This window comes from Cervus elaphus, chromosome 1 (assembly GCF_910594005.1).
Source record: "Cervus elaphus chromosome 1, mCerEla1.1, whole genome shotgun sequence".
NCBI lineage: Eukaryota > Metazoa > Chordata > Mammalia > Artiodactyla > Cervidae > Cervus > Cervus elaphus.
Genome location: NC_057815.1, coordinates 16,343,601 through 16,415,689, shown reverse-complemented (window position 1 = coordinate 16,415,689; position 72,089 = coordinate 16,343,601). Strand labels below are relative to the sequence as shown.

Sequence of the window (72,089 nt, the reverse complement as noted above, 5' to 3'; positions counted from 1 at the left end):
CCGACAGACGCCTTCCTGGAGGGGCAGGGCACCTGAGTGGGGTCCTCTCCATGTGACCCTCCCCATGGCGGGGTCTTGCCTAATCGCTTCACCGTCCCACCCAGTGGCAGCTCAGGCCTGGACCCGGGGACACGTCTGCTGGAGGTGGGAGGCCAGGGTGCTGACCCCCGAAGGAGCCAGCCCCACCCAGGACGCTTCTCACGCTTTGATCAGCCGACTCCATGCTGGCTGGGGAACTGAAGTGAAGCCCCCTTGAAAGGCGGATGGGTCCCTTGCCCTTTTGGAAGCCAACACGTTTGAAGGGACTTGGAATCTGATTGTTCGCCGATGGAGGCCAAGCTGCCGCACATGTAAATTTCCAATTAAAACAGAAATTAATCCTCTCCCCCAACTACCTGCTATCTCCAGCCGGATGAGCAAAAGTTTTATTCTGCTAATTAATGTTATCACCCGTTAGCTTTATTTACATAAGCAGATATAATTCACATGGCTTTGCAGAAGCTGATGGAGAAACTTAAAAAAAATTTTTTTTAAGTTAAAAAAATTAATTACCTTGATCCTCCCTCTTGCATTCTAATCACAGACTTGCAGGGTTCCTCTTTGGTGCTCCCCAAAACCCCCGGGTTGGCGCCTTCTTTGATGAGTGGGAGCTTGTTCCAAACAGAGAGAGGAAAAAGTTGAAAATTGAGCAGCTTGGAGGGGAAGCCAGTACCAGTCTTCATATGAAAGGCCCGATGGATGTGATAATTATTTACGGTTTCTGGTGTTGGGTATTTTTGTTACCCAGTTAAATAGACTCCAAATACCACATTAAAATCTTGCAAAGATCCTGGCAGATTAATAAATCACAGCAACTGCTCGGCATTTGGCATGGTTTGGGGGGAAGTTTGAGTCTGTTTGGTGACTGCACCTTCAGTTGCCTCCCTGCAGGATCCACGTCTGGGGGTCCCCCCGAGGGGAGGAGCAGCCAAGAGGCATGGGACAGGACGTCCCGGCCCCTGGGCTGGAGATTTTGTCCCTCCAGGGCTGTGTCGAGGACCCCGCTCAACTGTCGCTTTACCGTGAGGAAACGGAGACTCAGATGGTCTAACAGGCTGCCTGTTGACTGGAGACTGGCATAAAATATTACGCGTTGTCCTGGGTGGGAGCCGTGAAGTTGGTGTGACAGTCAGTCATCAGACACTTGGAGAACTGTGCTCTGGATCAGTGGTCCCGGCCTTTTTGGCCCCAGGGACTGGCTTCGTGGAGGACAACCTTTTCACGGCTGGGGTGGGGGGCTGGGTATGGTTAAGGTGGTAATGTGAGGGTGCGGAGCGATGGGGAGCGGCTGGTGAAGTTTGCTTGCCTGCAGCTCACTTCCTGCCATGTGGCCCGGTTCCGAACAGGCCACTGATGGATCGGTCTGCGGCCCCGGGGTTTGGGGACCCCTGCTCCATATGACCTGTGGGTGTGAACTTTTTAGTCTCGGCAGATGGAATCAAGACGAGGTCATAACGGAGTGGGGTGACCACCGATTGATGGGCTGCGTCCTCTCAGAAGAGGGAGGGCTGGAGACAGACACCGAGGAGGGTCGGCGCCCCGTGGAGACACAGAGTCTGCGGGAAGAGGCGGAGACTCAAGCCAGGACCTCATGCCAAGGAGGCTGGAAGAAGGAACGGGCCCTCCCTACCCCAGGGCTTCAGAGGTCCACCTTCTAACACCAAGTTTCCAGATTTGTGTCTCCAGCCGGGGTGGGGATGAGTTTCTGTTACATGAACTCACCCAGACTGTCCTAGGAAAGCAACACAGCTCTGCAGAGTTCCCTGTCTGGAGCGGGAGACAGACAGACAGATCGTCAATACTCCGGGAAGCATCAGGAGTCTCCTGGGGTGGGCGGAGGAGTGCAGGCTGCCTGCTCCAGCCTGGGGGTCAAGGAGGGCTTCCTGGAGGAGGGGAGGCTAGGCTGAGGCTGGGTGCTGGCAGTCAGCTGGGGGCTCAGGATGGTGGTCTCTGCACAGTGCCCCAGCCCCACACCTCTGTCTCTGCCACCCTGTGACCTGGCTGCACTTCCACTGATTCCCCCCTTGGACGTCCGAGTCCACCTGGGGACCCCGCCCGTGGCCCTGCCTGTGGCCCTGGCCATGGTCCTGGGAGGCCCTCTGGGCACCCAGCCCTCCACTCAACCCTTCAGTGGCCTCCCACTCCAGCCACGGGACTGGTTCTCCTGTTTCCTTCCCCCACCAGACCTGAAGCTCCTCGGGGCCTCACTCCACACCGTGTCCCCTGCCTGTCCCCTGCCTGTCCCCCTCCCACAAGTGCCTGGCAAAGGTTGGAGACTCTCCGATGGGGCCCCTCTACCTGGGGGGTGCAGGAGCCCAGGGAACCCTTGGGTGCCAGCCTGGCTCTCCACAAGTCTGAGCCCTGGGCTTTGTGGAATCCGCCTCCCCTCCAGGGCCTCACGTGCCTCAGGGCTGACGTGGCCGTGGGGAGGCCTTGGGCAGTGCTGAGCAGCTGTGGGGCCTGGGCTGTGCGCCTGTCCCCTATCCCAGGTCAGTTCAGTTCAGTTGCTCAGTCGTGTCTGACTGCGACCCCCTGGACTGCAGCACGCCAGGCCTCCCTGTCCATCATCTACTGCCTGGCGGGGGGAGGCCTGACCATGACCATCCCCTCCCACCAGCCAGCCTGCATCTGGGATCAGACGTCACTCTGATCTGAGGCTGGGGCTTCTGAAGAGCTCCGGACAGGTGAGAAGGGACAGGGCTTCTTTCAGAGGACATGAAAGTCAGCCTAACTTTGAAGAAACCCCCTCCCCACCACCCCCACCGGTGTGGAGAGCAGCTGCCAGAGTCTGAAACAGCGTCCTGCCCCCAGAGAGATTTGGGTGTATTTTTTTTCCCTCCTTGAATGAAGGAAAGAAATGATGCTGAGTGGAGACTAATTACCCAAATTGAGGCAGAAATTAGTCTTGAAAGGGGGAGGAAAGGAGATCAGCTAGGAAGTGCCCCTACCCCCAACCACCGCTCTGCCTTCCCCTCCGGGTCGGGCCCCGGGATGCTGTCATCAAAGTGGTTCTGGCTCTGATGGCCTGGCCCCTCCCTGCCCCCAGTGAGGGCCCAAGGGGTTCTCATCCCCCACCTAGGGTCTGCCAAAAAACAAAATTCTACAAATTTTGCCTCCTAGCCTCACAAGGGTTTCCCAGGTGTCCCTAATGGTGAAGAACTCGACTGCCAAAGCAGGAGACCTCAGAGACATGGGCTTGATCCCTGGGTGGGGAATATCCCCAGAAGGAGGGCATGGCAACCCACTCCAGTATTCTTGCTAGAGGATCCCATGGACAGAGGAGCCTGGTGAGCTACAGTCCATGGGGTCACAAAGAGTTGGACACAACTGAAGCGACTTAGCATGCTTAGCACTAGCATCATAAAATGGTAAAAATATCTTAAAGGGGCAGAGCCATAGAGTTCTTTTTCTTTCCTCTTTTAAAATTATACTATTTTATTTTTTGGACTAATTCAACCAGGAAAGACTGAATGGCACCTGTGAGCAAGTGAAAGCAAATGCAGCTCAACCATCACTGTCTCCAAGAAGACCTTGTCGACATGCGGGGCGTCTGGAAATTCTCTTCTTTTTGGTGGAAGCTGTGGCAGGGATGTGGCTGTTTGCACGCTGACCCCCTACCCCATGAGGGCCTTGGTACCTCCCTGAGGGGGCTGTTCTCAGGGGCAGACCCACTGAGTTGTTTGAGGAGCCTGGAGCCCATTTCTGAGCTTCGGGAAGTGGTTCTATATATGCCTGGGTGTGGAAGGGGCAGGTCAAATGTGAGGGGCCCACTGGGTCGCCACTTCAGAGTCACAGTGGGTCACGTAGACGGCCAGAGGGATCCCCGTGAGGAAAACCAGTTAACTCTGAAGAAAACTTTTAGCCCCAAAATAATTTATGGAGATATAGTTCACAATGATATATAGCTTATGGGCTTCCCTGGTGGCTGAGCTGGTAAAGAATCCATCTGCAATGTGGGAGACCCTGGTTCGATTCCTGGGTTGGGAAGATCCCCTGGAGAAGGGAAAAGCTACCCACTCCAGTATTCTGGCCTGGAGAATTCCATGGACTGTATAGTCCATGGGATTGCAAAGAGTTGGACACGACTGAGCGACTTTCACTTTCACAATTCACATACGATACAATCTGTCCACTTGCAATGTACAATTCATGGTTTTAAGTATATTCACAGGTGTGCTGTCATTTTTAGAACATTTTCATCACTTCACAAAGAAACCTCAACACCGCCACCCCTCAGTCCGCACCCCATTCCCTTTGCAGCCACGAGTCTGCCCTCGGCTCTGGGCATTTCCTGTTCTGGGCATTTCCTACAAATGGAATCACACACATGTGGTCTCCTGTGGATGCTGCTCTTACTGAACCTCTTGTTGCCAAGGCCCATCCACGTGGGAGCCTGGGTCAGGGCTTCATCCTTTTTTTGAGGCCAAATCACATCCTGCCGTGTGGATGGACCCGTCTTCACCAGCGCCAGGTGACGGGCCTTCGGGCCGTTTGCACCTTTGTCTGCTGCGGATGCGGCTGTTGTGGACATCTGTGTACACGTGTTTGTGTGGATGTGTGCATTCATTTCTCTTGGGTACACACCTCGGAGCGGCACTGCTGGTCGCATGGCGACCCCACTTTACCTTTCAGGGGACTCACCAGGCTTTCCCAAAGCAGCTGCATCATTTCCCGCCCCCACCAGCTGTGTGTGAGCGTCCACTTTCACCTCCTGCCCAGCCCTTAGCATCTGTTGTTTGATTCTGGCCATCCTAAAGGGTGTCATGTGGCATCCCATTGCATGTTTAACAATTAAGCCAAACTTTCACAAACCTGCTTGAGCCCTGGGCCCCACTCTGAGGAGCCAGGGTGTAGGACAGGGTGTAGCCCCCCTGTAGCCCCTCGGGACATGCTGGCCTGGCACAGGGATGCTGGGGGTGGGTGTGACCTTGCGAGCTGGCACCCAGGGCCTGCGTGGGGCGTTGCTTAGTGTCAAGTAAACCCTGATGCTTCTGGGGAAGGGCACACAGACCTTGGCATATACCTTGTTTCAGAAACAGGCAATAGCAAACAGCGTGTTCATTCCACCTACTTCCCTGGAGAAGGGAAGATCCTCGTGAGATGGGATCAGATGGGCCATTGGTCCCAAGTGGAGAGTTTCCCTGAAGGGCTTTCATATTACTGTATTATGGGGGTGGTTTGTGGATATTTCTTCTGCACATCAAACACTTCACAGTATACATTCACATGGAAATCGCTAGTTAAATGTAGCAGCTGTAGAGCTTCCCCGGTGTCTCAGTAGTAAAGAATCCACCTGCCAAAGCAAGAGACAGGAGTTTGATCCCTGGCCCCAGAGGATATCACATGCCATGGGGCAACTAGGCCTGGGTGCCCCAGCTATTGAGCCTGTACCCTACAGCAGGGGAGCCGCAACTACTGAAGCCCGTGTGCCTGGAGGCTGTGCTGCATGACAAGAGAAGCCACCACAAGGAGAAGCCCATGCACCACAATGAAGAGTAGCCCTCTTAGCCACAATTATAGAATGGCCTGTGCAGCAATAAAGATCCAGCACAGTCAGAAGTAAATAAAGGGGAAAAAAGTAGCAGCAATAATAATGTTTGGAGTTTTGTTTTCATCAGTGGTTTCGTTTTACAGGACACTTTTTTTTTTGGTGCTGAAACCATAGATTCTAAGTTGCTCTGTCAAGGTAATCGCTAGAAAAATAAGCTATTCTTAGCATATAAACTTTAGGAAATTTCTCCTACTACTCTTCTCCATTTAATGTATTATATGTTGTTTTCAAGAAACAGTCTGCCTGCAGTGCAGGAGATCCGGATTCGATTCCTGGGAGGGAAAGATCCCCTGGAGAAGGAAATGGGTACCCACTCCAGTATTCTTGCCTGAATAATCCCATGGACAGAGGAGCCTGGCGGGCTACAGTCCATGGGGGTTGCAAGAGTTGGACATGACCAAGCAACCAACAACTATCATCATGTTGTTTTCAAACACATAAGTGGAGACATCACAAAATGAACATAACCTATGGCAAATTTGTTTCTGCACAAATCTGTGTTTTTTTCTAGCTACCAAAAAACTCAGAGACCAAGCGGGGAAAGGAATTGTTTGAATGGCAGATAGTGCATAAGACTTAGATTTGGTTACAGTATACGTTTAGCATAATACATTATAAGGTGATGGTCTGGATGATCTTCAGAGGTTGATGAACTTCGGTGAATAAGTTAACTTTGAGGTTTTTTTTTTTTTTTTTTTCTGATTTAAGGAATGTTGCTCACCATACCTCTCCCTTCCTCCTCTGTATTTTTAGATTAATACACTTACTAGGGAAGCAAAATACAGCGGGATTACATACCTGCATCCAGTAAGGAGTCTGACTCTCCTGAGACCACCATGCGCTGATGGCTGTCTGGCTAGTCCCAGATGTCCCAGCCTTCAGAGACTAGGCATCTGACGGGAGAGTGAGGAACCCAGCTGACAGCCAGAACAGACCCTCCAGCTGCGTGGCCCTGTGTGAACCGTGTCCAGCAGCTAGATCCATTCCAAATGAGGCCCGAACTCTTCTGGGTCAGAGAGGAGTGGTCCCCACCTTGCCCTGCCCATGAGGACCCACAAAATTGTGAGCATTAGAAAACGACTGTTGTTTACATAGATTTTCATTGGTGTACAGTTGCTTTACAATGTCATGTTAGTTTCTATTGTACAGCAAAGTGAATCAGTTATATGCATACATATGTCCCCTCGCTTTTGGACTGCTGTCCCATTTAGGCTCCACAGAGCATTGAGTAGGTTTCCCTGTGCTACACAGTCGGTTCTCATTAGCTATCTATTTATACACAGCAGTGTATATATATCAACCCCAACCTCCCAACCCATCCCACCACCTCCCCTTCCCCCTTGGCGTCCCCATATCTGTTCTCTATGTCTGTGTCTCTATTTTTGCCTTGTAAATATAGTCATCTATACCATCAGAAAATGACGATTGTTTTTAAAAAATGCTCTAGAGGAACAGAAACTAGAAGGAGAGGCACACACACACACACAAAAAAAAAAAAATAGAGAAGGCTGAAAAGTAAAGAATAATTGTATCAGTTCTCAAACTGTGATTGCTGGTACACTTAGTCCCACTTTTTCACTTTTCCAACTTTTATCATTCATTTAGTCATTCAAGAAAAAACATATTGAGCCTGCTGCAAGCCAGGCATTATACTTTGTGCTGGGGATACCAAAAAGCTTAATAAAATAGCTCTGTCCTCAGGGGAATGGCTAGTTTAATGAGGATGTCAAGCTATTACCATACAATGGGATACAAGGCTGCTTTAGAGAAGGAACTGATTGCCCTGAAGATGCAGAGGTTTCCTAGCTTTAATAGTCAGAGAGCACTACAGAGAAGGTTCTGCGAGAGATAAGCCTCAAAAGAATGAGTAGAGGTTTACCAGATGGCCAAGGTGGGACAGGGCAAATTCTATGACTACAAAGAACAGTGAATTCATTTTTGGGACAGTAGCTTCAGCTGCTCCTGTGGTCTCGATTTTTCCTTGTGCCTCCTGGGCAAAGCATTGATTGCATAACCAGAGAATTACTTTCAGATGAGTATTTGGTTTTATCTGCATGATAAGTATGACTGGAAAAACACAGGTCATAGGGTGTATGGCCTTACTCAGCCTACACTTGTCAAACAAGTGCCCTACATAAGCTAAACTTACTCAACACAGGGGACAAGGCCTTAGCCCTCCCTACCCCCTACACCCCCACCCCCAATGTAACCTGTGTTACTGGTTTGTTTGTTTGTTTTCCAAGTGTGCTGTCTATTCAAATCTGACTCTTCAGACAAGTTCCCTGGCCCCTACCTCCTTCCAGTTTGCTGTCTTAATCCCTTTTGATAGAAAAGTTCTAGAAGTATTTCTGGGTGAATGCCATGCTATGAGGATAAAAATTGATTTGTCTCCAGAAAAGGGCAATAGATTCATGTGAGAAACATTTCATGTCCTAAAAATCCATGAGCTTTGTTTCTAGGAGACAAACTTGGTGAAAAAGACATCTTCAAACTTTTCCCTACTGCCAAGTTTAATGAAACTCCTTTTTCTGCAGTGTTTCTAACATCAACTTTGTTTCAGGAGGCCGTTGTCAAAAAGGCTAGGAGAAACTGAGGGGAACATGGTGAACCACTGCAAGAAAATGGTTCTAACTTCAATAAGGCAACTTGGCCAAGGATTCCGTTTTAAGTGTATAAAATTAAATGGAAGTGCAGAGAATAAACGTCTTAAACATCCCAAGATAACACACAAGGGAAACAAGTGGAAACAGTGAAATTTGGAAATGCTGGGGGAAAAGAGCGTTGGCATGATTGAGAACAAACAACTGAAAGCATCTACTGTGAGTGTTTTTAAAAATCACTCTGCCTTGTTCTAAGTGGATTTGGCAGTGAATTATTTCCTGGGTAAGTATAGAGGGGAGGAGCTCTCTTATGAGACCAGTTAAGTATAGACCACATACTGTTACAGTCTTTGGAGCTAGGAGCAGCTGGCATCTGCTTTAGGGAAACAGCAGCCTGAACAAGGCACTTCCAGAAGAGAACGGCTCCTCTACCTTCGCTTGGAGGTGATCAGAGGAAGCACTAGTGGGCTGAGAAAGATTTGAGATTTCCTATCATACTTAGACAAATGGAACTAGAAGTAAATAAACCATTAAATGGCAGAGGAAAGTAATGGCCCCAAGAAGGCAAAAGGAAACCCCTTGACTCTTCTAGAACTGCAGACTTTTCCTAGAACTTGTCTGAGAAAATGCTTCAATATTTGGGACAGTGACTTGTCCAGTGAGCATTCATTGCCCTGATGGTATGGTAAACTAACGACTTTTTCATTTTTTTAGAGCATCATTTCAGCTAAATTTGCATTCTCATCTCAACAGACTCACTTGGCAGAAGGAAACCTAGATGGTGTGAGAAGAGAAAGAAGGTGGGAGAACGGTTCAGAAGGAGTAGGGAAGGAAGAAAGCTGGAACAGACATGGGGTAGTTTATTACAATATGACTCCAAGTATTGTCTAATGCCCCCACTTACTCCAAAATCTGGATTATAATGTTCTGAAGTCGGGAATGAGAGAAGTCAAGTTGTTCCACATGAAATCAGGTATAATAGTAATTCTCAACTTTTTTGTTCACACATGCCACTGAGAATATGATGATAAGGGTAGACTCTACATCCAGAAAAAAATGTACCTATTACACACAAAATCCTCTTTTATAAGACCAACAAGTTGTAATACTCAGGATAGAATCCAATTACTCACAACACACACATATAATATATAATCCTGTTTACTTGACCATTGTGGACTCTTTCTTGCATCTGACCTAGTTTCATTCTACAGTTTGTCTTTCTCCATTTTTTTGTCCTTTTAACTTAAGAAAAGATCATTATAGGACTCCTTGTATAACTTTTTCAAATATGCTTGCAAAAGGCTATGAAATTTTATCATGATCATTCTTGCTTTAAGTTGAAATTTCTCTAATCTTTCCTTACAGATTGTTCCTTACAAAGCGTGCTTTCACTATCTAGTTTCAATGTCTAGTTCTCCCTTCTGCATTAGTTACTCAGCTATATAATTACATTTTCTGAGCCTCCCTTGCAGCTATGTATGCCCATGGGACTAAGCTTTAAGCCAATGATATGTAAGCACTGTGCTATGTGGATTTCTGAAAAAATCTCCCTTCTACTCCTCCACCCTACCGTCTAGAATGAAGACACAATAGCTGGAGATAAATAGACATCCTGGGCCATGAGCTTGAGGGGTGATGGATAAGACTGGTTTGTGGACTCCCTTATCAGAAGATAAATTTCATGAGAACAGGGACCTTGTTTTTCTTGGTCAAAGCAATCTAAACCTGAACCTAAAAAGTGTGGCTTATAGTAAGAGCTCGGGAGCGTGCATGCTATCTCTTCAGTTGTATCCCACTCTGTGGGACCATATGGACTGTAGCCTGCCAGGCTCCTCTGTCCATGGGATTCTCCAGGCAAGAATACTGGAGCGGGTTGTCATGCCCTCCTCCAGGGGATCTTCCTGACCCAGGGATTGAACCTGCATCTCCTGCATTGGCAGGCAGGTTTTCACCTCTAGCGCCACCTGGGAAGCCCAAGAGTTTGGATGCTGTGCTTAATTGCTCAGTCATGCCTGACTCTGCCACTCCATGGACTATAGCTTGCCAGGCTCTTCTGTCCATGAGGATTCTCCAGGCAAGAATACTGGAATGGGTTCTTTGCCCCACCCCAGGGATCAAGCCTAGGTCTCCCACATTGCAGGCAGATTCTTTACCTTCCGAGTCATCAGGGTATTGAACAGCCATTAAATGAATAAGTTGAATTAATGAATGTGTTTACTCCAGATCCATGTAAAACGGAATGTTCATACATCAGTTGGCATATGCAAATATCAGGTTCTATCGCAGAATCAGACTCTAGCTTAATTCAAACGTCATTACTGCTCTGCTTCCCTTTTCTCTCCCAGATTTGCCACAGTCATAACAGGATAAGGTTTTTTCTCACTGCCCTCCAATGTTCTTCTAAAACAAAATATTTTCAAATCTATTAATACTTTCATAATGGTGCTTCTGAATAATTTTTATGCTTAGCAAGTTTAAAATTCTTTAATTTTCAAGGTCATGCCTATCTATTTTTGTATGTGCCTGATGTTAAATGCAGGCAGTGTTGTGAAACTTAATCTTAGGCATTGTCCCAAGTCTATAAGAATCATCCAAAATGGTAGCTATTGACATTCCTAGAACTTCAGACAATATTATTATTGTCATGGAATGTAGTCACTAGGTCCTAAGGATTTAACGAGAAGTTGTTCACTGAAACTGAGCTTCCTTGAATCCTTTCCCATTCTACCATGGTTTCCCACATTTCAATATATTGCCTGTTTTTGTATCCAAACCTTACTTATATCTTTTAAACAATTAAATATTAATCATCTTTGCTTCCTTGATTTTTGAGGTGACCTTTCCATCCTGGTATCCTTTTAACAAAGGAGAATACTCCCTCTGGGTTTTTTTCCTCTCCTTTTGGTCTTATCTGTGATGAAAGGGTTTGTAAAAGTTCACATTTTTGGCAATTACATGTAATTCCTTAATTTTTTAAAAACTCTTCCCCCTTGGAAGTTGTTGCTATTTCTTTTTACTATTTGGAGGAACAAATGTTCCCATCATTCACTTTTGTGACATACCTGTTTTATACCCTAGCTCCTTGGTTTTTTGCTCAAATTTATTTTCAACTTTTCTGATTTTGAGGGAAGCTATCATTTTCTTTTTATTAGGTATATCAAGCTTTTCTAATGTTTAAACTACTTTACACATTATCCTCACTTTCCTGGAGTAGCTTTCCAAACAGAAGCCTATTATAACAGAGAAAAATAGAGGTCATCAGATGAGCTCTTCTTAAACATCTTCTCTATCAGAAATGTCTCTATTCTGACAGACCCAGAACAGGCATCTGTCATCCAGGTCCTGTTTCCTTCCTTGCTTTTCTCTCAATCCAAAACTAATCTATGTCTGCCTTGGAGGACATCCACTTCTGCCTTCTTGAGGACCTTGCTCTGTCAATTTTCCCATCTCCTCTAACCTCAAACTCCTTTTTTCTCCATCGGCTCATACCCTTTAACATATAAATATACTCACATTTTTTTTCCATCTTAAAAAATTATTAACTGCACATTTCCTTCTAATGACTGGCACATCTCTCTTCTCAGTCAAATGTTTGGGAAGAAAATCCTTGTCTCCACTTTATCACCTCCTATTTATTTCTTTTACTCACTGCTTCCCTTCCAGTTTGCACCCATCCTCAGTTACCCATGTACCACGGTCAGTGGTATTTGTAACTTTCCTGCCCTCTGGACAACACTGGACTCTGTTTAGGGAATTACAAATTAGAGCTTCTACTGGCCAGGTATTGTGCTAGGTGCTCTGTTCCAGAAAAGAGCAGATGTGATTTCTACCCTTATGGAACTTAGCTGATCAGCCATTTCTGATTAATACACAGGTCCCTTGATTTCCACTTCTTCCTTTGGCAGGTTTACTTAAATGCCATTTAAATTTCCCTATTTTTGAAGTTCCCTCCCTCCCTCCCTTCATTCCTTCCTTATTATACATGTCTTCTCGAGGCAATTACTTCTACACCCATGGCTTCAACTACTTTGTATGTACTCCAATGACAATTTTAATATTGTTCTCATTTAACAGTTTTAGTTTACATAGGACATGTCATTTACTAAAACCATAGATTCCAATTTGCTCCATGAAAAATATTATAGTCTTAATTGTCAGCACAGCGTTAGGGGATTTCCCCAACTACATTTTAGAATTGATTTAGTATGTGTTATTTTCAAAAACATAAGATGGGATATCACAAAATGGACTTGGCCTACAGAAGTTTACATCTAACTTTCAACTGGAGAGCTCTAATTCCATGCTCTCATTAACAGAGCCCCCAATGATCTTCCTCCTCAAACCTCTTCCTCTTTCTGCACTGTCTAGGAAAAAGTCACTGTGCTCTCCCTAGTTCCCTAAGTCAGAACCCTAGCAGCTATTTTTGCCTCTCTTTTCCCCCTCTTGCTCCGTATCTAGTCACCAAATGACCTCAAATCCTTTCCCACCACACCAGTCTCTGCCACTGCCTTCAGTTTAAACTCTCACTCCGCTCTTAGATGAATAAAAAGTCTCTTCATTGCTCTTGTTTCTTCCATCAATCCTCCTTATTGTCCAGAGTGACCTCACTAGAAACCACCTGATTGTGACTCCTTAACGTCACAACATTCAAAGGCTTTCATGTTTCTGGGGGGAAAAAAATCAAGCTCTTTACCCCAGAACCTACTTTGGGGTTAGACAGATCTAGGTTTGAATTTCAGGTTCAAGTACTTGGCAGCAGTGTGAGTGACCTCAGACAACTGGACTTTCTAAGCCTTTGTTTTCTCCTGTGCCTGACGGAGCTCATCGAGGGCAGGGCTATTGCAGGAACACAGTGCCTAGAAAGTAGGAGGGACTAACCAATGTTGAACGAAGGGGAAGAATTTTAAAATCCACTTCAAAAAATTGTTCTCCCTTAGAGAAAATCCTATGCCACTTCCAATCAAATTTGACTTCTACCTTTATTTTCTTATAATCACAATAAGGTGCCTTTGCGGATCCAAACAATCGGAGACCAAATCCTGGCCATACCCCTGAGCAATCATGTGACCTTGGGAACATATCTTTACCATCACCTTCATTAAATCAAAACCGTGGTACTTCACTTTGCGACTCTTCAGTTTTGTATGAGAAAATCGTGCTTTATGCTTTATGTGACCGGTGAAAGTAGGGAAACCTGGAGACTCGTGCCGTGGAAGAGAGAAACAGCGAGAAAATCGAGTGGCTGAATCCCAGCGTTTCCGAGTTGGGAGGGAGGCGTTCGGTCGCTAATTTACCGATGAGGAAGCGGAGGGGTGACGCGTCCTCGAGTCTCATTCAAGACACGGACACAGCTCTTTATTGAGGACCCGGGGCATTGCTATGGTTAAACTGAAGGCGGAAACTAACACTCTTTCCAAGTCAATTTGAGAGGAGCATTTAGTTACCAAAACCTGTCAACAATTCGGGTGTAACTAAGTTCGTTGAGGAATGCATCAAATGAGTCAGCTGTCAGACCCGGTGAAACCGAGTTGCTTAACGGAACTGACTCTTTACTAACAAGCCTTCTATAGAGTCCACTGACTCTATAACTTCGATTCACAAACTCCCACAATGCTTCCCGAAGGACACGGAAAGCTCCGAGTGCCTCACGAGGAATGGAAACAGGAGTCCGGGGCGCGCCACTCGAGGGGCGGAGCAGTCGCGGGGTGGGGGCGGGGCATTGTGAGTCACGTGCCTGCTCTCTGAGGCGGGCGCTGGGAGGAAACTCTGTGTGTGATTGGTCCGTCGTAACCAGGTGACCGAAGGACGCGTTCCGGTTGGCAAGGACCAGCCAGGCGAGCGGCTTTCAGTCGGGAGGCGGCGGCGGAAGGAGGAGGAGCTCCGACCGCGCTCTCTCCCGGCAGTGGCTGTGCGTCTCAGCGCTTGTCGGGTCCCCACCCCTTTTAAATAAGCCGGGCTGGTCGCCGCCTTCACAGACTAGTTGACTCCGGGGAGGCGGCGGCGGCGAGACAGCGGGGGTGCGGCCGGGCCCGGAGCTCTGCCCCGGGCCCGGCGGCGGGGCGGACAGGAGAGAGGCAGGCGAGGCCGCGTCTACATGTGCGGCGCAGCCCCGGCATAGCGCCGGGGAGGCGCCCCATGGGGAACACGCTGACCTGTTGCGTGTCCCCCAATGCCAGCCCCAAGTTGGGCCGGCGCGCGGGGCCGGCGGAGCCAGACTACGAGTCTGAGGTCTACGAGGCGGCGGCCGGAGACCCGGTGGCCGTAGCACCGGCGCCGGCTGCCGTGGAACCCACCGAGTTGGATTTCCGAGCGGGTGAAGGCCACCACCTGCAGCACATCAGCGACCGGGAGATGCCCGAAGGTAAGGAAGCGGCCGGCGCGCCTCGCCCCTCGCGGGGCCGGCCCCGTCTGCTCTCGGGCTTACCTCTGGCCTCCGCCGACCCCCAGGTCCCCCGGGAGGAAGCCGCCGCCTAGGGCTCCTTCCTGCCTGGAGTTGGCTCTCTCGGGGCTGGGCACCAAGGACGGAGGCTGGCCCTGCCTGGCGTCCCCACCCCTTATTCTTTCTCCGTCGCGTCCGGCCAGTCTTTCTCCCTCTTCTCTACCCGAACGCCCAATTCTTCCTCATTCCCTTTTCGCAACCCGACCCAAGACCCTCAAGTCTGTGGCTCCTGTTCGTGATTCTATTTAACATCTTGTGGGACTTTGTAAAGACTTTCTGATGTATTCTCTCTTTTCTCAATGAAAACTTAAATACTCCCAACTTCGGCGATATCCATCCCATCTTCCAATCCTTACCTATTCAGGTGGTACCTAAGAGAAGGAACGAGGTAAGGATCTAGATACACTTCCACTCGTTAGGATAGTTGATACTCAGGACAATTAAGACAGATTTTAGGGTTTGTTATTTAAAATCAAAACTGCTATCGACAGAGTTAGTGTGGCGTTAAGTAATATTCTGTCTAGAGTTGTCCTGATTGAAGCGACCTTATTCTAACTATAATTTGAAAACGATAAGAGGGGTCTTAAAATAACTGAACGGTGTGAAACGTTACTGCAACGGCTGCAGGGAATAGTTTTGTTGTTGTTGTTGTTGTTTTTACCCAAAGACGATCCCACGGAGCTCAGATTAAGATTCCCACTTTGACACAAAAATGTCTTCAGCTCCCCAGCTTTAACCAACTTCACTTGCATGTTGCCTCTTCTAAGGGAGGATTGGGGGTGGTTCCTGAGACTGTTGGTCAAAAGTTTCAAAGGAGAAAAGAGAAATTCAGACTGTAATTTGTAATGCAAAAATTTGGCAGTTGAGATGGCAGATCCTGCAGGAAAGTTGTCTCCATGGCTACCTCTCCTTCCAACCCCCTCCTGCCCGTGGAATCCTAGTCAACTTTTATAACGTTCAGGGAAAATTCTGAAGACGAACTGGCTGGGGGTGGGGGTGGGTTGTCATGGAGAAGAGGAGAGAGAGGAGAGGAAATGTTTGATTTTTTTTTTTCCTCTAGAATTTTGAGACTGGACGGCTCTAGGTTCTAAAAAAAAAAGATTCTGGATAACACTGTGGCTCATTAATCAAGACTGTGTTCTTTAAAGTAGAAAACATTGTGCCGTGAAGATGTTAAAGCCCCACTGGCCCACTTGTTTCATTTAAATGCCAGAGAGTATTTCTTTATTTCATAGAGGATATGTCTTATAGCTCTTCTATTTAAATTTTATTTGGGTTTACTTAATTTCTTTCAAAGTTAGAATAGGTAAGCCTGTGAACTCACCCATATGATGGACATGGCTTTGTAAGTGGAAAGTACTCCCTTTTCAGAATACTCAGATACTGTGAAAGCACAAATTAATGTAAATTAATTGTAGCTTTAAAAACAAAGCTTGTGCATACCTGTGAAAACTGCTCAGCTTGTTGCTATAAGGTAAGCCTCTAAGTGATTTTAAAAAACAGTAGTAGGCTAGTGTAGGGAGACCAAAATTGGACTTCTGTATGATTCTTTTACGATTTACAACATATTTTCGGGTGTATTTCACCTGACCCTTCCATCTATAAATAAGGCCTGTGAATATTCTCCCTGTGATGCCAATGAAGAAGCCAAGACTTAGAGCTCTGAAATAACTGTGTAACATAGCTACTGAACAGAAGAGACAGACTTGAGAATGGTAGATACACCAAATTCAGTTGTTGGGTGCTTAAAAAAAAGTTTGGAATGCACTTTTTATTTTATAATTTATCCATAAGATAGGCCTGACTCAACTTCAGTTTGGTTATTTCCATTTGAGTTTATTGTTCACAACTCAGAAGCAACACATACCTCTGCATTCTGTGTCTGTACATTTCTTACAATGGATAGGAATAAAAGAAGTCGTGAAATAGCCTCAATTTACCAGTCAGGTAAACATGTTGGTATATTTTAAAGAGTTTGTTCTGCTGACTCAAATTGAAGCCGAGAATGCCCTGGACAGAGGGACATTAGGAGAAACCGGTAAGGGGGCAGGTAAGGTATGAAGCATTTAGTGAGGGGGAGTGCTGAGCCGGGAACTAGAAAAAGAGGGTTCATGAGCACAGAATTTACCTTTTTATGTTTGACATGATTGTGAAAATTTTACTTAAATTTGTCTCTCTTTTTTGGCATTCAATAAAGTGATGAGAGAAACCTCAATTTCAGCATTTGCCTATTATTAAGTTTCCATAGATACGAGGTCAGAACACGAATGTAAAGTGCAAGCACATTGGAAGTTTGCTTTTAATGTTTTTATTTCAGACAATTTTATATCAGTTTCCCTGGAAACTGAGAAATACCTGCATTGATATAAAACATTTTGGCTTTTCTGCAATGAAGAATTATTTGGTTACTTAGACAAAACCAAACATAAATGATGCTGTGTGTTTTTCTTCAGAAACCTTTGAGAAGAACATGATTTCTTCAAGCTGTTTCAGTTAACTCCTACGAACCTAGTATAAATATCAGATAGACTCAAAAGAATTTTGTGGCTATCTTGCCTTTAACAGTGTATCTAATGTAACTGATGTTACTGTCAATAATAGAAAATAAGATGCTAAGGTCCTATTATCTGATTTTATTATTATGCATCAGCTTTTCAAACAGCCTTTATATTCTCCTCTTAGGAACTTTGCTCATTCTCTGGTGCAAGCTGCTCTCTCAAGTGATTCCTTCCTTCCATCCTCCAAGGAGCGGGTAGGGAAGGAATTGACAACGTAATGGGGGAAAACCTCTGAGCAACAGGTTTTTCCTCCTTTCAGTAGCTATTATAAACACTTTTTTTTTTTTTTTTTTTTACTTTTTTGATACCAGTAAACATTTGGGGTAAAAGATTTGCAAAATACTAAAAAGTCATTCACTCATACTCAGAATATCCAGAATTTTCATTAATATTTTGGTGTTGGTTCTTCCTGAACCTTTTGTATACGAATAAACAGAATGTTGTGTTTATTGTATGAGATCGTTCTTTGTGTGCCACATTGTAACTTTCTCTTGTAAAGTGAAGACGGGAAGCTCCTGGAACCGTGCTGACACCTGAAGCGTGCCCCAGGATGTATTTCCACGCAGCTGCATGTAGCTGTGCAGTCTGCTTTTTACCACCTGTTTAATGGTTGGAGCATCATTCATTTACCCACCCTTTATGGTTGTCTTTTATAATCTCATTATATTGCTTTAATCTGGGCACAGACATAAAAAGTGATGTATCGTACTTCCCTGCAGAATTCTGGTCTTGTGGCTTTGTCTTTCGACTTAATTAAATTCATAGGGTGAGTCATTTTGTAGTTAAGGTATTTTAACATTAAATGTTCTGTCCCCAAATTAAAGTTACCATTGATTTGTCACTGAACAGTAGATTTCCTCTCTTAGGTTTTTGTGGGTCTTGGTAACCTGTCGGTGTCTTTGAGTCTGAGTAACTAAACTACCGCTCGAAGAGATCTGAAATTAATGCTGGTCTTGGGTGACAGACCCATCAAAGGACAGCATTAGAAGAAATCTTAGATGATGAAGGAAAATTGGGAGAAGCATAAATGATTTGGGGTACACTGAAATGGATGATTATTGGGCACGATTTAGGGGCAGGACAAACAGAGGTTATACTGACAAAACCCAAACCCTAACTCTGGTCTTTACTTCCTAGAGGTCCCTGGGGCCTGTTGACACAGGAATAATGTCAAGTAGCGAAACACTGAGAAGAAAGAAAAGGATGGTCATGGACTGGGGAGGGGGCAGTGTTACTGGGGGTGGTCTCCTTAAGTGACAGTGAGCATCCTAGGAGTGAAGGGGAGCCCTGTGAGGTCCTCAGAAGGAAATATGCTCAGTGTAGGCAGAGGACAGAAAGAGGGTGGCTGCAGCTGAGTGAAAGAATGCCAGGAGGAATATCAGGGGGTTAAGGCCTTGTGTCTAGTAGACCTTGACAAGAAAAAATATGGATTTTAGTCTAATTGTAATGGGAAACCATTGAAAGGTTATATGCAAGGGAATGGTGATAATTCTTAAAGAAGGGGAAGGAGACGTGGGGAGAGGGGAGGGAGATCAGACGAGCTACTCACTACTCTCACGTGGGCAGGGGTAGAATGAAGCAGGGAGACAAGCTAGGAGGCTGGTGTAGTCACTCAGCTGAGAGCCAACAGTGGTTTGAACAAAAAAGCAACATTAAGAAGGGCCTAAAATAGGCTGACTTGAAGAAACTGAGTGAATCTAAAAGTAGGCTAACAACAATATGAATGGGATAAGTCACAGAAAAAGAAATGCGGATGGCTTTTAAGCGTATCCTCACACATAAGAGAAATGAAAATACAACTACTGTAGCTTGTGTTGGGAGAAAATTCAGAAACTCGGCACTGCATTCTTTGGTGATACTGAGGAAAGTTACATTCATATATTGCTGGTAAAAATGGGAGATTGGTCAACCCTTGAAGGGGAAGTTGGCACAGTCTCACTTAATCCAGAGATCCTACTAAAGGAATTTATTCTGAAGGTATAGGCTGCATATGTTGCATTATCTTCAGTAGCAAAATACTGGAAATAATTCAGATGTCCAGTAAGGGACTGGTAAACTAGCACATCCAGACACTGAAGAATTAGGGAGCTGTGAAGGAGCTCTCTCCACTGTTAATGACTTCATCTGCAGGGGATGTTAACCTGAAAAAAAATGGGGAGAAAATATACACCAATCTCCATGACAGAAGCAGGAGAAATGATATGTATTTGCTTATTAAAGAAGAAAAAGGAAGAACACTAGGAGAAATGCTTGCCCTTGGGTACTCTTATCCTCTTTCCTTTAGTGGGTGGCCTGACTCAATGACATGAGTTTGCACAAACAGAATCGTGTAGGACTGGGAAGCCTGGCGTGCTGCAGTCCATGGAGTTGCAAAGTCAGACACAACTTAGTGACTGAACAACAACAAAGCACTATCTACTTAAGATGTTATTTGGCTGAGGGTGATAAGTGGACATCAGTTTTCCTATGAAATGCTAAATGTTCACTTTTGGCTTTTGAGTTAATTTGTGAAAGCTGTGATGTGTCATTTATTATGCTTTATATAGTATATCCCCTCATGGATTGCAGCCTTGTCATGGTGAAGGGGCTTGTGTAACTCTGTGAAGCTATAGTGTATGGATTGCTCTTGAATTTCATTTGATTCTTATCGTGTTCTGAGTTAGGCAGTGTAGGGATTCTTCTCTGAGGTATAGAATTGTCCAAGGTTTTACTCATTTTTAAAACCTTGATAGATCAGGACTGTAAATTCCATGTACATGACATATAGGGATAAAATTTATTGATGTCATTTTGTGCTCTGCTTTGAAATACTACCTTTTTTCTCGCCCCTTTTAGAAAAATTGTTCATTTTTAGGGTATTAAAGCAATAAAACTTGAAGAGTTAAAACAGTAACATTGTATGATGTGAAATGAAATCACCATAGCTTGCAACCCAGAAAGGTTCCTAAAAGTCCAAGAAGCCCGAGCTAAGTACTCCTTAGAAATACATAAATCCAGGTATACTTACCTGTCTATCATCTCTTGGTCATCATCATTACAGCATTTGATTGAGGATTAAGGTAAGGCAGGACTGAGAACCAAGTTAGAGGCAAGTTGAGAAGCAGTTTGGAAGCCAGGTTGGTCAGAAACTGGGGAAGCAGGTCAGTTGAGGGGGTTGCAGGAGCATGCTGTGTGCCCTCCGGTGAGACAGCCCAGGTCAGCATCTGCTGGCAAGAACCGCTTGGCTAGGGTGTGAAGTGTGGACTCAGATGAAATCACCGGATGACTGTAAGACATGAAATGTAATATTAGCCATAAAACTAATATACTGTACTATTAGGGGTGATAGGGCAGTTCAGTAAATGGAGTAAACCTTTAAGTAAACTGGAGCCCAGAAGTTGGCCCAGAAAATGCTGACAGTCCTGTTTAATTGCAATATATTAAGTGAAAAAGAACTAAAGAGCCTCTTGATGAAGGTGAAAGTGAAAGAGGAGAGTGAAAAAGTTGGCTTAAAGCTCAACATTGAGAAAACCAAGATCATTGCATACAGTCCCATCACTTCATGGCAAATAGATGTGGAAACAGTGGCTGACTTTATTTTTCTGGGCTCCAAAATCACTGTGGATGGTGATTGCAGCCATGAAATTAAAAGACGCTTGCTCCTTAGAAGAAAAGTTATGACCAACCTAGACAGCATACTAAAAAGCAGAGACAAAAGGTCCATCTAGTCAAGGCCATGGTTTTTCAGTGGTCATGTATGGATGTGAGAGTTGGACTATACAGAAAGCTGAGCGCCAAAGAATTGATGCTTTTGAACTGTGGTGTTGGAGAAGACTCCTGAGAGTCCCTTGAACTGCAAGGAGATCCAACCAGTCCATCCTAAAGGAGATGAGTCCTGGATGTTCATTGGAAGGACTGATGTTGAAGGTGAAACTCCAATACTCTGGCCACCTGATGCAGAGAGCTGACTCATTTGAAAAGACCCTGATGCTGGGAAAGATTGAGGGCAGGCAGAGAAGGGGACGACAGCGGATGAGATGGTTGGATGGAATCACCGGCACAATGGACATGGGTTTGGGTGGACTCCGGGAGTTGGTGATGGACAGGGGGGCCTGGCGTGCTGCGATTCATGGGGTCGCAAAGAGTCGGACTCCACTGAACTGAACTGAACTGAAGTCAGTATGTTGGCATTAGTCTCCTCCTGTCAGATGATTTCTTAGTCACTACCCTCTCTCTGATATTTTGACAGGGAAAAATCATTTATTGACAGTTTGACAGCATAATTTTAACACTTTTAGGCTTCAGTAATGCATCTTGTTTGTCCTAAGTGGCCTTTATTTTCATATTTTTAACATCTGCAATTGAGATGGATCTCACGATTGATAGAATGTTAGGTTGGAGGAAAAGTAATGTTCAGTGACCTGGTATTTTACAGGTTTCCTCCTGGGAGTGTTTATATTAAGACCCCAACTTAAATTTTTTTAGCCATCCTTTTTCCACATAAGTCTATCATGCTGTCAAATAAGTTGCAATTTAAATTGGTAATATAAAAGTGATGGGTCTTAAAATATAACTTTAATGATAACCCCTAATCATAAGCTCAAGAATATTTCTCCTGGGTTAAAACATTCTTAAAGATTGCTAGAGAAGTAATTTTAGGAAGAATTCACATATAAAATGCACAGTAATTTCTCAAAATACCTCTAACATTACTGTGTGTGCTTGTGGGAGAGGGGATGAGGGGAAGTGTGGGTGGTAATGCTTTGCTTCAGAGTTGACAGTCTTACCTTTGTGACAGTGAAGAGTACGGTAGGTTTTTTTCATCGTCTCCTTAGACTCTTGGCAAAACAGTTAATGGAGTGTGCAGAAATATTGTGTGTATGTATGAGTTTACTGTCTAATGGCTTACCTGTCAAGTCTGTTATAAAATAGTGATGTAGTTTTCACTGGCAAAAAGTGCAAGTTGTATAGAAAATTGTTATATAGGCTGTAAACAGAAGATTAATATTTTCTGAAAACCTCATGCAAATTGACAGCAGTAAGGCCCTGGTATGTTTAGTATGTATGAATGATAGGCAGCTCACCAAAGTGGAAATGATGCTGATAATTATGGGAAAGTAGTAAAAACTGTGTAATCGAAAGAAATACAGATTAGATCTACAGTGCTGTTCCTTATTTATATTAGTAGAACTTCCCCCCCGCCTCGCAACTGTACAGAGCAGGGGTCGGAACTAAAACTGTCATGATTGGTAGTATTATACATTAATGTGGCCCCACCTTCTTCAGGAAGCAGTTTAGCACTGTACCTTGAGCCATGAAAATGATCTAACCTTTTGGCTTAGACATCCCACTTTTGAAGATCTTTGCTAAGGAGATAAAACCATTATTTATTTAAAAAGCTGTATAACTATAGATGAAAAGTTTCCTCATCAAAGAATAGAACGTTGTAAGTACCTAAACCCCAGCAATAGGGGATTGGCTAAGTCCAGCACAGGAATAACGCTTGATGGACTGTTGTGTATTCATTAAATAGTAAATATGCAACAGTGAGATGTAGAAGGGTTGTTAGTAACAAGAAGACATAAATTATACACTAATTAGAGCTTTTTCTAATGTATAAGGAAAACAACTAAAAGTAAGGGTTGTAAGTCTGTGGGTTAATTTTTAAATAGGGTCATTTTGGCTCATGCAAATTTTTGTTCATGACATTTGTTAAAGGAATGAGCAAGTGACTTTTACCTTTCCCCACCTTCATTGTGATCATCAGTACTGCTGGTTAACCAGGTCTCTTTCAGTTGCAAGTTTGAGAAAATGTCTCAGAATAGCTTAAATTAAAAAATATATATATTGACTTTTATATAACTGGAGTTGAATGAGTAAATTAAGCAGTACTTGACCCAGGAGTTCAATGACCTCACAGCCTATCTCAGTTCTGCTGTCCTCTATTGATCTCTCCTGAAAAGCCTTTCCCCTCATGATGGCAAGAGGAGTGTCCAGCAGCCCCAGACTAGCTAAGGGTCCTAGGGCACCCCTCTGCCTTCTTCTGCTTCTTGGAAAGTTCCAGGAAAGCTGTGATCTGTCAGTCAGTTCTGGGTCATGTGCCCACCCTTGAAACCTCTAGGGTAGGGTAGGGGGAGTGCCAGCTCTTTTCTGATCACTTGGGCAAGTTTACTTTTTTCCTGCATGTTGTCATTTCTTTTATCCCAGCCTTCTTGATTTCTATATATAGATCCGTAGTAGCACATCATAGCATACCTGTAACACACCCTGGTTTGGCAGGGGTGTGTGTGTGTGTGTGTGTGTGTGTTTGGCAGGGGTGTGTGTGTGTGTGTGTGTGTGTGTGTATGTTAAAGCTTGCTTCTCTTTGATCCTGACACTTATTTTCCCTGGACTTCCATTGACTCTTGTTAAATTTTACCATTCCATAAACCCTGATGAAAAATATGGCTACTTTGCAAGCATTTCTGCTTATTTTTTAGATTCCAGTGTAGTCTGTTTACTTTCTGGTACAAGTAAGTAGTCATGAATCCTTTCAGAAGCCTTAGGTCGAAAGTCTGTGCCTGTCAACTTTGTGTATAACTGAAATAATTTATTTTCCCAGTGTCCCACTTTTCAAATCTGTAGGGGGGAAAAAACTTTAAAATAATTTTATGGGTCTTTTACATAAAACTGTTGAGTAGAATATTTTCTCCAAAAACAGCTTAATAAACTCCAAATGCAGTGAAGGAATTTTCACGAAGAACAAAGCAGTCGGTTTAGCTATGTAAATTTCTAGTGCTGGCAGTAACAATTAAATTCCCATTAAACCAGGAAGTCCCAAATTACTGTTCATGCAAAATTCTTTCTTTGGGGAAGAAAAGGCTTCTAGGTAGATAACATTTGTTAAATGCTGGGTCAGACAGAATTCACTATGGGACTGGTTAGTTTTTATTTATTTTTTCATTTATTTTTATTAGTTGGAGGGTAATTACTTTACAATATTGTAGTAGTTTTTGCCATACGGGATGGGGAACACATGGTTAGTTTTTAATATATCAATGTGTATATTCTTTTGATTCTCAGCGATAATGTGTAAATCACGTTGACCACCAAAGTCCCCTTTAAAAATAGGCCAATTATTATGTGGTTTGGGAAATGCTGCCTTAACTGTTGCTCTTTAAAAATCTTGGTCCAGTTTCTTAAAAGATTGTTTAATTGGTTTGAGGTGGACTTCACTAAGTAACTGCCCATAGGGCTTTTACGTTTGTTTTAAACAACAACCTTACTGTCCAGCATGGCAGCCTGTGCTTGCTTGATATTTCTGCCTAAATAGAAGACTGTCCCACCTTGGTGCAAGGTGAACTGCCAGCAGACCCACCTTTTTTATGTAGGTATGGGCAAAATTTTTTTCAAGCAGCCCTTTGATGTGCTCCAGGAAATACTGTTACTGAAGCCCTCTATTAATCATGCAGCATGAAAGGAAGAAGTGAGAGTTTAGCTTTGGAAATAGAGGGCAAAGTTAAAACTCACTATCCTGGAAGTGTTCCTATGGATCAGAACATTGAACTCTTATGTAATCCTCTTAAATCTGCCATGATGAATAGCCCCTAGATAAACGGCAGCCAACTAAATGAGTTGGTTTGTTGAGTGTAGTTGGAATTAGCCATTAGATTGTCTGAAGAACGTTTGCCAAAAGCAGCTCATTTGGTTATAGCATATTTGATTGATCTGGTATCTGATAGTAAGTGACTACAGCATAACTTGCTTCTTGAGACTTCTTGAAATGTGCTAGTAATATCAGCTTAAAGAGAGGTGACTGAATTTTTAATCAATATGTAGGAGGGGAATCACATACATGATTTGCCTAAAAGTGGCATAGATTAAGTGCAAGTTAAAAAAAAAAAAAAAGCCTAAGACATAGCCCTGGTTTTATTCCACATATATGGAGAATTTCTACAATTTTTCTGTTTCCCAATAGAATTTTTGTATTGTTGCCTTTACTACAGTTTCCTTCTTGTCATTACTAAACACTCTTCTTAAGACTATTAAACTTGATTAAAATCAGCGTGTAGCTGTTTTAAAAGTCATGTCTTTTTCTACTCAACTAAATTGTCACACCTTTTTCTTTTTCCTGTGCAGACTTAGCTTTGGAATCAAACCCTTTTGACCACCCAAGGGCAAGCACAATTTTCCGGAGCAAATCTGAAACGGACGGTAAGACAGTGTTTTCCCCCCCTGAGAAAAAGATTGAAAACTGTTTTTGTTTTGTGTATTATAGGAAGATACAGAAAAGCACTTAGAATGGTTTAATTTTTTTTTTCATATGTGATAATATTTTAATATGTGATGTTTTATTTTAATATGTGATGATACATTTTTCATTTAGGTGTCACTGTTTTAATGAGGAAAAACACCCAGACCATCTGTTTATACACTTTGCTATTTCTTTATCAGCAGTCAGCTTGCCACATGATTTAGTTGTGGTCTGTTTTTCCATGCTACTTTGTCCTTTTCCTTTCGCTCCAAGAGCACATGAGGTAAAGATGAATGACACGGTTTAGGTCACAGTTAGGTCTTCATAATCAGTTGTTATGTATGGGAGTCGAGGCTTGTGATTTCGGCACCATTTTGCACAGTGCTCAACCGGGTGAACCTCTCTGACATCCAGATTCATGTGAATTTTTAAGTTCTTTTAAAAGTTCTTATAAGAACTTTTAGCTCTTCAAAGTTCTTTCATCCTGATGTAGTGCTGGGTCAGGGTAATCAGACCAATGTGCCTGCCATATGGGATTTTCCAGAAGGTTATCCTCAGTGTGGGAAACCTTGTGTAAATTTCCAGTGTCCTGCTTGTTTTAAGATGAGAATCAGAAGTTTTTGCACTCCTGCTTGTCTTGCCTGCTTGTCTTCCTTAATATATGTTAAATCCTAGTTTATTTGCTAAAAAGCCATATATGATCAGGTTTTTCGGTTGTTTATGAGAGCAGGAATACCAGAAGTGAACGTTCTATAATATTTGAAGTAATGCAGCACAGTAAAAAATAGAGGGTTCTTTTCCTCTTTTATTTTCATTAGATTACTGGTTTTGATCAAAGGGTCTGTCTCAGGAACAGCCAGACGGAAGAGGGCCAGGCATGGGGGCAGGGCCCAGAGTGTACCACATGTTCTCCAACCTGGGAGCTCCTGGGGTTTCTAGTTTGCATTTTCTTAAAGTGTGTGTACTTTGCCTTGAGGCAATTATTTTTCGTTAGGATTACTGTATTTCTCAGTCTTTTCCAGACTCCTGAGCTGCTCACACTGTAGAGAGACGGTGGAGAGAGTAAAAGAAACACTCTCCCATGCCCCTGTCTCTCCTCAGTCTAAAGGAATTCGTGCTTGTGATGCCATGGGAAAGTGTATGGCCTAAGACCCTCTTTGAGCTTATATTCTTCTGGCCTTTGTTGGAGCAAAACAGTTCTATGTGCTGTCGATGTATGCTCAGTGAGGTCAGCACGTATGTTAAAATTTATAGATTACTTTTCAGTGTGTAAAGAACCTGTATTTTTTAAGTTGGGTGACCAATAAGTGGTTCGGGATGCTTCCAGAGACACGGGTGCTTGACCAGAAACTGGAACTTGGAGTTGTCATCTGTTAATCCTGGTGACTAAAGTACATGTAGAACTAGAAAATACTACATACTGTGCAGCTGGTATCAGCTAAATATCTCACCTGGCCTAATTTGCTTTGTCCTTTTCTTTTGTAAATGGAGAGTCTTTGATTTGTACCTAATACAGAGTATCTGTTAGTATTAGTCAAATAGTAAAACTAAGTTTTTAAATATTATTTATAGGATTCATTTTGCTGGGTGGTTTAAATTATATATTTTGTTGGAAGTTATTTTAAAAAACAGAATGAAATTTTAACTCATTGTGTATATTGGTAATTCATCAGATAATTAGTGACTTATTTGTCTATGGTAGTTTTATCAGAATTCATCAGTTAGTTTTTTTTTTTATTCTTAGTGCGAGAAAAGAGGAAGAGCAACCATTTAAACCATGTGAGTAAATAGTTGAAAAGTTAAGAAATCAATAGTTTGATTAATTAAAAGTATGTCTGCCATGATTCCTAAAAAGTATGATGGATCCAATACTGTTAGCATTTAACCTCTTATTTATAAAATTTCTGAATCTCTAGTTCCTAATTATCAAGTATATTCAGAAAGGTTTTTGACTTAGTAGTACCCTTTTTTTTTTAAGGGTCCTGACATTTAAGTTAAATTTCAATAATATGGTTATAGCATAAAGATCTACCTTAAATTCTTTTGCCTTAAATTTTTTATCTTAGTTTTTAACCAAAGTAATAAAAGTGTAATAGGTAATTTAATTTTTAGCACCGTCCATTGACTTCTTGGCACAACAGGTGAAAGCTTAACCTCCTCGTCCACCGTGATTTTATTTCCCTCCTTCTGGTCCCTTTACATGCATCAGTTTTTGTTAAATCGGAATCACTGTTTACTTTATTATGACTAAGCAAGTATTGTTCATTGCTGAGCCATATAGTTCTCTGTGCCACCTCCTTATACACCTTTCATTCTTTTTCTTCAATATTAATGAAATCTGAGCACTTCTACACTTCTCAGGATAATCCAGTTCTGCTTTTTCTAGCAAACATGATCTCACACAGCCCAACATAGTTGAGTAGCTCCCTGGCCAGTCTCCCTGTTTTCACATTCTTCATTTTTGTTCTGTGGAATTAATTTCCTGACTATATTCACTCTAACAGCTATTTTTTCCCCCAAATGTTGTAACATTTGTCACATGCCTATCAAAAATATTTACCATCCAGAAAACCACATCTGTTCCATTTCTTCTTGGAGACACTCTTCGCCAACCTTTTGTCTTCCTACCTCCTACATACTAATGATTCCTGGACTAGCTCTGTGCCTGTTTTCCTGGGATATCTATGTGAAGTCACCTGGGATCTCACATCACTGCTCTCTCGTGTTGGATCGCCTATGTCCTAGATTCTGTTTCCCTCTGTCCTGTTTTACTGGAGCACATTTTCCTGGAAAAAGGCACATGAGCAAAAATTTTATAAAGACCTAGCCTCTGTGAAACTCCTTCTATTTGATACAGTGTAGAATTCTAGGTCGAAACTAATTTTTGCAGTTTTAGAGACATTTCCCTCTTGTCTTCTCATTTACAGTGTTGCTCTTAAATCTATTGAATTTGATACATTGTATATTACCAAGTTAGTCTTTTCTCCATTCCTTCCTCCTGTGGAACTTTGTAGTACCCTCTGTCTTTGTGGGGTTTTGAAATTTCATAACATGGTTTGGTATAGACCTTGTCACGCTATTGGGGCATTTAAACATGCAGAACATCTTTTCTTCTAGTGAATTTTTTTGTGTGCTGCTTTGGTATTTTCTATTTTTTTCTTTTGGATTCCTGTTAGATGTTGAAAATTTTAGAGCAATATTTCTGTACAGATTTTTTTCCCCTTCTGTTTTCCATTTTGTCTTCTTGTCCTACTTCATGGAGGTTTCCTTGACTCTGCTCTAATCCTTCTATTGAATATATTGTTTTGTCTACCTTATTTTTTAGAGTTCTCTTCCATCCTTTCATTCTTTTTTTCACTGATGCAATTTCTCATCTTTCTGTAGATGTTGAAGATTTTTTTTTAAGTTTTTATTTGCTCCTGGATTTTTATCATTCCCATCAGTTCCTTCTCCCTGCTTTGATCTGTGACTTCTTGGAGGTTTCCCTCAAACATGTGATGGTCCCTCGCTGTCTGTTAAGATCTAATTGGAAGCATCACTTTGCTAACTGATAGACCTCACTGCACAGATTTGGCGACCACGTCTCTGAATTTTGAACCTGCCTTGGGTTCTGTAAGCCAGATTGGTTTTGTTGTTCCTGGCCCAGTCACTCTGTAGTTCCAAGGTTGTGCTTCCTCTGTTATGCCATGTCAGTTACTACTCCTTTATCTCATTTTTTCATCTTTCAAACATCAAAAATCATCTGCAGTTTATCCTGTCTTGGGTACAGCTTTTTTGACAAAATACTTTTAATTCTAATGAGATGATATCTCTGAAAGAAGGTGGGAAAAGAAGTAGATTTGTGGTTGGTCCACTCAAAGTTGGATTTATACTTTGAATGTAAATTCTCAGTTTAAAAGTTTTAATTCAGTATAGTTAATGATACTGACTCAGACAGTACTTTCTATTATACCTACAATTAGAATACTGCACATTTCTACTAAGGCCTTGATAAGAATCCTGTTCAGACTACTCATCCTGCCACATTGGCCATTAACGTGCAGTACTGTGGATGGAGTAGTTTCCACTCATGCACTTCTTGTTGTTTTGTTGCTAAGTCAGACATGACTCTTCTGCAACCCCAGGGACTGTATCCCACCAGGCTCCCCTGTTCATGGACTTTTCCAGGCAAGAATACTGGAGTGGGTTGCTATTTCCTTCTTCAGGGGATCTTCCTGATTGAGGGATCAAACCTGCGTCTCCTGCATTGGCAGGTGGATTCTTCACCCACTGAGCCACCAGGGAAGCCCCACGCTAATGCATAGAATATTACAAAATTTTAAGTTAAAGTCTTAATAATTATTAATAAACACATCTAAAGCTTGTGGAAAGGGGAAGAAAAAAGTGAATTTCAGCTTAATTTTTTTGATGGGTTAAACTCAGAGGCAGTAGGCAGGATGGGAAGATTCACTTGGGTGGAGGCAGAATTTCAACAGGTGCTTGACTTTTAATGATAAGTTTTGGGGGGGATTGTTACTTATTAGTCTTCCAGTATGATGATTTTCTAGTCTTTGCCATTAACACTGAAGTCTACTAAGTAAGCCTTTTCCCTTCTTGTAAAGATTGTAGAAGTCCATCTGTTCTGTCCTTAGCTCTGAATGAAGGTAAATACTCTTCTTCATTGAACATTAAACTATCAGTGAGTGGGTTCTGCTGTTTGATTTTTGTATTTGCATTTTATATCATTAATCTTTGTCAGTGTAGTTTATTGAGGTTTTGAGCCAGTGATGATAAGGCTTTAATCATAAAGGACAGTTACCTTAAATTTTAAAGTGAGATGAGGGGAAAGTAACCTGTTGGCAGCTAATACATCCAGGCTTTGCTCAGAGGCTTTAATTCTGCCATCCTTTAGTGAATAGTAGATGCCAAAAGTTTGAATCGCTTCAGGAGTAGGCCTGGAGAAGCGTTCACTATTTCTTTGGCAGGATCTAGCCAGTAGTCTGTAGGTTACTGATAGACTAAATGAGCGCCCGTAGTCTGTAGGGCTACGTCTGATTAAACTTCTTAAACGTTTCAGCACTAATATTTCCAAAGATAAACAGATATAATTCATAATAAAGAAAAAAGTTTTAATAGAGAAAAACGGGATAAATGTTACCCAAAGCCAAAGCTCTACAAACTAGTCTATATTTTGGTGCATTTTCTTACTATTTTTATTCCCCTCATAGGTAGATTTTATAGTCAGAACTGACTTTTACTGTGTGTAATGTGTCATACTCTTAATAGTGGTGACCTTTTAAAAGATAACTTCATTTAGAATATAACTATTTGAATGAACAGTTTTCATGCTGTGTCTCTTTTGAGATTCTGAAATTACACATTAACCAGATGGCTTAAGGAATATATGAGTTTCAGTTGAAATCATTTCTAGCTTGAAGGAGAAATTCTCCCAAATAGTGGTACTTTTCAGGTATGTTATGTGTAGAACTTTTTGTTAATAAGGAGTAAGTGGCCTTGCCATAAAATACCTGAAACAAGCAAAACGGTGGCTTATACACCCATTTGGATAGTTCTTATTATTGGCTACTGGCAATGTTTATTTAAATGCTCTGTATTTAAAAAAAAACATTGACTAGACTTTCTCCTTGTTTCACCTTTGATGCGTTTGTGGAGGACATGGATAGAGTGTGACAGCGTGGTGAAAACTATTTTAATAGAAGGAAGGAAGGCTCATCTGAATTAGTAAACAAAACCCAAGAAAACCAAGTGTTAAAACTGTTTGTGTTCTGTGGTATTAAAGAATGCTATTACTCAGAGCTACTGACAGTGACTGGGATTTGATTATTGGCCTTTACTTAAAGGAAGAGAATTGTCCTCACATAGTTCAGGCTGTTTTAGTATTTGACTATGGCTGTGTTTTGGGCTCTTCACAAATAAATGGATACTTCTAAAGTGTTTTAAAGATAGCTTGTTCTCTAGAGGGTCTGACAAAGCTCTTTGTCACCTACCCAGCACCACTGCAGATAGTTTGAATGTGTATCATTAGCATGATTTACCTTCCAGTTGTAATCGATCTTAAATAATTGGTCAAATGCTTCTTGATTCCTAATTTGTCCCAGATTCTGTTCTCAGCAGCTGGAGGAGGAGCAGTAAGAATCTGTCACCTGGAGGAGCTTGTTTGCTTACTTAGGAGGGGGATACCAGGCAAGCAGTTGAGACCATGTAACAGGTGGTGAAACAGAGGTGTAAGTGTGCAGAAAGGTAGAAGTTTGGTGGTGTGGCTGCTGGCTGAGGTTTGCTGGAGGTCGATGGGGTCAAGCTTGCTGGGACAAGGAGGAGGAAGAAGCCACTGCAGGCAGAGAGCAGCATGTGCAAGGCAGCAGAGTGCCATGATGAGTGGCAGATAACATGTAGAGTAGAATTAATAAAACTGTGAGATGAGTGGAAAGTATTCTCTGAGGCTCTCCCTTGTGTAATATAATGGCAGTCTTACTTAACCGTGAAATTCTCAGAGCTGCTTTGTCTGTTTCTTGGCTGTGAGAGAATCTTAAAGCTATACCCTTTCATCCTCCAGATAAGGAAACTGAGGCTCAAAGAGATTTATGGCCTTCAGGTCACTAGTGATAGAGCAGCCCTGGCATGCCCAGCCTCTGATTCAAAAACGCTTGTTTCCTCACACTGTCTCCCAAACTAATACATTTATGATTGGCGTTCATTGACTGCAATGAAATGCTCTCACATCGATATTATATAAAGCATTGCATTTTATTGTAGTAAATGAATAGAAATAGAAATCTCCGCTGCATTTCATTGCTTAAGGAAGAAACACTGAAGTCTTACTAAAAGCTTTCTCATTACTATAAAGGCAATTTATAATAGGTGCTTTCCAGGTTCATTTGTGGGTCCTTTTTCAAGAGCAGCAGTTTATACCACATTTCTCAGATCTTGCCTGTGGAAGTGAGAGTACAGAGGTTTCCCATGGAGCTGCACGTGATGCCACACTCAGCAGTTCATGGAGTATAAGGAAAATCTTAATGCTTTATCGTTTGACATTTTAACCAAGGAAAAAACACACTTTTATAGGTTTAACTTACTGTGACATTTTCTTCTATCTCCCTTCCCCTTCAGGTATCTCCAAGGAAGCTTACTAAAAGGTATAGCTCATGCCCAACCATATTTCCAGATGACAGCACAGTCAGCGAGCCTAATCTTAGAACCACAATAAAATGGTGAGTACAACTAGGTTGCCAAGGCTGAGTGGCAGACCCCCTTCATGCTGAAAGCATCCTCGCCATACATTATTTCATTCGTTTGGTTTGTCCTTTTCAGTGATCAGGTTAAGAAACTGGTGTCAACTCTATGTTGGCTTCAGGGACCTCTCAATATGAGTCTTCAGTTTCCATGTTAATCATAGAGTACATGATAGAAGGGAAAGTCAGTTAGCAAGTGAGAAATCCCAGGAAAAATGTAAACCTCATTTGATTCATTTCTATTGTTAAGACAATGTTGAACATAATGAGAAACAGAGGTACCTGTTTATTGTATGTTTCTAGAAAAAAAATTATTTCTTTATGAGTTGGGAGAGTCCTACAACTATGTATACTAGTTTGGAAGCTACCATTAGAAGAAGGAACAGCTTGTCCCCTATTGGCACTGAAGTGAATCTGCAGTTAAATTTAACTGGACTTGGTCAGATTTATCCCACCGTGCATTTTTTTCCTGCAATATTTCTGTAGGAAATTTTACTTCTCCTTCCTCTCCCCCAAAGAGGGGGAAAATATATCAAAACCGTTTTAAGGGGCATACTCTCAAGCTTAATTTCTCCATAGATGAAATTTGTTCAACTGAGATTTTAACTTAATAGACACATTAAATTTTTGTTTTTGTTTTTTTTTTTTTAATTTTTGTTTATATATGTGTATCTCTAACACACTGTATCAATCAAAGCAGAGAACAAAAAAAGAGATGAAGTTTCAGAAACAAGGCTGTGGCCAGGCTTATACTTAAGAAGACACGAACAGTGTTACAATGACGAAAACTATTCCTCAACTTCTGGAAGCCCCTCATAGTCCACAATTGGAGATGCACAGTTCAAAACGCCCTAATCATGGGAATGTTCAAGTTTATTTAAGAGAGAGAATTAAAAACGAAACAGGATGCAGACCTTCCTACCTCCCTTGGGGTTGTCCATGGAACATTAAATAATGTCTTCTTAGCATATGAATGTTGACTTTCCAGAACAGTTTGGGAAATGCTACTTGAAAATATTAGTATCCTAGTTTCATTCTTTTACAAGTGGTTGACCAGCTTTCCCAGCACCACTTGTTAAAGAGGTTGTCTTTTTTCCATTGTATATCCTTGCCTCCTTTGTCAAAGATAAGGTGTCCATAAGTTCATGGATTTATCTCTGGGCTTTCTATTCTGTTCCATTGATCTGTATTTCTGTCTTTGTGCCAGTACCATACTGTCTTGATGACTGTGGCTTTGTAGTAGAGTCTGAAGTCAGGCAGGTTGATTCCTCCAGTTCCATTCTTCTTTCTCAAGATTACTTTGGCTATTCGAGGTTTTTTGTATTTCCATACAAATTGTGAAATTCTTTGGTCTAGTTCTGTGACAAATACCGTTGGTAGCTTGATAGGGATTGCATTGAATCTATAGATTGCTTTGGGTAGAATAGCCATTTTGACAATATTGATTCTTCCAATCCATGAACACGGTATGTTTCTCCATCTGTTTGTGTCCTCTTTGATTTCTTTCATCAGTGTTTTATAGTTTTCTATGTATAGGTCTTTTGTTTCTTTAGGTAGATATACTCCTAAGTATTTTATTCTTTTTGTTGCAATGGTGAATGGTATTGTTTCCTTAATTTCTCTTTCTGTTTTCTCATTGTTAGTATATAGGAATGCAAGGGATTTTCGTGTGTTAATTTTATATCCTGCAACTTTACTATATTCATTGATTAGCTCTAGTAATTTTCTGGTAGAGTCTTTAGGGTTTTCTATGTAGAGGATCATGTCATCTGCAAACAGCGAGAGTTTCACTTCTTCTTTTCCTATCTGGATTCTGAAACTAGAACACTTTCTAACACCATACACAAAAATAAACTCAAAATGGATTAAAGATCTAAATGTAAGACCAGAAACTATAAAACTCCTAGAGGAGAACATAGGCAAAACACTCTCCGACATAAATCACAGCAAGATCCTCCATGACCCACCTCCCAGAATATTGGAAATAAAAGCAAAAATAAACAAATGGGACCTAATGAAACTTAAAAGCTTTTGCACAACAAAGGAAACTATAAGTAAGGTGAAAAGACAGCCCTCAGATTGGGAGAAAATAATAGCAAATGAAGAAACAGACAAAGGATTAATCTCAAAAATATACAAGCAACTCTTGAAGCTCAATTCCAGAAAAATAAATGACCCAATCAAAAAATGGGCCAAAGAACTAAACAGACATTTCTCCAAAGAAGACATACAGATGGCTAACAAACACATGAAAAGATGCTCAACATCACTCATTATCAGAGAAATGCAAATCAAAACCACAATGAGGTACCATTACACGCCAGTCAGGATGGCTGCTATCCAAAAGTCTACAAGCAATAAATGCTGGAGAGGGTGTGGAGAAAAGGGAACCCTCTTACACTGTTGGTGGGAATGCAAACTAGTACAGCCGCTATGGAAAACAGTGTGGAGATTTCTTAAAAAACTGGAAATGGAACTGCCATATGACCCAGCAATCCCACTTCTGGGCATACACACTGAGGAAACCAGATCTGAAAGAGACACGTGCACCCCAATGTTCATCACAGCACTGTTTATAATAGCCAGGACATGGAAGCAACCTAGATGCCCATCAGCAGATGAATGGATAAGGAAGCTGTGGTACATATACACCATGGAATATTACTCAGCCGTTAAAAAGAATTCATTTGAATCAGTTCTAATGAGATGGATGAAACTGGAGCCCCTTATACAGAGTGAAGTGAGCCAGAAAGATAAAGACCATTACAGCATACTAACACATATATATGGAATTTAGAAATATGGTAACGACAACCCTATATGCAAAAACAGAAAAAGAGACACAGAAGTACAGAACAGACTTTTGAACTCTCTGGGAGAAGGTGAGGGTGGGATGTTTCGAAAGAACAGCATGTATATTATCTATGGTGAAACAGGTCACCAGCCCAGGTGGGATGCATGAGACAAAGTGCTCCGGCCTGGTGCACTGGGAAGACCCAGAGGAATCGGGTGGAGAGGGAGGTGGGAGGGGGGGATCGGGATGGGGAATACGTGTAAATCTATTGCTGATTCATATCAATGTATGACAAAACCCACTGAAAAAATAAATAAAATTTAAAAAAAATATATTAGTATCCTTATCATTAATTTTACTTTTCTGTCTTAAAAGTATAATTAGCTTATAAATTTAATTTAATTTTTAATGTGCAAGGCTTTTTATTTTTTAGCTATTTAAATGATCAGTAACTTCTAACTTTAATTAAAAACAACCAGTTCACAATCATAATAATGTAACTTTCTTATAATATTAGTTTCGGTCAAATCGTATTTCAACAAAAACTGAGCCCCATTGCTCTTTAAAGTCCTGAGTTTTGGCACTTCTCTCGTGATCACTGAATGTTTTTATTCAGCCAAGACTCTAAATCTGTGGGTTAAAAACTACTCTCACTGTGGCTAGACTCACAGCTTCTTTTGAATTCAAAAGAGCCTGATGTTCCAGTATATAATTCAGAAGTAGTTTTAAAGATTAACCTTGCTCAGACAAGTAGGTTTCATGCTTTTTATTCTCAACCTAGTCTTAGTGTTTGGAAATAAAGTAAATTTTTTTCTCATTAAGTTTTAAAAATGACCATTCACATTCATTATTGATGAAATAAAGGTTTACTGAGAAAATTAATAGGGCAAATTGGCTTTTAGGAATGATCTTGAAAAATACGATGGGATTAGTTTTCATTTGGGGTAGGTGAGCCTTATTAGAATCACTTGTGCAACTTTTTCAAGATGTATGTCTCTGAACACATACATGAATTCCACCTTTCCTCCCTGCCCTCAAGACACAGTCTGTGGGTCTATCTGCCTCTCTGTCCCTGTGTCTCTTTCTCTCACACACACACCCCTTTTGACAAGCTGAGGAATGATGTGTGAGGCATGATTTCATAGACAAAAGCATCCTGAGAGATTCTGATCTTAACCCTGACTCATTCATTCCTAGACTTGGCTGCACGTTGCAGTCACCTGGGGAGCTTTAAATACAATCCTGTTGCCCAGGTCGTACCTAATGCAGTTAAATCAGAACATTTTGAAGCAGAAGCCAGGCAGTGTTTAAAGCGTCCCGGGTAATCCAGTGTGCAGCTGACCTTGGGAACCACTCTCTGCTTTGAGGGTAGGAGAAAGAGAACTACTTCTGATAACTGGTGGGACGTTGAGTAAGTCAATTTTAAGCCTTGATTCTCTTATTTGTAAAATGGGTTAAGTATCATATTAGGTTCAGTTGCCCTTTTTATCGTGTAACTTTTAATTCTGTGACTTTAAAATCAATTTGAAGAAACTTTGAAGCACTATAGAAGTATCCATCTTTGATGCTAACAGTGTTACAGGCCTTTCTGCAAATGCTAAGATTCTATAGAGGAGTTACAAAATTCAGATTTGCCTTCTCTCTATTATTTTGAGTTTCATTTTAGATACTGAGAACAAAGGGAAGCAAATAACTTAACCAGAGAACCCCTTAATTGCCTAATACACAGCATCTGTGAATAACTTAGGGCTATAGTAGTGTAAAAACTATCTGAGGACTTGTACCTGTTGGTTAGTTAATACTTTATTTAAAATAATGTGGAAATACCTGTCATTAATAGTGTACTGTGTTGTATTGTGCTGCCTTATTAGCAGTGCTTATTTCAGGATAACTAGGCCTATCATCAATTTTGTGACTATAAAATTTTGCTATTAAATTTTCTAATAATTATGTGTGAAAGTGATTTTAAATCCATTTTATTTGATATGGAGCACTTGTATTACTTACTTTTAGAGAAATAATGGAAAATAGATGTGTTAGGGGGACTACCGAACGGAATCAACTGAAATGCAGTGCCTAACAAAAAGCCACACGCACAAAATCTGTATGGCTTAAATTTAACCATGTGGATAGATGATGTAACTTGTATGGGATGAAAGATTCTGTGCATAGAAGGACAAATGACCGGGGAAATATGTAAGAATTTATATATTATAATAATCAACCCAAACATGTCTTCTAAGAGCACATCTATATTTTGGGTCTCCTAATTTTGCTAAAAGCCAAAGAACCTAAAACATGGGGGATACCACCTATGGGTACTGCTCTGAATTAGGGGGTGTGGGGGCCACCGGGCATCTGGATGGTCTTACCTCTCTACCAACCCTTTAAAATGTCTTCAGGCCTAATGTGATAAAAACCAATTATTACAATATTTTTTTTTCCTCCACAGGGTGAGCTTAGAAATATATAACCACATAAAAAACAGGTGAGCTCTTTTAAAACCTGTCTTGTTATTCCAGCTAATTAATTTACACAGTATCAAGTTTAGTGTTAATAACAATGGACAGTATTAGAGTAAGCTTTTACTGTTAGGAGTCCTTTCATTACAGTATTGAAGTGAATCATTTATTTTGAGACTCTTAATTCTTTAAGTTTTATGTGGTTTACATGGATATTTACTGTATTAGAAATTGAAATTTAAAATTTAAAAAATTAAATCCACTGTATGTGAAAACAGGCTTTCCTCAGCACTGCTGAAGTTCTGAGCCGGATGAGGCTTTGGCGTGGGGTGCCACCCTGTGTGCCGCAGAGTGTTTAGCAGCACCCCGGCCTCTGCTCTGTAGGTGCAAGTAAGGTGTTCTGCTTCTCTCCACATTAGGACAGGAACACTGTCTCCTGAGGGATGAGATCACCATCTGACTGGGGACCCCAGTGTTTAACATAAGTCATTTTTTTAATGAAAAATAACCATTTTCCACAACAAAATAGTGGAGAGGATAGTATCTCATTAATAGGAGACAGTTGATTCTCATGTCAACATTGTCTTCAGTCATTTGCTTTGAAGAAGCAATATGAAGATCCAGCTACATGCAGACATATAGTTGGGAAAAGGTGAATTTTTAAAGCCTTGAGATAATTGGACATATTCTTTGATACTGTCCCCAAAATCCACATGTGCCAGTTTATTAAATTAGTTAAGATGGAGTTCCAAGTCATTATCAGTGAACTTGAGGTAGATACTATGTTAAATTAATGCCCATTGATCTGTCATGCATACTGAGTGGATCTTTTTATCTGTACATGATTTTATATTATACATTGTCATTTGCAAAGTATTGGTTCACATGTCTTCAGACAGTGTCAAAAACTCACTCTTGTTAGTATCACTACCAGTCTTATCAGGAAAGTCTTTAAGTATTGATAAATCAAGCTCACCATAAATAACACACTGGAAGGTACAAATTTTCCAAAAATCCTAATATTTTTAGCTTGATGGTTTGAATTTTATCATTGGCAACAAATAGTTTAGAGTTTTCTTTGAAGTGACAGGCTCACTTTGTTCATTTTTGAAAAAATGACTGTCAATTGGCGTTTCATGAAAAAAGTGGTTTAAATATGATGTTCTAGGGGGAAGAAAGTGACTTGGTTACCAGTAAGTTACAAATGCTCTTCCTTAGCACAGCCATATTTCAGTCCATACAAGCGCTTAATGCATACTTTCCGCTTACTCAGAATATGAAGAAGAAGAGTAAAGGTTTAAGAACACTTAATTTTTACTCTTTCATCATGGATGTTCTTAAGTGAAGCAGATTTTTTACATTCATTTGGCCAGGAATAAGTGAATGACTTCTAATTTAGTTTCATACCACTGCCTTGATTCACACTCAGAAATGAGCAATTTTACCCACTTTTGCTTTTATACAATCATAGTTAAGTGTCAAACAGGGTAAAGGCAGGTGATGTCTTGGTATTCTTATAAAACACGTTTTGACCTCTTGGACTTACAGGATTTCTGAAGAGGGGCCAGGGGAGATTCCTATAGAGGCCTATAGACCACATTTGCAGAACTACTGTTTAAATGGGCACAGTGTAGTAGTGTGGTGGAATTTAAAAGAAAAAGCCTGGTCTCTCTTAAAAGACAATTAAAATTTTTAACTCAAACTATTTAAAAGAGACAAGAAGAAATAAACAATAAGAATATAATATGAAGAACAAAAGCGGGGTGGAGACAAGAAAAAATCATGAATCTCATATTTACATTCATTGAAGTTAGAAGACTTTATTGCCTACTACTACCACTTTATAAAATGTTCTTGTATATTCCATTGTGAGGTTAGTGAAGTGGAAATGTATTGGTCTACGAACATTGCCTGTTAGAAGGGGTCTGTGTGGGTAAAGGCAGCTCTGGCTGGTTATAGAAGAGATTTCATGCAACTTGGTGTGCTGAGTATAAAATAGGTCAGAAAACCTTTCTAAGGGCAGAATCCAGGAGAATATGTAAAACTGTTTGCTTTATTAAGGTTAAGCTTCCTCTACTCCTCTCTCTACTTTTAGCAGATATTTTACTAAGCTAGTAACTCCTGAATTAATTTTTAAAATACACATTCTTATTTTATAGAGATTCTAATAGGTCCTTGGACATTTTTGATGAGAGATCACATCCACTCACAGTAAGTGTCACTTTTATTGAAGGTGTATTTTTCTCTTATTACAGTTGTGTTTATTTCATGCTGATTTGCTTTGAAATTAATTACTAGAAGAAAATTATTGCCTCCAGCTCAAAGCCAAGATTGTCTTCCTTTAAGTCTTCTTCCCCCACCCCATATTATGTCAAGTAATTTTACCAAAAGCATGTTGTGTCAGGGGTGTGACTGATAAGAACCAAGTTACGCTTTGTATGACGAATGAGCAGGTAAGTAAACATACACAAGCAACAGAAAATGTAGGTTTTTAAAGGATGATTTTCCATAGCGTCACACAATATAAACATTTCCTAACACATATGTAAGACCTCTAAGGAGAAAATTTAAAAACTGTTTAAATTTTAAACTAATTAAAATGACAGGGTTTAAAAACTCACTTCTTCAGGTGCTCAGTAGACACATGTGACTGGTGACCGCTGTGTAAGAGAGCACACTCTTAGAGCCTCTGGTTACAGGACACTGGAAAGGTGTTTTCATAGTTGACTGCAGAAAAGTCTGATGACGTACAATGATCAGCAAGACTTTGAGCCTAAAAATAGTTTGCATTTGGTTAGAATTCTTTGGGGAAGAAGGTGAAAATACATTTTCTGAGGTTGTGCTTGCATTTTTCTTTAATGAATGGTAGTGAGTATTGAATCACTATGGTACTTTAGGATCCAATTGTTTATATTTAAAAGACTACAAGATATGTCACCTAGTCAAAATTATTTTAAGTAGCACGTGGGCCCACGTGTGAAGATTGCTATCTTGAGGGTACTTTTAAGTATTTTTCTTCAGTGGATACTTAACACTGTGTTTTTTCTTCTTTCAGCGAGAAAGGGTTCCGGAGGAGTACTTTCAGCATGATCCTGAACCCAAATACATCTACAGATTTGTGTATGCTCTCTTCAGTGCCGCCCAGCTGGCTACTATTAAATGTGCAATAGTGACTTTGGTAATATATTTTTCTCTTAATAGAAGCATCTCTAGAAATTTTTTTCTTGTACAGAAGGTATGGGCCTGTTTTTCAAATGAAAGTAGGTTCCTGAAATGATCATCAGAACTTTATTAAAGAGAAATGTATCAAAAGGAATGAAAACATACAGATTTGAGCTTTAGTAATCATCATGATTTAAAATGTTGCCACTGCTTTTCTCATCACAAAACAATTGATGTTAAAGGCAGCAGGAGAGACTTCTGGTTTCTCCTTCCACACCTCAGGATGCATGCACACACAGGGCACACAGGCGCACACCGGCAAAGTGTGCTGGGTGGTAGGATGGAGGCGATCACTGAACTTCCTGGCCCACGGCAGGTGTAGATTCAGTGTGTTTCTGAGTCTCAGGCTGTGTTGCCTAGGCAGTGTGATGTGTGTCTTGATTGAGACTGACTGCCTTCACCTCCCTGACCTTGGACGACAGTGTTAACCATCTCTACTGTCCCCTGGTGCCGGCGTGTGAAGGTACCCAGGACTGGGGTGTCAGCAGTGCTTGGAAAGGCTTTACTCAGGTTAGCCTGCCGAGCTCCAGCTATGTGAGGACCTTTCTGTCATCCATACTGAATTCCTGTGGTAAGATTTCATCATTTGACTAATACATCATATTCAGCTGAGAGGTCGTTGGGATTGCCTAACTCCTCCCTATAGCAAACCCATAGGGGAAGGTCAGCTGCATGGTCTGGAGGGAGGGCCTGCGTCCACCGCTGCCCGCGCCCCTGCAGGCAGAGTGTAGGAGAGGAGGCTTCCCCTCAGTGGGCCCGGGTCAGACGCAGGCCTTTTCTTGGAGCTGCGAGCCAGGTACAGGGCTCAGTTGGCATGTGCTTGAGAGAGGCGGGAGTGGCGCTGGCACGTGGAGAGCTGGGAAATGCAGGCAGGAGAGGGTGTGTGGGTTGGAAGAGGGGCATTTCTTTGTAGACAAGTTAAGCCCGATGGACCTGTGAGACAGCAGAGTGACAGTGTCTAGCAGTCATTTGACTGTATGGGATTGGAGCCCGAAGCTGAGCAAGAGGCAGGGAATTACGTGTAGCTGTTCAAATGCAGAGAAAGTACATTAAATAAAAGTTGAGGAGAAGATAGATCTGTGGGGACTGTCAGCACTCACAGGACACATCCCCAGAGGAGTGGCCGGAGTGGTAGGAAACCCAGGACAGAATCAGAAGAGCTGCCAGGAGAGCTTGAAGAAGGAGAGCATGGTGCACGTGCTGAGTGCTGCCAAGGAACTCCTTAGGGCATACATGGGCACCAGATGCCTGCCCGTGTCACGGTTCTAAGTGCTGGGCATAGAGGAGAGTTCTTGCCTTTCTGAGGTAAGTATAGCAGACATAAGGGTTTTGTTTTTCTCTAGTTTTTATGGAGTATGGTTCATTTACAGTGTGTGTAAGTATCGGGTGTACCACAGAGTGTAAGACTTTTTAAAATGAGTATTTTTAAAAAGATGACTGTTTGAAGTAGTAGTGAAAGCTAGAAAGAGAAAGCAAGGTAAAGGGATGGAGAGATTCGAGGGGCTTCCCTGGTGGCTCAGACAGGAAGCAGTCTGCCTGCAGTGCAGGAGACTTGGGTTCCATCCCTGGTTTGGGAAGATCCCCTGGAGAAGGGAGTGGCAACCCACTGCAGTATTCTTGCCTGGAGAATTCCCCATGGACAGAGGAGCCAGACGGGTCCATGGGGTCACAGAGTCAGACACGACTGAGCGACTTAACACATGCACGCTAGAAAGACCAGGAAGAGCCTCTTTACAGAGGTGAGATCTGAACCAGGACCTGGCTGGACTGAGGAAGATGAGGGGCCTGAGAGCACAGGCAGGGGGCAGAGCACGAGGCGCAGACAGGAGCGGGTTCTGTGCTGAGGGGTCAGCAGGGTGCCGCTGTGATCAGAGTAGGGAATGAGGGAAGGCACAGGCAATGAGGGCACAGAAGGACGATGGCATCTCACCCAGGGCCTCGTGACTAGCAGGCCACAGAAGTGACCTGTTTGATGGGAGAGCCCTGGCAGATGTTGAGCAGGCCCGTGAAGTGCACTTAATCTGAGAGGCTCTCCTGGCTGCTCTGGGGAGAACAGACTGTGGTTGGCTTTCAGTGGAAGCAGAGAAGTTAGGAGGCAATGGCAGTGATAGAAGCCAGAAGTGACGGACAGAAGAGCAGAGCCGGCAGGTGACCAGTGAAAGTGGAGATAAGAATTCCCAACAGATGGTAGTGAGATAACTCAAGTGGAGGTCTTTGGTCCCGGCAGCCAGGCGTGTGGCAGTGTCTCTCAGCTCTGAGGGCAGGCCTGGGGAGTGGGGCGCTGTGATGAAGAGTGCTGGCTGTTTGTCATGAAGGCAGCAGTGACCATGCCTCAGTAGTTTCAGGGGGGCAGTGGCGGCCAGGGGCAGACTAGATGGGCTAAGGAGAGGATGGGTCATGAGGAGCCAGTGTCAGAACATTTCCTGAAGGAAGTGTTCTAAGGGGTGGTGACGGATGGGCTGAGAACATGTAAGAAAACATTGGAGAAAATCTCTGACAGAGAGGGGGTTGTTCAAGAAGAGATGAATTGTGGGAACAGTGTTCTGCAGAAATGAGAGGTGGGACTGACTTCATTCATAGAAGAGTTAGCTTCAGGGAAAAGAAAGAAGTGTAACTTCCACTGAGACAGGAGGGCAAGTGGTGTAAATGAGACCAGGTTTGCCTTTATAAAGTGAAGCTGAGAGGAAGCTGAGGGACTGCCCCTAAGGCTGAACTGCCTCTGTCAGTGCCATAATACAGCAGAGGGGCGGACCCTGCGGGAGACTCGTTCTTGGAGAGTACTGGCGCGTGTGGAGTTCTCTGGGGAGTGGGGTGCAGAAGTTCACTAAGAGTATATAATCTCAGTAACCGTGTTTGAAACACAATTGAGTTTGGAGAGCTTTGGCAGATCGGAGCTGTCAGTCTGATAACGGGACATTTTTCTTTTTGTCAAATGGCATATATTTTCTTCTGCAGAGGTAACACCATCACAACTTATGTCTTTAGTCTTTACTCAGCTGTTAACTTGGTCTGGTTCTTTATAGAATAGCCATTTGACACATATAAAAGAAGCCATGAAGTCATCTCACAAACTACCTGGCAGATTTAGAGGAGCCCCAGGGATTCAGACATCGGCAGCTCTTAACCACCTTAGAACCAAACAAATTGACTAAGTTGCAGAATATGTAAGACCAGTGAGTTATGAAATAATGGAGATGTGAAAAATCGGGGTGTGAACAAAGAGCTCTTTGTGCGTGAATCTTCCCTGAAGAGGCCCTGAGTGTAAAGCACAGCTGCTCCGTGCTGCCTGCCCTGTGGGGCGCAGCAAGGAGGCTCCTTGACCTGGGAGGCTCCTTGACCACCAGTTATTATCTTCAAGTTCACCCTCTGAAGAGAAGATAAAGAAATGCTCAGTCTTACCAGAGTTTTACATACTCAAGCTTTATGTAAAATTGCCACGTACCCACCACCAGTATGGTAGGTACATTGCACACGGTAGGCACTCAAGCATTTACTGAACGGTTGAATCAATGCTGGGCCATACGTGCTGCCTTTTACAAGTGGGAAGGTAATAACACAATGCCTGTCTTTAGAATGCTGAGATGTCCTTTCATTCCTGCGACCAAAATTGGGTTGGAAATTCACATGGGCAGAGTAGAAATACCAGACTGACAGAAATATTTGCCTTACAACTGTGACCTGGCCTTTGGCCTTGGCTGGCCAAGCAAAAGTCTCTGTAGAACCAAAGAATAAAAGATATGTTAAAAACAGATGAAACCTATCATTCCTAACAATTCTATGACAGCTTTTAAACTGAACTAAAATCAAAGGTCAGTCCTCTACTTTTGCAGGTTTACTTAGAAAGGCTTTTAACTTATGCTGAGATCGACCTTTGCCCCACTAACTGGAAAAGAATTGTTTTGGGAGCCATTCTTCTTGCCTCCAAGGTTTGGGACGATAAGGCTATTTCGGACTACTGCCAGATCCTAAAGGACATTACACTTGAGGACATGTGAGTTTGTAAGGTTACGGTGAACTGTCTAACCATTTTCCAATACCTTATTTGCTCCCATAAAGTTTACAGCTTAAGAAATGTTACATTTTAAGAAATGTTACATTGTGCAGAGAGCTGAATTAGGTATAAATATAAAATTAGACTTCTTTCTGTCTAGCTGTAGTATAACCATTTGTATTTCCCATCATTAATTAGTTAAATCTTGGTGTGTTACTGTTGTAATATTCTGCTTGATAAATTGAAATTACTTTTCTGGTCGTTTTTGCCATTTTACAAGCTCACTACCAGAACAACATGATGCAGTAAATAACTTCACGTCTTTCTTAAAGCTGTCTACCAGGTCCAGTCTGTTTTTAAGAGACACATGTCTGGCCTTGGAAGTTAAGTGGTCACTGCTGAGATCTTAGCACCTCCAGACTACTGAGGTTATAACTTCAACTTGAGTCACACATTGTATGTTTGTTTTTGCAGGTCTTTTCTTTTGTAATCTGAGGTTGTCTCTAAGGTTCTGTTGTTACGGAAACCATGATGTACAGATGACCAAATAGAAAGGTTTCAGATCTCTGTGTTCTGTCTCCTCCACTGTCAGGAGTGTTCCCCATGTTTAGAAGTAGGTCTGCTGAGTTAGGAAACTCCTTTGTCTCAGATAGCCCAGGAAGTGTCAGTGGGGCCTCACCCGGGGCACTCAGCAACCACAGTGGTACTTGGTGGGGCCTCGAGTTAACTTGGGGGGTTCCTCACAGATGGCATGCTCCCATGGGCGTGAAACATCAGGCTTGCTGTCTGGCTGCAGGGAAGGGCCTCGAGGGTGGGAGGCAGCAGGAACCAGAGAGGTATTTGCAGCAGACTCTAGAAGTGCTCACTTGACAGGAAAAATGTCCTTGTGGGTGGCATTTAGGAAAACGTAAAGGGGCACCTCTTTATTATACTGAACAGCAGAGGACGATCAAGGTCATGGCAGGCAGTGGCAAGAGTTTGTTCCCTTTGCCCCTGACTCTTAATTCAGATTTACCAAAGTGCATATTTACAACTGAAGCAAAGAAGCTTGTGACTAAGAGAAGGGACCAGTGATTGTTGGTAGCTGTCAAAGTGGCTTTTGGTGAAAATGTCCACTTTGATGATAGAAAGTGTCATGGTGATATTGCTGGTAGCCACCTTAGTGTTACGGCAGATAATTCGAGATAAGTAGAAGTACTTTTGGAATTTGTAGAAACTAAGGTGACGTTGAGCACCACTATCATCCATCTTTAAACTGGTTCCTTGAAGGAAGGAAAATGTGTAATCATAAACACCAGGTCTGCCATGATGGCAGCTGAAATTTTCTCAGAACCTGCAGCTAAGCTGACGGGGGCTCTGGGTCCAGTTACAGCATCAGAGAACATGCAGGGAAGTGTGTGGATGTTCATAGATGTGAGCCCAATAGCACTGATGGCAGTGTCTAGCTACAGGAAGAAGCTAATTGTAAACAGCCCTTTTCTGTGTACAACAGAATCACCAGGAGCTATGTTCGTAATAGGTTGCTTTTGTTTATGATCTTTGGAAACTGGAAAGCATTACAGCCAAGTGTTCAAGTCACATTTGTCTCATCCCCCTGCTGTTGGCTGCTATTTGTAATGGTCTCATTTTGAGTCTAAATTGAAAAATTGGCATCTATCAGCTTTTCCTTAAAAGTTTTCTAACATTCATGTATCTTGTTTGAATATATTGAGCAGCTGCTGTTCAGAAAATTTGCTGCACCTATAAATGGCATGCTCTTCAGTCATCTAGTCATTTAAAAAAAAAAAAAAAACGCAGAAGCGTATTCTGTAGTTCTAATGCCTTTTTCTTCAGTAAGTAAAGCTCTGTTAATAGACATGTTAATCCTATGAAGTACTGTATTTCCACACAATTAAAATGTATTAGTGGAAGAGAATATAAAAGGGATAGTGAAGTGCATTTATTCCCATAATAAATTAAGTCCTCATTAGCTGATTATCAAAACATTATCTGTTTTACATTTCTATAGACTTATGGCCATATGAACAGGAAATTAATTTTGGAGGTAGGTTCAGTTAGGTTTAAAGTTCAGCAAATGAGAAACCTCATTTCTGCTCACACTCTGCTCTCCATGCAGGAGAACATCAAACATTTGATGACTTACCAATGGATAAAATATTAACACTTTAAAACCAGGAAACAAATATTTTGAAAAATAAGTCACTTTCATTTGTCTGGGTATTTATCATTTGTATATAATTAACTCTTTAAAGTGATTGCTGTGAAAGTGGTAAGACTTACTCTGATTTTATTTACTTAAACATTAGACAAGCTAATGACTGTGTATGGTCCCACAGGAAAGACCTGCTCCCAGGACCCTACTTTCCCACTTCATTGAATTCGCCCCCTGCGTGCCTATGCACCTTCTGTCCTAGTCAGGGCCGGCGGACAGAGCGCAGGGGGAACTGCTCCATCGGGGTCATTGCTCAGGTGCATTTAGTCTAGCCAAGACGTCTCCCCTTAATCCTACTGCCTCCCATAGCTTGAAAAGTGTATCCCATCCTGTCCCAGGAACACCTTCTGGTCCTACTGGGATTAAGAGGAACAGAAACTTGCATTCTGCCCTTTGCCACAGTCCCCTGCACTGGAGCGGGGGGAGGGGATTCCCTTTCGCATCGCGTGTAGCTTATTTATTTATTTATCTGAGATGAATCCTTGTTGCCTCAAGAGTCTTCTCCCCTCAGAGATAATAGCAGTGGCTCTCCATGGCCCCATTTGTTGCCGTGGTGATGTGCCTACTCCTTTTGTTGGCGTGTCTCTACTTCAATAAGCCCCTTCCTGTTATCTGTGGGAATGTCTGCAAGTTCTCCAGAGCTAGTAAACAGCACACATCATTCCTGTCATCTGATGACTGTAGCGGGGCCGTGTGAGCGAGCGTGGAGCATGAATGCGCAGCTGCACTGATGGAACTCTGAGGAATGAGCCCCCGAGTCAGCAGCATGGGTGCATAAGAGGGCCGTAACCTCCCCCCCTTGTCCCAAACTCCAAGTGCCAGGACGCAGGAAGAACCACCAAGAGCTGTCCCTTGTTTGAACATGAGTGTATTAATCCAGCTGGGGAGCCGTTATTTGTTTCCAAGCTGTATTTAGAGCTGTTGTGGCACAGAATGGGGTTTCTGAAGATAGCCCAGTTGACTAAAATTGTCCTATGTTGGTTTTGTCTTCTCCTCCCCCAGGAATGAGGCGGAACTGCACTTTGTGGAGCTCCTCCAGTTTCATCTTAAGGTTTCCACCAGTGTTTATGCCAGATACTACTTTGACCTTTTCTCCTTAGCAGATGACGACAACCTGAGTTTTCCAATTGCTCCTTTTAGCACAGAAAGAGCACAGAGCCTAGAGGTAAGACTGGGGATTCACTAACTGGGTTTTCTGTCAGCCACCAAAGCCAGCGTCTGTGGCTGACTTACACTCTGCAGTGACTGACAGTTTGCAGAGCTTATTAACCCATTGGCATCTTATTCCCTGTGTCTTTTATGGGTTAGACAGAGATATCACATTATTTTTTTAAAAAAATTACAGATATCTTTTATGTAACCATAATTCAGAATATTTTAAATCAGATTTAATTGTTCTTAATGGTTTTCCATTTGAACCTCCACACTTACATATAACCATACAGGAATAATTCTTATAATTGTGTCCCTAATCATATGTACATTGATAATTACTTACCATTCTTAACTGCCTGAGCTTGTAGTGTGTGTTTGTGTATCACAGTTCAGCCCCATGAGTTTATTAGACCAGAAGCATCAGGGGCTAACCTGTGAGACCTATACTTGGAAATTAGAATGTGGGTTCAGAAACTGGATGTAGAAAGTAGGTGGGTTTTTAATGGAAGTGGTAACATACATGGGATGAAGGAATTTGTAGTAGTGATTTGAAGAGTAATTTGAAGTAGTTTGTGATTTCTGGTGGGTATACAGCAAAATTTACAACTGAAATGAATACATATAAAGTTGACACTTTTTCTGGTACCTTGGTACTTTAGAAATAAGACATTTTTCTACAATAATTTACATGCATGTGAAATAGCACCTTGTAGTGCTTCATCACTAGACCTTTCTTGCCTTCAACACACACCTACCCTCATTAAAATGTTCGTAGTGTAGTAAATAATGAAGACTGAATAGAAGTTGAATAGCTGGGTAAACACTGATTTTGCTCAGGTGTGTTCATTATGCTTAAGGACCTAGTATGTAGGTAACATCATATTGCTGTTAGATGGGGCCTATTTTGGGAACCCAGTTTTTAAATATGTTCCTCCCTGCCCCAGCAATCTCATCATAGCCCTTGAAGAATATTATCTTAGGGAATCAGCAGTGTAGATATGAGCTATCCAAAGTAGCAGCAACTGTCAACCTAAATGAATGCAGATGTGTGGCTTATCAATGCTGCTTTCTTTAAGGTTGGAACTTTTTTCCCCCAATTATACTTATGTTCTATCTGATTGACTTTCTTAGGCCATCTCCAGACTGTGTGAAGACAAATACAAAGTGGGCAGAGTTGCTGTGAGAAGGTCTTTCAGCGCTGATCATTTCATTGGTATTCAGCGCTCCAATGCCATCCTCTCATGAACAGAGAGAGGTGAGGGGTTGTAACATCATGAACCCCTCGTAACAAGGACTGGAGAAATACCACCTCTCCTGCTCAGAAACCAGCAAAGTTAGTATTTCACCCAGAAGAAAGACACTGAATTCAAGAGACTTGCAGACAGCAAAGGTTATGGTCATAGGAAAAAACTGGACCTTGTCAAGACAACACACTCTTCTGTCCTTTTTAATGTAAACAGAGTTACAAAAACCACTCCAAAGCTAAAAGCTCCCAACCCACCCACAGATATTTGCTTACTGTGTAGGCCGATAACTGTGAACTATGTGAGGTTTTTTTAATAGTTTAAATTTTTAGACTTTAAAGACACTAACTGTATAACTTTTACTTTTTCCTATTTTTCTCACCCATATTGCTGCATATTCCTTTAGAATCAGTGCAGTATTGCCGTTCAAACACGGGACTCCTGACAACTCATATAGCCACTTAGGAACAGACTGCTGTAGCACTGTTAGGTTTTGAAGGATTTTTCCTCCCTATTTCATTGAAGCTGCTAGTCATTTTTGGCAATCAGTTTAAACCAAAAAGCTGCTGAATAACACTTGTCATTCAGTTTTTTTGCAAGCACTACTTATTAGCATATTAGCATGTTTGGGATCATAAGCAGAGAAAGTATGTTGTTACCTGCTTCTATTGGGTCCCTGCTGCGTTTCTTGTTAACTCTAATGGTGCTTCTCATTTTCTGATGATTTTCCTCTTTGTTAAATACTTGTATTAAAGGATATTTTCATAATTGCAGCCAACCTGTTAGTCCAGGAATAAGCAGATAGTGAAATAGAAGGTGTCCCAAAAGTCTTGGTGCAATTTTAAGCTTTAATACAGTGTGCTTGGACACTCCAGGACACTGCCGTGGAAGTATAAATGCTACAGACGCAAAATGTGACTTGAAAGTTTACTTGAATTTCTTCTAAACTCATTTGGTTTTGTAAATCTTAGATGTTAAGCTTTTAATTTGAATTTTTTGTTTCAGTCCCTCTTGAAGATGGCAAACAATAGGCTAAAACAAAAGATTAAAATTAAGAGCTTAATGTTTAAAATTTACAAAACTAAATGAGTTTAGAAGAAATTCAAGTAAACTCTCAGGTGATGTTTTGTAAGTTTGTAGCATTTATATTTCTACAAGTATCAAAGCTTCAAATTGCACAAAGACTTCAGGAGGATATCTTGTATCTTTATAGACCTGGCCTCCTCTTTTTAAAATAGTCCTTTGCCTGGCTGGGCTGTTGATCTGCTTGAGCCCGGAAGTTTCTTTTTTATAGGTTTGGTAAAGGAATTACGAACAATAGCATTAGTTATCGATAATAAACTGAAAGGAACTGGACCCTAGTAGTAGTGACAGGGAAGTAAGCGACATGAAACAGCTTTTCTGTTCTGCGTGTTAACCTGGCTGTAGGTGTGTCAGTTCAAGTTGTTACTTGAGGAAAGATAAATCTTAGGAACCCTTACCTCAGGCTTTTTAAAACACAGGGTACCACTTAGCCACCAGGAAGCCCATTAAAAGACAGGGAGGTCCAGTAATCAGTCTTTTAGGAAATTGGTAATGATGTCACCTAAATGTGAAACATTAAAAAAAAAAGTGTTCTCAACTATGTAAAATCTTTCTCCTACCTTCTCAAACATAATCCTAGGAATTTTGCCTGTAAACAAAGCATTTCTGGGCTATAAATACTTTCTCTCTTTATAGCAAGGCTTCACATTATATTGAGTGCCACAGGTTCCATCATTTTTAAAGGACAGAGACATAAACGATAAATAATGGATATAAAATATTACAGTCTACCACCTCAAAAAATGTTGTTTATGGAGCTTGGAGATTCAAGTATCGATTGCAGTTTTATTTTGAAAAGGATGCTACAACTTGTGTGGTTTTTCTTCCTCATGTTTATATTAAAAGAAAAGAATAAAAGTATTTTAATTAAAATACGTGGCTGTTGTGCACCTTCTCACTGCTCACGTAACATCACGGCTCTGCTTAGCGCAAATGTTCTCAATCCGCTCTGATAGGCAGGCCTGAAAGCATTTTCCGACTACCCATTCAAAAGTTTCTTTGACCGTTGCCTTTAGTTAAGAGGCATTTATTTCTTCGGCTTATGTTCTTTTCAACCAGAAGATAATTTAGTACACTTAAAATCACTGGCTGTGGTGCTCAGTGGCATAGTGCATTAGATGGCACTTTGGAATTGTGTGTTATTGTACCAACAGGGGAAAAAAGCACATTGGAAGATAAAAGGTAAAACACAGAAAGGAGTTACAGAAATACTGTTGAATCAGAACATGAGTTACTTGAGGATTTCAAGCCACTGAACAGGAAAGAAAATGGAATAAGAGGAAGTAGAACTGCGGTTGTTGTAAAGAGGGTGATGTTAAACAAGCCATGTGATGTACCAGATCACCATCAGGTTTCTCTAAGACCCTAGTCACTGCACTCGCGCAATATTCCATCACTCCTGATAGTATTGTTGTGTCTTCATCCACCTTAATTCACTACCTAAGGTCAGATCTTTTAACTTTGTTCTTGGTAAGTTGTTGATTAGGAGAAATAATCTGAATTAGTGCAGAAGGAGAGAAAAAACTATGACAAATCACTAAGATAGTTTGTACCATGTAATAATATGCCAGTTACTAAGCAGAAATGCTGTCACATCTTGAGTGGTCAAAGGTTAAAAAAAAGTGGGGGTAGGAACACTGCTTGGACACGACTGTAGTTTGAAGACAAGTTAGAATCACTAAACATTGCTCTTTCAGTGTTAATTCTAGAGACAATTACAGCCATTTTGATAAATGGAAAACTTAAAGATTCTCATAAGTACTATAGGGCATGAAAACTAGTTCCTAGTAGGGGCAATAGGGTAGTGTTGAGATTTTATACCTAGGAAGAGTTTATTCCCTAAAGTACTAAGACTATAAAAGAATACCTCAACTCAAATTTATTTTCATTTTTAGTTTTTGGAATATACTGACGGTGCAATTTTAACTGGAATACTGTGAACTGAACTTTATAAGGACAAGACAAAGGTTTCAAATCTATGTATGAACCAAATGAAATTGTCATTTTTCTACATTAAATTCACGTGGTTCACCCTAAGACAACTTAGGGCCCAGTGTTTCTGAGAAGTTTTTTCCATTCTGTATCAGATTCTATCATGACCCTATTCTATCACATCTAAAGTACCCTGTATGCCCATTATTGAAATTCAACCTTACAAAGTCCTGGTTTTATAACAACTCATGTTTCATTTGTTAGTTTTCCCATTTTATAAGATATACCATTACTTGATTTTTTTTAAAAGTGCTGATGAAGTCAGTATTTACTGGAAAATCATTCACTCTATATTTCAGGTTATGCAGTGTTTTGGGAAGTGTTTCCATACAGCATGTAGGTTACCTGAACTCTTTGATCACACAAGCCTTCTACCACGTGTAGAGTGACTAGGACTGTTCCTCGCCCAGAAGCCGTGGTCTGTGAGTTCAGAGCTACTAGGTAAAGCACCTGATGGCTGGCAGAGCCTCTCTCAGGCAAGCGCTAGTTTCTGTGCAGAATCTGTCGATTATCCCTAGCATCTACCAAGGATTAGATCACCTAAGATCTCAACTGTTGGCCACTTATCACCCTGGCCGGCCTGACACTGCCAGCAAAAATAAAATCCAGGAGCCCTTCAGCAAAGTCTGGTCCCTTGTACACAGGTGCAGTCTGGTTTCGGAGGCAATTTAGTCTATTTTAAATGGGTTTGGCAGATGAGAGAACAATTTAATGTGAAACAAATTTTAAGAATACCAGTTTGTGGTTTAGGGAACTCTAGGATGCAGAAAGAACTAGGAAAGTGAAACAGAAATTAAGAGGAATCCAGAGTCAAATGAAAAGTGGTTAACATTCTTTAAAAAAGGCCCAGGTATGCAAAACAGAAAAAGAGACACAGAAATACAGAACAGACTTTTGAACTCTGTGGGAGAATGTGAGGGTGGGATGTTTCAAAAGAACAGCATGTATACTATCTATGGTGAAACAGATCACCAGCCCAGGTGGGATGCATGAGACAAGTGCTCGGGCCTGGTGCACTGGGAAGACCCAGAGGAGTCGGGTGGAGAGGGAGGTGGGAGGGGGGATCGGGATGGGGAATAAGTGTAAATCTATGGCTGATTCATATCAATGTATGACAAAACCCACTGAAATGTTGTGAAGTAATTAGCCTCCAACTAATAAAAAAATTAAAAAAAAAAAAAAAAAGAAATTACCAAACAAACAACACGTCATTTCTGTTTTTTCAAAAATACAGGAATAACATTGGTGCAAGATAAACTGCTAAGTTAGAAGCATAAAATGGATACAGGAAAGTAACCTTCATTAAAAAAAAAAAAAAAAAAAAAAAAGGCCCAGGTAAATGTGAAGGGAGCTAGTAATTTGAATATTAGAAAAATTCAGCGACAGCCTCAGAACCTAAGGTACTCAAGAATGTGTCCATATCTACTCAGATTGTTCTGACTTTTTCTTAAAACATCTATTCCTTCATCCTAGCATTCTCATTTCCAACCTTTACTTCTGGCTCCCCAGACGGTGGCCCTGTATTACCTCCCTGTGGGAACTGACCCTTCCAAGGGCAAAGGTTGAGTGTTCGGTCACCTCCCACTGGCCTCTCTCAGGATCATCTCAGCTTCACCCTCTGATTTTCTGCTAGTGCCAAATGTGGCAGTGCTTGATGCTGGTTACTACTGTGATCCACTTCCAAAGCCTTAGCAGGTTCCAGGAAGTACAGGATTTATATGGCTCACAGGCTAACTGGTCCCTGTGATCCCCTTTAATCAACTACTTGGGCCCTCCTCAAGGTGCTTGTTCCCCATCTGCTGCACTCAGTCCCCTGACCTGCCCACAATTCTAGACGTATCACCTCAGGCTAAGCAGCAACCCCATGTGCAGACTCCACAACTTGTTTCACCTGGCGTTAGGAACAGATGCCTCACTCTTAAGGTAACCCCTCTCATCCAACGGAGGCAATTCCATCCCAAGGCTTAAAATCAAACTGCTATATCCACCCCCATCCCCTCCAGAACCTCACCAGTTTATTCCCTTCTGCTTCAAAATTGCATTCATCTTCCCAACATGAGGATAGGGCAGTTTGACCTTGCTTGGTCCTTTACATGTCCCAGTATTTCACAAGATGTGGTCTCTAGACCATCTTGCCTCTCATGGGCTGAAAACTTGTAAGAAATGAGGGGAATCCTGGAACAGATAAAGAAACATTAGTAGAAAGTCTGGTGAGATCCAAATGAAGTCTGGAGTTAATAGTAATATGATAATCTTGACTTCAGTTTAACAAAAGTGCTATGATAATATGTTAATATTAGGGCAAGATGTATATATTTTTGCAACTTCTGTGTAAACCTAAAATAATTCTAAAAGTTTAAACAAGCAAACAAAACAAAAAGAACCACTTCCTGGGCCCTAGACTAAACGAATCTCAGTTCCTGGAGCGAAGCCAGGAAATCTACATTTCTAATAGGAACCCCCAATGATTCTTACACAGACACAAACTTGAAAACTAGTCTTTCAATTCTCTCCCATCCCATGCCTGAATGGCTGCTTCCTCCTCATTTTATTGATACTTACCTTAACCTGGTTTAATCCTTCAGGTCCTCTCAACTCTAAAATATAAATACTATCATTATCGCCCTTTCACAGATGAGAAAGTGCTAAGATGAGAGTACTAAAAGGTTAAGCCATCTGTCTAGGATCAAGCAGCCCATGATTGATGGAGCTGGAATCTGAGTCCCTCGTCAGTCTAGCTCCCAAATCTATGCATAGAACGCTTATACTGCCTCTCCTTCTGCTGGATGTGACCAATTAAAGAGCTGTGCAACTAAGCCACTAAAAATGCATTATGACCTACTTCTCTAGCCACCCAAGTCTAACAGGTCCCTTTTCTACTGGTGGGGAATAAGCAATGTCTTAGAAAGCATCAGGAAGATGTGTCAACTATGGAGACCTGTATGGGGAAGGCACAGTGGCTCTTCTACCAGGATCCAGCTCAGCTGCTGTATTTTCTATTCTCTCAAATGCCCTAATGTGTACCAGTCTAACAATGCTCATCTTACTTTGACACTACATTCTCTCAGGTTTGCTAAGCATCTGTCCATATTGTCAGGGAAGTGGCAACTTTAAATCAACTTACAATAGGTCCTCTGTACCCACAGATTCTGATCAGTGGATTCAATCACCATGGGTTGGAAATACTTGGGGAAAAAATTTAAGAAAGTTCCGAAAAACAAAACTTTAATTTGCTGCATACTACCAACCATTTGCATTATACTTAAAACAACTCCTTACTGAGGATTTGTATTAGACATTAGAAGTAATCTAGACATGATTTAAAGTATATGGGAGGATGCAGGGGGAAGACGGAAGGACTGTGTGTAGGTTATATGGAAATATTGCACCATTTTACATAAAGGACTTGAGCATCTGTGGATTTTGGTATTTGCAGGAGGGAAAGTTCCTGGAACCAGTACTCCACAAATATAGAGGGAGAATATATATCTCCTTATCTGGGCTCCTTGACTGGTGTTTAGACCTTAATGAAAGTGAAGGTGTTAGTTGCTCAGTCATGTCCAACTCTTTGTGACCCCATGGACTATAGCCCACCAGGCTCCTCTGTCCATGGAATTCTCCAGGCAAGAATACTGGAGTAGGTTGCCATTTCCTTCTCCAGGGGATCTTCCAGACCCAGGGATAGAACCCAGGTCTCCAGCATTGCAGGCACATAATTTACCGTCTCAGCCACCTGGGAGGCCTTCATACCAAGTTGTAAATTGAATGATCAAGTTTGGGGAGTTCATGACTGCCAAGCAGACACACAGAACAGCACCGCTTCCATCCAAATTGCTTCAGCAGTCTAGACAGAGCTGACAAAACAACACAATGTCAGGCAGTGCCTCTGCTCTTGTGTATTTCCCTTCTTCCAGTGAATCATAAAACAATCACAGGATTGGCAGGAGAAACCTAAGAAGTATATTCAAGTAAAACATGTTTTCATTAGTTCTGCTTCTGTGATTGGAGTTTGCTTAATTTCATTATCAACAAAAAGGTTGCCACTCATATCTGAAAAATCTGATAATTAAGTTAGAATCCACATAGCGCCTTCAGCCAGCACATGCTCATTCATGTCCAACTCTGTGAGATGCCGTGAACTGTAGCCCACCAGGCTCCTCTGTCCTTGGAATTTTTCAGGCAGGAATACTGGAGTGGTTTGCCATTTCCTACTCCAGGGAATCCCTTAGAAAGCAGTGTGTCTCTTTGTAAAAAGCATGAGGAGAAAAATACTTGTGTAGCATCTTTTTACTTACTTTACCATTGCTTTAATGCACTTTAAAATTTATCTATATTGGGAACAAAGAAACAAAAACAGACATTTCTTTGTTTTTCATAAATAGCTACTCTCCATATTTGATAAAAATCTCAAACCATTATTTTAGCTTCCCACAAATATAATACATACAGATTTTTTATCTGAAATAGTGTCAGCAAATTAAGTACCTTGAAACTAACATAACCACATGCAACTGCTGTTCTACTGACTTCCAGGAACAAAACAAAAAACTTTTTATCAAGATGCTCTGGATTTCCTTTTGTTAGTGTTAAGAGATTCAATATTATAATCATCTGCCAGTAATAATTTATAGATTTGAGTTGATTGTCTACAAATAAAATACCACTGGCATTGCTTTATGAGTTCTGGATTTGACATGACATCGACAATACCTCATGGGACAGGCAATACACATATGTGGAAATCAGAAAAAGTAGTGAATGCCCTGGGCTCAAACTACTGACTCGGTATGTGCCTCATTTGGCTCAGTAATAAATTCACCTGCACCAAACCCGTATTAAAAGTCACTAAATCTCCCATATATAAAAATTATTTATATACACCCACAACACATACATACTATGCATACAGTTTTTAACAACATGAAGTAATATTGTCTTCAAATGATGTACCACAGACATTATCCTGGCTGAAATAAATCCTGTAATTGTCATCAAGCTGCTAGAAGCTTTTGAGAGTTCTGAGTCGGGTTACTTAGTTACTTTCATCCTGCCTACCCTTCACCCTGCTTTCATGTCCTGGTAGCTTTTTCTTTCAGAACCACCCTCCTCAACCCAGGCAGATTTCTTTCCCAGGATCACTTGATTGGACTTTGGAGGCAAGAAAGGGCACGCTGAGGGAGCAGGCAATTCTCAGCCACTGTACCTCACACCTGCCTAGATTTGTGATGTTCTCTGTCCTGTTGGCCCCATTCAGTGTTAGAAAGCAGTGATTCAAAGCTTTGTCCCTCCTACCCGCCTTGGTCTTTCTGTAGAGCACAAAAGTGAAAGAAGCCTCTTTAGCAGGGGTGGCAGTTCATTAAAATATACAACTACGTCTCCTAGCTCTGGGGTTCCCATTCTGTACTTGAGACTGCGGGTCACGGATGCTGTTACTAAGGTTCGGTGCGGGATCCATGAGGTTTTCTCCTGGCAGCCGGTGTCAGGATTAGTGCAGCCCTAGCCCAGGAAGAAAGGGCCTAATGAATACCAACTTGGAAACAGGGCTGCTGGCACATTATTTAAGCCTGTACATGCGCACAGTGACACACAACACACACATGGGCCCGTCGTTGGAAGCGACGGCAAGAAAGTATGACAAAGGTTTGCAAGGATAAACCAATAAGGCACCAAGAGAACTTTCTTCCAGTCAATTTAGACAGCTTCAGAATGTGAGGTTAATAATACATAGTAAAAAGACTTCCTAAGGCTCTTGTCAGCTGATTCACTGATAGGTCGCATATTAGTTCCTTCTAAATCTTCACCCTCCTATCTATGCTGAGAGACATTGCTTAAAATTGAACCACGAAAGGGACAGCCCAAAAGCTGTGTATGAGACTAAACTGGGCCTTAAATCCTCACTAAAATCAGAGCTAGCTGTAAAGAAGTTGCTAAACTACCTCACATCCTTTCATTTTATAATTGCTTTCATGAGTATGGATGGTCTGCCTAATGAAAATAAAAATCAGGAGAGAATTGAGTATGAGATGGAAACAGGGGGTGAGCATAAATAGATGGGTTTCTCTGCCTGGGTAGGGGGAGGGGTGGCTGATGCAAGACTTCAGGAAGCAGTGGGCTTAATCTTTGAGGGAAGGGAGAGCAGGGGTGAGAGAGAGACTGAAAACAGGCAACGCTAACAACTGGGATGAACCAAAAAACCTCCAGTGCATTACCTCTATTACTGCTCTTTGCCTTAGTATCTTTTCTCTTAACTGTCTTAAATTGTTTTTAAAGTAAATTGGTTGTTCTTTTTAGGTTTGGTATGTTGCCGAAATAAAAAAATAATTGTTTTAAAAGTAAGAATTAAATCACTTCAACCACATCCTCTCACAACTTTTAGATAAATTCTGCATCATCTTTACACTCTTCCACAAAAAAAAAAAAAAAAAAAAAAAAGGAAAAGGAACAACCCAAATTAGACACAATGACTGAAGGCAGCAGAATAATCTATGTATTTTCTGGGAAGAGGTCAAGGTGATCAGAAAAGGTCCTCATTTGAAAAACAGGAGAGGAACTGGCCCTCAGGCAGGGGATCTATTTCAAGGTTCTAAGCAGCTGCAGAAAAAGCAGACGAATTAGATGTGCAGAAAGTTCTGTAGCTCGGTGTACCAGGTTTTGTCAAATATACTGAAATTTAATTTTGATTTAGGTGAGTGTTTAAGAGCAGTGCATTTTTATAAACATGAACAGCCTTTGAAAGTTCATGAAGACTATTAACATCATGCTTCTTTCCATCAGCATAGTGCTTAAATCCATTGTGGAAAATACACACTTGTTTACTTAATATCCATAAAGTAAAAGCTGCCCTGGGCTTAAATCTTACTTTTCCAACTTTGGTATAAATGAAGTGCAAATCGTTATACTTGTCATTTTTCTAGAGAGGCCTTCCCAAATTTTAATTGCATTTGCCATTTTAGCTTCTTAAATCTAGTCCCCAGTATTTTACTGGAAAATGCACTGTCACTCCCTTCCCCAACTATAGCCTCACACTCTTCTTGAATGAATGGTTAAACAGATTAGAAAAGCAAACAGCATTTTTAATAGTAAAGTGTGTGTGTGTAGTGTGTGTACGTGTGTATTCAACAATACGCAGGCTTTCATATAAGAATGAGGGAATGGTTCAACAGATTAGAAAAGCAAACAGAATTCTCTAACAGTAAAGTTTGTGAGGGTGTGCTCACCAATATACAAGCTTTCTCAGAAGAGGAGGAAAAGAAAAATATATTGAGGTGGGGTGGGGAAAACGGCTTTCCTTTTGCTACACTGATTCACGTTTCAAAAGCTTAAGCAAGTGTGTTATGGGTCTCATTTGTTGTCAGAGGCTGCAGAGAGCAGTGTCTCGCTGCTTTTGAAATATCTGGCTGTAATCTAGTCCAATGTCCAGGGACAGTCATTTTCCCTCATTGCTGCCAATGTTTGTTCACAGGTAGCCAGCCTCCCTTTCAAGCCCCTCATTCAAGGATGGGTGTGGTTTCTAATCACAGCTCTCCAGGAGAGGAGGAATAAGAAAAGCAAAAGGACTGTTTAACATGATAAAGGAGGTGGGATGGGGGAGGAGCAGATAAGAGAAGTGTTGGAAATTTACTTAATTACAGGAGGTATATCCAGTTTAGTCCTTAAATGTAAAAAGGAGACCCCTTCAGCTCTATCACTAAGTACTTTCAGAAGAAGGAAGTGGGCTCATTTTTACCAAAATATAACACAAGTTTTTTGTTGGTTTTTTTTTAAGTAAGATCACTAGAGTCTAGTAAGAACCACCCACTCCTCCAGCACAAAGCTGCCATCTTAACAGTCTGGAATTGAAGTTCAACCAATCGCCATCCCTTAGGTTAGCACTATTCCAAACATTTATTCTGGACACTTACAATGCTACCTCTAAGTCATTCAAGCAAAGCTGGCACTGTTAAGAATGAGAATGATTACAAGGACTACAGAAAAGAAACTCAAGCTTGCTAAACAAAGCTAGGACGCACACAGAAACTCTCAACATTTCCTAACCTTGTCACTTTCTGGAGGTGTAAACCCATTATGCTCCCCCTCCTCAGTATGACTTAGGGTGTCCCCAAAGTTAGGGAAAGGGCCAAGCAGCTCATCTTAAAGCATCTGGGACACTTTAAGCAGTGGAAGGAGAAGTAAGCTGGAGAAGCCCACGAGAAACTTCCCGCTCACAGCAACCTAAACTTTCACTGTTCACATTATTTTTAAAGACACAAGTATAGGAAATACATTTTCCCAATTGAGACCACACAGTTCACAGAACCCTGAACCAAGTGGACCTTCATTATAATGCCAACCTCAGGATTGTAACTGCCCCCCCAAAGCAAAGGTAAGTTTTGTTGCCAAAATGCAACAAAGTTAAAAATTAAGAAAACGACATATAAATTAAAAACATGGTTCCCCTCAAAAAGGCAGGAAGATAGAGCAGACGTCAGCTGAGCCCCTCTGAGAAGTCCTGGGACAGGTGCCCCCCTGGAAACAGCCCCTTCCCCTCCTCTCCAAGTTGCCCCAGGAGCGGGCGTCAGCACCATTAAGGTAAAACGGAAGTGACCTTGGCAAAGCTACCAACGGAAAACAACCTAGCTCCCTCAACTCCCGCCCGGCTCCTGGTCCCTTGTCCGCCTCCTCCTACACGTGCGACAGGGACACCTACTTGTGGTAGGTGGCGGCGGCGGCGGCTGGGCCGGGGGGCCCGGTCCTGCCCGTGAGCGCAGCGCTTGCCTCAGCGTGGTCCCCCACGGCCGTGGTGCTGCACGTGTCGTGGCGGTCACCGGCGTGATCGGTGGCTCGGGCGCTGCTGTCATCATGGGTGTCGTGAGTGGAGGGGGCTGAGCTGGGGGTGACGGTCCTCGCCTCCGGGCAGGGTGAGGGAGTGGCAGGCTCTCTGGTCTTCTCCTTGACTCCTGGTTCTCCTGCTGCTGAATGGTATCCCAAAGCCAGTCAGGAATAAGCATGGACACTTCAGGGCTGGCGGGAGGCATGTGTTCTTGGCTGCTGAGGTCGGAGGAAATGGCCGGCCTCACAATGATGGTGCGGGCCCCCACCTTGGGTTCGTTGGTGTCACTGCCACTGCTTGTAAGCCAGCCCTGGATCTGGTCCCTCCACCAGCCCAGTATCATCCCCACTGTCACCCCAGGGTGCTCTTCACAGATTCTATATCTGTATCATCTCCATCTATTCTACATCTACATCTATATGAACTACATCTATTCTATGTCTCTATTATTTCCATCTATTCTATATCTATATCAACTACACTTATTCTACTGTTAGCACACATTCCTGTGCATGCACACTGGGGTCAAACAAACTGAAACATCAGAGTTTGAAGCAGAGAAAGGTTTATTGCAGGGCTATGCAAGGAGACAGGTGGCTCACACCCTAAAAGCCCAAACTCCCTTAAGAGTTTAGCAAAGCACTTTTAAAAGCCAGGTGAGGGGGGAGGGGTGAGCTGGTATACAATTCTCTGATTTGGGGAGGGAACAGGGTGGTGTCACATTATCAGTCCTTAGGCTCCAGGAGGCCTGAGGCTGTGTGCTTTTAGTTGTCAAGTAATTAGTGTCTTCTATTCTGTGGAGCCATGAAATTAAAAGATGTTTACTCCTTAGAAGGAAAGTTATGACCAACCTAGATAGCATATTAAAAAGCAGAGACATTACTTTGCCAACAAAGGTCCATCTAGTCAAGGCTATGATTTTACCAGTGGTCATGTATGGATGTGAGAATTGGACTGTGAAGAAAGCTGAGCGCTGAAAAATTGCTTTTGAACTGTGGTGCTGGAGAAGACTCTTGAGAGTCCCTTGGACTGTAAGGAGATTGAACCAGTCCATCCTAAAGGAAATCAGTCCTGGGTGTTCATTGGAAGGACTGATGCTGAAGCTGAAACTCCAATACTTTGGCCACCTCATGCGAAGAGTTGACTCATTGGAAAAGACCCTGATCCTGGGAGGGATTGGGGGCAGGAAGAGAAGGGGACGACAGAAGATGAGATGGCCGGATGGCATCACCGACTCAACAGGCATGAGTTTGAGTCAACTCCGGGAGTCGGTGATAGACAGGGAGGCCTGGCGTGCTGTGATTCATGGAGTCACAAAGAGTCAGACACGACTGAGCGACTGAACTGAACTGCACTGAATCTGTGGAGGGATTTTCACATCTGCAAAACAACTCGGGAAATGTGCATCAAATCTAGGTACTTTAGAGAGAAGCATACGGCATCGAGGAAGGCTTGTCTGAAAAAGCCCCCTAGAATCCTACTCAGTTGCACTATATCTATACCATCTATTAATAAGTCTATTCTACATCTATATCATCTATGTCATGGTCTGTGTGCGGGTTGGAAAAGGATTTCCAGACATGAGACAGAATGAGAGGGAAATAAAGTTTATTAGAGTGGAAGAGGCTGTTAGAACAGCTGGCCAGCCCAAGAGAGAAGGGATGTTGAAAAGGGGTCCTTAGCTCACTTTTATACCCAGGGTACAATGAGTGTGATAGGGGACTTGCGGGTCACTTGCTGATTGGACTAGGCACATATATGGTGTGGGAGGAAGAGTAAGGCAAATACCTTCTCACTATTGGGTAGGAGGGAGACAGGTTATACTTCTCAGGAGAACCTGAAATCCATTAATAGTTACAATGTGGGGGAAGGAAGGACAATAAGGGTCTGGTTTTCTGTTCCTGAATTCCAGGACCCTCCTTGGTTTCATCTGCTCATTCGTCCTTGGGTCACCACATTCCTCCCTCTCTTTACTTTTAGGACCAAATTTTTGGCCCCTGTTGATACTCTGCTCACGTCTAACTATCTACCTATTTTCCTTTTCAAGCATTTGGGAACCCAGTCTCAAAGGAAAAGAGGCGATGACCACTCTGGTTTCTTCAGGCTGTAGGGGCATACTGGGGCTCTGGGTTTCAGTTCCCTTTGCCTGCTCTCTGTCAGGGTGCATTTATGGAGGGAGATGAGAGTCCATGGAATAATAAAGTGGCTTGTTTCAGCATTGTCTAGGTGTTGGTCGGGAATATTCTTGTCAAACTATCACTCGGAGATTTTTTGTTTTCTAGAAGAAATCAGCTTAATGAGAAATTTAAAGATATATGGCCTAAAGACTAATAGAAGTAGAAAAGATTCTGAGGAGCTAGCCAGGAGAACCAGGACTAGACTTTGGTTTGTGACATTAGTGTTTTTCCAGGTAAGAGAAGATGCAAGAATTTGGGCTCATAAAAACCTTTACCTGAAAGCATCTGACCCTCTGAAGGCCAGTTCTTTTGGGTTTTTCCCAGAGCACAGAGTGCCTTATTTCTGATCTCCACCCTGAATTTCTTTCAAGGGGTGTTGAAGGTCAACAGCTTGCAATGGTCATGATGTAATCTTTGTAGAGATAGCTGGCAAGCACCAATTTCCAGTCAGCAGGATCCCTTCATAGTCACATATTTGACCATGTTTGGGGGGCATTTCATGGCCATTGTGTCCCACGGTGCTGGGAAGGCTCATTCCCAGGTCTTGGGAAGATCCCATTGAGAGGCCACTCAGTGTGCTGTTATTGGACCAGACCTTGAGAGTAGCAAAAGTCTCTGGACCATACCTGTCTTACTAGCCTCTTGGTCCAGGAAAGTATTCCCTCTTGTTGCTTCTTCCCAATTCTAGAGTTACATTATTACAATCATTGATCTCATATGAAACTGCATATCAGCATTTTATCACAGGCTCAGGCACACATTTAGTAACATAAGAAACAGTTCTGAAACAAGTGACACAGAAAATAATATAGCTAGCAGGTATTAGTAAGGTCATAAGCAAGAATTTTGGAGAAGGAAATGGCAACCCACTCCAGTATTCTTGCCTGGAAAATCCCATGGACGGAGAAGCCTGGTAGGCTACAGTCCATGGGGTCATAGAGTCGGACACGACTGAGCGACTTCACTTTAAGCAAGAATTTAAGTCAAGAACTTTCATTAGGTATAGCCCAGTATACCCCAGGTCATCTGACTTAGTTAAATGACTATAGCCATGTGTTAATCTCCTGGTGTACATCATGGAGCCTCTGACCTTTATCCAAAGATTAGTCGTTGAGATAAGCTTTAGAAACAAACTTAGAATGTCCTTTCTAATAACTTAATTAATTAAACCTTTTAGCAATATAACATAACAACAAGGAACTATCTCAGAAATGAATCGTACTAAACCAGGCCTTAATTAGCAAAACTAGAACTTAATATTAAGTGAAATATAATTTTTTGTCATTGTGAGGACATTAACCCTGTAGCCAGGGAAGGCTTTAACTCATCAAATGAAAATGAGGTTTGTCAGGGAGCAAGGAAAGCCAAGCGGCCACCTTGGATTTCCCACAGCCCTGACTCTTTGATTTACAGCTATTGTTCACCTGTTTCTAATTCCCCGATTTAGGAGTAGACTGTTGCCATGTTTTAAGGACATCAGGATAGCAAAGGTCTAACAGTGAGGACTTATTTTTTGTAGAAGCAGAATGAGCTTTGCCTATATGTACCATAATCTTAAATAATACTTATTTACTTTATCAAAGTAACAAAAGATTTTAAAAACAAATATAAATCACTTAAAGGCAAAGAAATTCATAATCCATTAACAAAAGTTTCATTCTAAGAAAACTTTGTTCTCTTAACAAAGAGAGTAGAATAAATTCCAGTCTGTTACCAGTTTACCAGATAAGAAACAAAGAAAATTTGTTTATTGGTTAATCTTAGATAAGTCTTTTCCATAAATCTTGAAGTAGCAGTATTCTTGCAGTTATCAGAGTGAAACCATAGAAGGCATGTTTAAAATCTGATTAAATTCCAATTGACAAAATAGCCTGGTCATTGCTGTGAGATGTAACACTTCAATATGCTAACTAGCATTATAGTTAACCACATTTTCTCAGGGTATATCAGATCTATATGAATTCCATATAACTTTAGGATATCTATATTAATAACATCAACCATTCAGTATAACCTGAGAAGATTTGTCACCCCTTCAATAGTACTTCCCATGTACTTTAACATGTCCAATGAACCCAGGTAGTTTAATAGCTCCTTGGGATGTCTCAGGGGCCCTCTGAAGCATCCCAAAGTTAGCTAGAAGTTAAGTTATTTAAGAAGTTTTGTCGATAAATATCAAAAGGGTTTATAACAGTCAGATAGAATCATATAGATCACTGTAAAACAATATATTCATTTAACCAAAGTATTAAGGAAGATTTCAAAGGTAAACATAGAACATATCACTTCAGAGGTAAAGAAACTTAAAATCTATTATCAAAGGCAGTTCAACATCTCAAGAAAACTTGTATTTATGCAAAAAACTCTTCCCTTGGGGTCCACTTTCCATAAAATCTTCTTATCACTATCTGTACCCATTACTTTCCTCACCCATCCTGAAACAGCCACCTATAAGTCAGACCTACTCATGTTTCCATTTATAAAATGTAATTTCATTCCTCATACCTTCTTTACTGAAAACACACATCCTACCTTCCTCAAGCAACCAAGAAGTGACTTTTATATTAGCATTCTATAGATTGGTGAACATAGACAATTTCTAAAAAAAAAAATTCTATAGAACATCTCAGGATGCCATCAAACATTATTCATTAATAGTCCAAAATCTCTAGTTTCTCTGTAAGAGGAAGTTAGTATTCAGTAATGAATGTTTCAGAATCTTATTTTATTTGGAAATGACCTATCTATTCAATAAACTTCTGTTACTTAGTTTAGCACAACCCTAGAAATTCAGGTTACCAAAATCTAGAGAGACTGTTTTAGACAGACATTTCTAAAGTATGGTTATTCTTAACAGAGTTTATCTAAAAGCTCATATCTCATTTACATATTTTTTGGAAGTTTCTTCTCTTGAGGTTCTTTCCTTGTGGATAAACTTGTAATAGATAATAACAATATAATAACACATAACTTATAATAAACCTAGGGACAGTGAAAATAGTATGCTTAATGTTAATAACTCTTGGACATGCCTATATTAGGTTAACAAGCAAACATTAATACTAGATATCTAATACTGAATATTTCCCAGTTCATGTGAATCTTAAATTCATTTAGGTTAATTTCTCTTGTATTTAGAATTATCTCACTTGTAAGTGCTTACTTTTCTTTAGGCCAATTTAGAACTCATTTACAACTTCAGCAATATTATCAAAAAAACAAAACACAAAAGACACACACTGAGACATGCATAAATCCAGACAGACAGACAGAGATCTCAGTTTTCTGCGAGATCTCATAATTTTCTGCTTGAGCTTTAAAATATCACTTTGACACCACCTCCCCGGCCCCCACCCTCTTTTTTGGCTTGCAGTTCTAATTTGGCCAAGGTTGAGGTCTCAAAGTTGGTTGTGTGTTTCAAGGACATGGAAGGGGTTAACTTCAAGCTTTTCCCTAGGCAGGCCTTTTGACAAGCTAGTTTTTTTTTAATTGCATATGCAAAAAGAATTGGTCTTGCAATTTCCAAGAAAAAAAATTTTCATTTTAACCAGATTTCTCCAGAGTCTAAAGAATATCATGGCCATCCTGTGTCAAAAAGTCATCTTTCCTTTCTGTAGTCATAGTTCTATAGCTAAAATATAGACCAAATAGTGCTCAAACTGACTCTGATATCAGGCGATATCAGCTGATAAAAATCTCTGGTGGGAAGGGAGGTCTTCGTCACATCAGAAGAATCTGAAGGGTTAAGGGAGTTTGCAGGAGTGGGGGAAGCTTGGTATTTCTCTACCCTGAGAAACAGAAGTAGTTAGAAGGGAATTCTTTAGGATGTTCAGGAGTGGGGAAAGCTTGGTTCCCTCCACACCCGTGAGATGAGTGTAGTTAGAACATTCTTTAGAATGTTAGGAGAGGTTTTAATCCTTCAGGCTTTTGAATATAGGAGAAAGACTTGGACCAAAGGGAACCTCAGAATCCTTTCCTAGAAATCATGCGGATATGAAAGGTCGAGTAGGGGTCGCCTAGGAAATCTGGTGGAGAGAGTCAGAGGGGGACGGGAGATAAGGAGGCAACAGACAGACACGTGAGGCATGAGTCCTGAAATCCGAATTCCGACTGAGGGCCATGAAGGACTGAATGTGAGGAGATTCTGGGTCGTTTCCCTGCTCTTGGCAAGAGCTAGTGTGCCATTCAGAGGCCATTTTGGGGGCGTCCCCCAGTTTGTATTGAGGCCAGACCTTTCACAAGGTCAGAATTTTCCCGTCTCTGAGAATGTAGCCAGGGGGTGAGTCTGAGAGGGCTCCCAGGACACCCAGAACCCACTCTTAGCCTACCTGCCATAGAACGTGGGTCCTGAGAGTCACCGGCTGACAGAAAGGCGTCCCTTTGTCCCAGGGATCTCTCTGTGCCACTAACGGCATAAAAATGGCTGCCCTTCCCCACAGCCGTGTCCGACAGTGAGAGGCGACCCCCGAGAGCCGTGCAGCTAGGGCACCGTGTGACCCGGGCAGAGAAAGACAGCTTCCCGGGAGCAACAGGGTGACGCACGGCTGGGAGACTCCCTGAAACGCGGAGGGCACTCTTGGCATGGCCCAGAGGCAACACCGAGGCTCCTGTAACCGAATCCGGACTGAAAGGGAAAGAAGGGAGAGTGACAGGGAAGAAGGCTGAGGAATCTGCCTTCCGAGCCTCCTGGGGAGGCGGTGACCAGGGGACAGTGGGCTCTGCTTTGCGTTAACCACTGTGAGCCTGACACGGTGCATGGAAGTTGTCTTGCTGTGGGCGGAGGCCCTTGTGGCCTGATCTGTTCCGTGTGCCCCTTATCCTCACACGGGAGTCTTCATGTGGCTTTTAAGTGCCTAACCTGTGCTCACACGATATTGGTTGGCCTAGTCCTCAGTTGGAAAGAAGACAAAGGAAAGACCCTCACCCGTTCTGGCGGCAGCTACTGGGGCGCAGCGGGCAGCGGGCCCTTTGGAACACACCAGAGGATAACCCTGGCCAGAGTGCCTCAGTTGCTCCACAGCACTTGTGTGTTCGCAGAGGGTCCCTTTGAGAAAGGAGAATTGAGGCAGTGGGGAAGAGACCCCAAGTCCCCATACAGGCCCCAAAAAGGTCGTGGTCCGGGCAGTAGTAGGAAAAGAATTTCCAGACATGAGACAGAATGAGAGGGAAATACAGTTTATTAGAGTGGGAGGCGCTGTTAGAACAGCTGGCCAGCTCAAGAGAGAAGGGACGTTGAACAGGGGTCCTTAGTCCACTTTTATACCCAGGGTACAAGGAGTGGGATAGGGGTCTTGCGGGTCATTTGCTGATTGGATAAGGCACATGTAGTGGGTGGGGGGAAGAGTAGGGCAAATACCTTCTCCCTGTGGGGTAGGAGGGGAGACAGGTTACACTGCCCAGGAGGACCTGAAATCCATTAATAGTTACAACATGGGGGAGGGAAGGACAATAAGGGTCTGGCTTTTCTGTTCCTGCATTCCAAGCCCCTCCTTGGTTTCATCTGCTATTTCAATCTTGAGTCACCACAGTTCCCACTCTGGCTACCAATTGCATTGAGATTGTTTTCCTCTAGGGAGAAGGACTATTACTTATTGACCACCTGCTATTAGACTAGCTTGTTCTATCTTGTGTATTGCCTCAACCTTCACATCTTTTGGAGGTGGACATAATGGTCCTTTATAGATGGGGAAATTGAGGCTCAGAGAAATGAAGAAATTGAGAGAACTCAACCGTAGAAATGAGAGTGTGACAGACTGTATCAGATAATTAAGGATATGATTTTGTTCAGGCTATTGCAACAAGGACAACATTCATTAATGAAGAGCATCTCATAAAAAGGAAGAGAACCTGGGTTTTGTAGAGCAGATAAATAAGGAAGTAATCTACAAGTCTTATGGAAGTCAGGAGAAAGGATGGGAATGGATCTTGGAGTATACAAAGGAAGGATTAGGGGGAAGGTTTCTTTTTTGTTTGGTTGGTTGGTTTTGGATTTTTGACTTTTGGCATTCATTTTTACTTTACTTTTTGAAGTATAGTTGGTTTACAGTGCTGTGTTATTTTCTGGTGTACAGCAAAGTTATACACACACACACATATGCACAACTAATTTTCTTTTCAAATTCTTTTCCATTATAGGCTATCACAAGGTGTTGAATATAGTTCCCTATGCTACACAGTAGGACCTTGTTTATTTTATATACAGTAGTGTAGGGATTTCTTAACTGTTGCAACTTTCTGAGAGCACAAGTTTCAGAAAATAATTCAACATTGTCAGAACCCCTTTTTTCCAGACAAGCATCATTCATTGCTGAACAACTCAGAGGTAATTATAAGCCTCTTGAGAGGGCAAGGTAGAATCTAAGAAATAGTCTCCCAGGTGTTGCAGGAAGGTAGTTGTTAGAGAAAACACTGACTGAAACTGCCTATCCTGGCCAGCCACCACAGTAACAATTTGTGTGAGTTATTTGATGACAAGTGATCCTGGTAAGGAACATGAAACTAACAAGCCACCAACAATGATTAATAGAAGAACTTGGGAAAGTCAAAAGGAGGTGCCAATTCATTTCCAAGTGTTAGACAAGAATCCACTCTCAGGGTCCCTCTTCCTGCAATGCAAGCATTCTTGTTAATGCCATTCATGTAAGACCAGGTGAACCATCTGTTGAGAAGTGGTAGCGAAGATCAGTCGTTTTAGGGTTCTGGAGATCAGGCATCTTGAAAGAGGGATACCTAAAGTTAGAAAGGTAAATATTAGCACTGAATGTTGTATTAAGGTAAAGAGCCAGAAGCTGAATTCTAAGGGCAGCTAGTCCAATGGACTCTAAGAGGTTGGAGAAGGTTGTTCGGCAGTACTCGATTTCTTAAAGTTCTCCAGTTGGGACGTTGTTGTTCTTGGTGATGTTGTCCACTGTCTTGGTTACATCTTGTAAAAGAGCATGTATGACCTGAACTTTTCACTGCACTCACTTAGTGATCCAAACACAGCTTGTACAGGGAGAATTCTGCTGCAGTGGTGAGCCCTTGGAAGTTTATGGCAAGTTGCTGGGCTTCAGCTTGCAGGGCCTCTTCAGATCTTGGGAAATAGCACCAGCTACAAGGCAATCTAGTATCCTAATAGGGATCTAGGCAGTCAGATTTCAGTTCTAGAAGTTATCAGATTTAAAGTAAAGAAATAAAGTTGCAACAAAGTTAAATTTTTTTTAAATACTGAAAATATGACTAATACTACACTGATGTTATCTAATATAAGGCAATGAAGAACCAGGAATCTGATAAATAGAAACATACTGTAGAAAGCAAGGGCACCGACAGATCTCTAGGAACTTCCTCTATGACATACAATTTAAAATGTTTGTATTAATAATATCACCCATACAAATTTACCTAGGGAAGGCTAAGCATCTCTTTTGATTTGACAACTCTTTGCTTTTCATCAATAGTAACATAGGAAATAAATTTGATTATTTCTAGCACCTCTCTTTTGATAAGGTGAAAGAACAAATTCTCTGTGAGTTTCTAGGGGCCCTCTGGGAAATCTCAAAGGCAGTTTTAGGTGTAAAGATATCATTTATAACTGTATTTTGGAAATACAAAACTCAAAAGTTGTTAGGAAATTTGAACATCTAAGATAGAATTGCATCATGAGTGCCTGAGACATTTTGCTTCTTGTTTCAAAGTGACAATGGAACATCCAAAAATAAACACCGAAGGTAACGTGCTTTTTCCTAAGTGATAAGCTTTTATTTTCTTAAATCTTCAAAGATACATTAAAACCAACATTAAACCATAGAGGGTTATTCTGTTAAGACACAAAATCTTTGTGAACTAAAACATTATGCAGAAGGCAAAGAATAATATTTTAAAACTTCATGCTAAATGGACAGAAAATTTTGCCGTTTTAACAGAGATAAAAACAATCTCAATTTTGCATCAGCATAATATTTGACACTCGGGCTTATCTGGTGGCTTGGATGGTGTAGAATCTGCCTTCAATGCAGGATACTGAGGTTTGATCCCTGATCCAGGAAGATCAGGATCCCTTCTCCTGATCCTGGAGAAGGAAATGGCAACCGCCTCCAGTATTCTGGAAATCCCAGGGACAGAGGAGCCTGGCACTTTACAGTCCTTGGGGTTGCAAGAGTCAAACATGACTTAGTAACTAAACCACTACCACCAATATTTGACACTAAAAGCCCTTTTTGAAATCTTATAAGAAACCTATCAAAGTTGAGATAGCACTGACCACAACAAATAAAATTTCCTTTTCACAAATTTTCTATTAGGTTTTACATCCATTTAGGTTCGGCCTTCCTCTTTT

The 72,089-nt window shown here is 41.8% G+C and overlaps 1 protein-coding gene across 1 annotated transcript; it reads left to right on the top strand.

Annotated features, from left to right (window-relative positions):
- The first annotated feature begins 14,105 nt into the window (after positions 1–14,105).
- On the top strand, positions 14,106–51,669 carry LOC122685093 (cyclin-Y-like protein 1). The gene is made up of 10 exons (XM_043889740.1): positions 14,106–14,554; positions 25,288–25,362; positions 27,147–27,181; positions 32,510–32,610; positions 37,878–37,913; positions 40,047–40,098; positions 40,943–41,065; positions 44,940–45,100; positions 48,315–48,477; positions 49,599–51,669. The coding sequence occupies exons 1-10, from the start codon at positions 14,329–14,331 to the stop codon at positions 49,710–49,712; spliced, it is 1,086 nt and encodes a 361-aa protein (XP_043745675.1). The 5' UTR covers positions 14,106–14,328; the 3' UTR covers positions 49,713–51,669.
- The last annotated feature ends 20,420 nt before the right edge of the window (positions 51,670–72,089 follow it).

Excerpts from the sequence above, each read along its gene's own strand:
- LOC122685093 (XM_043889740.1), top strand. The coding sequence starts at position 14,329 with ATGGGGAACACGCTGACCTGTTGCGTGTCCCCCAATGCCAGCCCCAAG. Across the intron at positions 27,182-32,509 it reads AGAGCAACCATTTAAACCAT|GTATCTCCAAGGAAGCTTAC; the intron begins GTGAGTAAATAG and ends CTTCCCCTTCAG. Across the intron at positions 48,478-49,598 it reads AAAGAGCACAGAGCCTAGAG|GCCATCTCCAGACTGTGTGA; the intron begins GTAAGACTGGGG and ends TGACTTTCTTAG.